Here is a 72,089-nt window from a genome sequence, read left to right as displayed (position 1 = left end):
TATTTATATATCACTTTACTGCATTGTTTTCTGTTGAACATGATATTGATTGACCATCTTAATACCATGCTGGTTCCACCCTTCCTGGTTATAATCTTCTCTGTCTGTAATAAATGAGATTATGGGTATATTTTTTTCTATTGACATCTTCAACTTCTTCCGCCATCCCTGCTCTTAAGGAGTACTGAGCCTCCCTCATTTTATCATAAAAATATGTAATAACAACAAAATTTTGTTCGCAGATGGAGGATAGGGGGTCTCATTACGAGCCAGCCTACCATGTTCATAAGGTTGTAAGAAAGTGACATTCCCATTATGGCCACCACACCAGGGTTATGATCCATTGGATAGCCAAATTATCCATGGAACAGGAGGTCTCATCACGAGCCGGCCTGATCACTTTTGCTACATCCTAGTGAATGGCAGTGTGGTTATCTGGTTACCATGCCAGCACATTGATCTCTTCTGTAGAACAACACTGAAACTCTCTAGTTATAAATTGAGGATTCTGGCTCATATGGGTTAAAAAGCAACCCTGCCGAGGCTATGGACGCCTGCTGGCAGCAGCGGCTCTGCTTATGGTATTGAAGTTATATCTTATCGTCAATTATTATTATAATACCCTTTTCTTATTTTTCTTTTTATCAGAGAAGTTATTTCCTTAACTTTTTCCCTGTTTTGAACCTTTATGCATGAGAAATTGTTTTATGATCAATCGCATCATTTTCAGCTAGAATACTATCAGTAAAGCATCTTATTGACATATTGTTGTTCTTTTTCTCTTTTTCATCACTTATCATCAATTCAAAGCGTCCTATCTCTTATTCATAACTATCTTTATACACTCTGCTCTCATTATAACCATAACTCTCGTCGTCCTATCATTGATATGTGTACTCTACTACTGTATTGTTCATTCCCTTGCCTTGCCATCAGCATAACCCCTCTCATACGCTTTATGGTCATGGAATTCATTTTTCAATTAGAGGGGGGGGGAATGTCTGCATTATGGAATTGCATGCGATATGATTACTACACTCTGCCATAACTTGTTGATTTGACAAAAGTTTTTCTGACTGAAAGTTTTGCATGCATCTTATCTATTTCTATTCAAAACTAACACTATGGATTCAAGAACATTGTATGCAAAATAGTGCTTTGTTTACAGGCGAACAAAAAGTATGGGCAAAATTCTATTCGTAGCATGACCACATTATTTCCCTTCACAGTAGAGGCTCGCGAACGTGAACAATTCTTCAGACATGATGTGCTTCCCTGGATTCCACCTTTTGCATCACTTTCAGCACCAACTCTGCCTACATCAGCTTCAACAACTGCCAGTCCATATATGTCATTCCACATTTTTGGAGGTAAAACTTGAGGTAAAATTGCATAGTTTTCTAATTTATTATAAATTTAGGAGAATCTAATGAAAATCCATTTTGAGCATTATTTGTCATCCTTCATTCCACATCTTTACCACTTCCCCTTTTTCAGCAGCATGTCATTTTCGAGTGTGGGGGAGTGTTCCTTTCATTCCTTTCTTTCTTATCACCACGCCATTCATATTCTTTATCATCCATTGCTATTCTTATTCACTCTCAACACCTCCCTTATTCCATGTTGTTTTACACCAAGCATAGAATTCAATAGCTGGTAGCAACCACCTCTATTTGTTTTCTAGCATCACATGAGGACATGCTAATTTTTCAGAGAGGGGGAGGAATTGCTATGCATGATGGATGTTTTCTACTTTCTTCCTTATTTAAGGCATACAATTTCATTTTCACACAGTGCAGAAATTGATTTCCACATATTTTTAAAACTATGAACTCCATTCTTGTGATCTCTAGGAAACACAGACATACTATTAAAATACACATACCTAGATAAATTCAAGATAAATTGGTTCATAAAAATTTCAGAAATCATGCACTCTCACCTACAACCATTTTGTTTATATCTCATGATCCGTGCATCAAAACAATCCGATTTTTGGATCATAAAGGCATTCATATATTATAAATTTACTTGCCAAATTTCAACAAAAGCTGGGTTGTAGTTTTTGGGAAAATGGTTAATAAAGGTTGTTGTTATTTATATTATATTTTGCTGCAACTTAATTGTTATGCCTTCATCAAGATTCCTAAAATTGAATATTCATTAATTGAGGAAGAATTCATTTGTTCTATCCATTTCACGCGCTGAGATGAATATATTTTTTTATCGCTTGGTTAACACATGGGTTTTTTTCTTTGGGTTGCATGAAGACATGCAATATATTCAGTTTTCGTTGCATGAGGACATGCAACATATTGAGTGTGGGGGTATGTTGGGCCATGAATACGACCACTTTGTAACACTTATTTCATCCATTTTTACTCTTCTCTATTATATCATCTATTATAATTTATCATTTAAATCCATTTTATAAATGATTTATGCTCTCATGGATGAATATTATTTATTCTCCTTTATTTCTAATAAATTGATGATTATGCATTATTTTATCAATGATAGTTCTAATAAGTTGGTTATAACATTATTCACCATTTTTAGCCTCCAAGGTAACTTCCAGATTGAAGATTTGATTTTTAAATCTGCCAACTCAAAAATTCGTTGGTTTAAGGAGTGACAGTTTTGCGATTGATATTCTGAGCAAATGAAGACGAATTTGAGAAATCCGGAACATGGCTTTTGTCCAGAACGGGCCCAATTAACTTTAACAAAGAACGGTTTGCCCAAATTCAGCTTGTACAGAGAGAAACGTAGGGTTCTTTGAGCACGATTTTCTCAGATTTGCAGTTGCGGCCGTCCTCCAAACTTTCGCTGCAAACCCAAATTCGTCTTGCTTTTGTTGAGAGATGAAAGGAAATATATTTTCTTGTTGATCATCTGGTTAGAATCCACCCAAATTTGTAAAAGAAATCATGTTGTAATTATCTATGTTATAACTGCTCTCTGATCTTTCTCTATTTAAATGAAAACAAAGATCAGAGAGGGGGATGACTTCAAGAGACTTCAGGATGACTTTGGGGATTCGAATGATGGCGAATTGATGATTTGAATTAGAGATTCAGAAGCAAGGATTCATGATAGGATAGGAGGAAGGAAGGATTGTTTTATGCTGTAAGTCTCAAAGCTTCAACTATTGTAATGATTTCACTATTTAATGATTAATACATAATTTGGGCGTTGCTGTTCACTCTTTTCCTTCTGAAGTAACCCAGTAGCATCCGCTGCGGCTAAGGGCCCAGCCTCTGGTGGAGTACGCTGCTGCTGTTGTGTATCATATCTTTACAATTGCTTTTGTATCATTATAATTTGGTTTCTGTGTGGATTGTCTGTATAATTTGGTAATCTGACGTGTTTGTCATATGTTGTTCTATGCTCTGTTATGACTACTTCATTAATGGTTTCATTCAGGAGATTTATGTAAGTAACTCTGTATCGTGTAAATGAACCTCTTCAGAGTTGATTGCATGTTCACTATTTAAGCCAATTGTTTCTGTTACAGAGCTTTCATATTAAATATTGCTATTGGATTCATTTGAACTCTTATTCGTGGGAACCCGAAAGTAATATTATTTCATTTGGAAATAGAAGTCATGTTCTTTGGAAACATCAGATTGCTATAATAAGTGTGTTGTGTATATATGATAAATGTTGTTCCATAATTCATTTGTGAATATCTCCTCATAAAATAAGGTTCATTGGAATTGCTTTTGACGATTGTTGTTTGATTGCGGAATGAGAGTTCAGTTCTAACTCGCGAGATTTAGTTCTTTTGATTGATGTTTCATTTACTGCTATTCTATTTATTGTTGTTCTATTTCCTTTTGCTATTCCATTTTACTTTCTGCAGTTCCATTTACTTGCATTTGCTGCTTTGGTGTGAGAGAAGGTCTAAGGCTGTTGTGAGCCAGCAAGTCGCTGCTTAGCTCCCAGACCTATGGTCCATGCTCTAATTTCCTTTCCATCAGTTTCTAGAGGGATGGGTTATCACTTCCGCACCCTTGGCTGATAAGCTGTCTTGTGTGATTTTATCATTTTAAAGTAATTTAGTCATAGTTTAGCATCCGTCTACTCTTGTGTTCTCTGAACGCTGTACTACTAAACATTACTCTTGAGTAAATAGCCGCCTCAGACTGAGTACACTCTTGAAATAAAAATTCGTCCCTGGGTTGACAATTAATGTGAAGGTAATTAGGAGTTCAAAAGACACCTTTTTATCACTCCACATAAGTACTGAAATTCTGTTTCATCCTCTTTCTTACCTTGACTAGTCTCTTCAATTTGCTGTTGTTCATTACCATTTTTCTATTGTCAGAATGGACTGCTCAGAGGTACTTGCAATTTTTTGTCTTTCTTGATCAAGGACTGCTCTGAAATTTCCTGAGATCTCTGGTACATCTTCTACTTCAACCAACTGACTATCAACATCATTCAAACCACTATCGGAATATAATAAAAATGACTTTATATCTGTATGTACAACATTAATTGGATGATTAAGTGGTTTCTCCTTGCTTGTAATCATGTACTTCATTTTCTTCTCCCTATATAGTTTTCTCAATTGGCCAAACACGGGAATAGTAGCATAGGAGAAATCTAGTTGTAAAGTCCCTTTAAGCTTTGCACCCCATGATCTGTTCAAATTGGCAACCAGGGTAAAAATTCATGTGGGTAATCTTATTCATGGCTAATAATATTTTTATTAGATTCCTCTCGTCGAGAGGTGTAGGATTGATATAAAGATCATCCGATTCCAATAAGTATTCATGGAGATATGAATTTATTTTGATTATGGAATTATTATCAAGCCGACCTACAACTCATGTAGGTTCAGAAGCCCAACAGTCGCATCTATTCACCCACCAACGTTGTGTATAAATATAAGAGGACTTTTCCTCATTTGGGCTCACTCATCTCATCACATCTCTCTCTCTCTACTGCGCAGATATGAGTCTCTTCTCTACTGTGCTGAAATGGGTCTCTCTCTCTCACACATGTGAAGCCGGAAGCTGTTGAATTTGAAGTTGCAACTGCAGAAGTAAAGATTGAATTGCGTGGCCTAGAAGATCTCCTCTTTGGAACTGTGCTGTAGGTTCATCTGAACCTCCTTTGAAAGCCACAACTTTTGTGTTGGAATGAAGTCAATCCGACGAACGGTTTGCAAGATATCGACTGCCCTAGTTTGAAGCCAGAAACTGTTGAAACTGAAGCTGCAACTGCAGAAGTAAAGATTGACTTGCGTGGCCTAGAAGATCTCCTCATCTGAAATGTGCTGTAGGTTCATCTGAACCTCCTCTGGAAGCCAAAACTTTTGGTGGTGGAATGAAGTCAATCTGACTGTCAGTTTGTGAGATATGGTCTGCCCTAGTTTGATAATGAAGCTGCTAATGTTGATGGTACTGATATAGGGTTTGCTACTGCTGATATGAATTAGATTTATTGTACTATTTCTCTTTGCTGAATTATTGAAGATAAAAGAAGATTTGATCAAAGGGTTTCCCCACACATTGTGGGGTTTGTCCCTGGCTAGCCGCCACATCTTGTGTCTCTTGTCTTGGCTTGTTTTCTGTCGATTGTTTAATGTTCTATCTACACTTTACTTTATGTACATGTGATTGCTAATCGGTGGAATATAATAAGAAAAAGAAGTAAACTGTTATAAGCATAGAACATACCATAATTTAACATGGTATCAGAGCTGAGGTGAAGACAAAGCCCGAGCAAGAGCAATCATTGAAGAGAAGATTGGCAAGGCTATTCTAAAAGAACTATGGGGTCCTCAACACTCTTCCTTGCCGAAGACAAGCTCCATGAGAATACTGACTATCACAGATGGAAGATGTCTATCGATCTAACCCTTGAGAATCAAGGAGTGTTGAATCATGTGAGAGTCAATATTGTTGAGCCTCCATCAAATGCATCCGCTGCTGCCTAGAACAAATGGAAAAATGAAGAATTCAAAACAAAGAAGATCATCCAGGACTCTATCAACAAGCGCTTGGTGGCCTACCTCTCTGATCTATACACCTCCAAGGAAATCTACGACAGACTGGTGAGTTTATTTAAAGTTAATGATGCAAATCAAGTTTTGTTTCTTAGAAATAAGTTGAGGGAAATCAAGAAGGGTAAAGATGAAAGTATGCAAGCATACTTCTTAAGAATCACCGAGATCAAGAACGATCTCCTATCTATTGGGGAAACCATTACTGACAGAGAAATGGCACTCACAACTCTCGGAGGATTACCATCTGAATGGTATGTGTTCAGGACTACTCTTCTGAAAATAATGTAATTCCTAGTTTCGAGGAATTAATGGCTAGATGCATTCAAGAACAAACAAGGGTAGAAGTGCAAGAAATGCCCATGCCTAAAGGTCCTCCTGCTGCCTTTTCTTCTCATGCAAAGAAAAGAAATAATCCCGGGACTAAATCAAAAGGAAATGCTGGACCTAAGGCTAGAAGAAAATGACGATGTTACATTTGCGATAAAGCAAGTCACTATGTATGAGATCATGAGCATCATGATGAATGAGATCATGGACATAAAGGGAAACATGAGATCATGGACATATAGGATAGCATGATGATGATGCACACTAGTTTGAGAAGCATTATGATGGATAAAATCATGGACATGGGCAGCATGATGATAATCATGATTAGAGAAGCATGGTACAGTATGCAGTGGTGCAACTCGAAATCCCTCTAATGGCAATCAAAGGAATGAAAAATTCAACAACAAAGGTAAGAGGAGAGATGGGAATCAAGGAAGAGGACAAGCATTCAAGAAGGCTAGAAATTCTAGGATGTATTAAATGCACCTGACCTCAAAAGGAACCTAGTGTCCATCTTGGCAATGGAAGACAGAGGCTACAAGGTAACCTTCAGTAATGGCAAGGTATGTATATGGAAAAATAATGTTAAATATGCCTTTACTCTTGGGTTTAGTGTTGATTCATTATATCAGGTCGATGGAAGTCTGCTAGGTGTCATGTCTTGTGACACAACTCTTTAATCTGAACTTTGGCATCGGAGGTTTGCCCACCTTCATTACAAAGCTCTACCCAATGTAAGACAGATGGTAACAGGGATGCCTGAATACCAAGTAGAGAAAGAAGGTGTATGTATGGGATGTGCCAAAGGAAAGCTCAAAAGGGGACCATTCCCCTCAAGCCAAAGCGAGACCTCCGATATATTACAATTGGTTTACTCAGGCATACCTGAGGTTGGCATTAAGAGGGAGACTATTACACCACATACTCCTGAGCAGAATGGTGTGGTGAGAAGGAAGAACCACACGATGATGGAAGTTGTCTGGGCCATGCTACATGATCAAAGACTTCCAAAGTTTCTACGGGCTGAAACTACAATCATCGTCGTATATGTACAAAATCGATGCCCTATCAAGCATTGGGTTCCTAAACTCCTGAAGAAATGTTCACCATCGGTCAAAGGGAAGTCGTGATTAGTCATGATGTCACCTTTGACAAAGATATGGCTCTCAGCAAGGTGGACAATCTGCTGACTTTGAGTAGCTCTCAAGAAGCCGACACCAGGGAACCAAAAGAAAAGGATGATGAATCAATGCCTGATGTAGAAGAACCCATGGATCCGATTGATCCTCCTCCATATGAGCCTTCCTCTTCTAGGAAGAGGCCTTCATGGCTTAAGGGGTTACTTGATGATGCTGAAGGACATGCTGCACCCTGAGGAACCTTCCATCAAAGTAAGAAACTTAATAGGTATCAGGGATACCTGACCATCATGAGCACAATCATACAAAATGAGCCTTCATCATTCTTAGATGTCATCAAGCATTAACTATGGAAGGATGTTATGACCATAGAATATGAGTCTATTATGGAGAATGATGTCTGGGAAGTAGTTCCTAGACCCTGGACAAGACAATTGTTACTTCAAAATGGCTTTACAAGATAAAGCATGCAGCAAATGGAAGTATGGAAAAGTATAAGGTTCATTTTGTTGCTCGTGGTTTATCCCAGAAGGGAGGTATAGACTATGATATTTGCACCTGTTTCCAATATACGACCATCTGCTTGATCATAGCCCTTGTGGCTTCACAAGGATGGAACCTACATCATATGGATGTTAAGACCGCATTCTTGCATGGTTCTATCAAAGAAGAGGTCTACGTGGAGCAACCTGAAGGATTTGAGATTTATAATTGAAAATCTCATGTATGCAGGTTGAAGAAGGCTCTCTATGGTATGAAGCAAGCACCCTGAGCATGGTATGAGAGGATCGATAGCTACTCGATGAAGTTGGGATTCACTAGGAGTGAAGCCGATCCTAACCTTTACTTTAAGGTTGAAGATGACAAGCCTCTCATACTAGTGTTGTATGTGGATGACCTCTTTCTAACAGGTGAAAACCCTCTCATTCACAAATGTAAGAGGGAGATGGCTTCTGAATTTAAAATGAAGGACCAAGGACTTGAAGTGCGGCAGAAGCCAAGGGAAATTTTCCTATCTCAAGGAAAATGTGTGGTAAATATATTGGAAAGATTCGGTATGATGGATTGCAAGCTTGTGACTACCTCGAGGATCTTAACTTTTAGAAGTTATATGGTAGTGATGTCGGACCAAACTTGGGAAATGCCTATGAGTTTCAAAAACTCATTCGCATTGATGTTCTTGGTGAACCTTTGTCCGAACATATGTTTTGCAGTTAGCATTGTGAGCTCATATTTGGTTGAGCCTCACTGGATTGATGCCAGGAATCTTCTGAGATGTCTTCAGGACACAATCTCTCATGGATTAAGATACACTGCCAGAGATGTGAGACTACTTGGATATACTGATGTTGATTGGGCAGGTAGTGTGGTGGACCGTAAGAGCACTTCCGGGTACTGTTTCACCTTGGGATCTGCTTCGATATCCTGGATGAGCAAGAAGCAGAAGTCGGTGGCTTTGAGCACCGTCGAAGCAGGATATATTGTTGCTAGCATAACCTCATGTGAGGCAGTCTAGTTGCGAAAGCTCTTCAGTGAGCTGTTTAGATTTACATTGGATATCACTGTGATTCTCTGTAATAACCAGAGGTGGGATTCGATTATTGAGGAATCCCATATTCGTCAATTGCTCCAGCAGATAGACATCATCTGGGATATGGTAAGTTGATGAGCAAGGAAGCTCCGTCACATTAAGATGATGTACAGGTTGATACACCTTGTCAAAGCCCCGAGGAAAGATCTAATCTATGATTTTCCCAAACGACTTGTAGTCGGTAAGAAACCCTTGTACAAGGGTCCTGCATGTTGCATACATTGAGCTCTGGGAGCTCTGAGGGCTTGCGGTTCCTACTAGAGCAACATATGACCACAAGGTGACTCACCCTCCCCTGGTGGCGCACACTGGAACAAGATGATTCGCTCTCTTGTGGGACAAGATGATTCACTCTCTTACGGAACATGATGATTCGCTCTCCTGTGTAGTAGGATGATTAGTACTCCTGTGAGGCCTGGATTGATGTGTTCTCCATGGCAGCCTAGATTGATGTGTTCTCCATGGCAATTGTAGTAGGATTGATGTGCTCTCCTGTGAGGCCTGGATTGATGTGTTCTCCATGGCAATTGTAGCAGGATTGATGTGTTCTCCTGTGAGGACAGGATTGATTAGTCCTCCTGTCGACGCATCCTACCCATGCAGTCTGGGACTCATGGGAAGTACCTCTCATCTGATCAATGAGCAGGGAAATGAATTTAGGGACCATAGTAGTACCGATGGACGCATCATTGTAACTAACGTACTCCCTACGCTAGGATGACCTCCATTGAACTGGGACCAATGATACTGGTCTGGGACCAGTGGTAGGAGTTGTACCATACTATCACGCTGACTTCGGGTCGGTTGAGACTGGTCTGGGATCAGTGGTACATACTCTGAGACTGACTTTGAGTCAGTGGAGGATGATATTGGTCTGGGACCATTGGAGTTGTACTCACTATGATGCTGACTTTGGGTTGGTTGAGACTAGTCTGGGACCAGTGGTACATACTCTGAGACTGACTTTGAGTCAGTATGATACATCCTCGATCATTTCTTCTTCTTCATAATTCGGAGAAAAGCATAGTAGAACAGAACAATGCAAGAGCATAGCAGAACAGAACAAAATAGTACAGATCAGTGCAGGGCATAACAAGACAAAGAAAAACAGGCAAAATAGAGCAGAGCAGGATAAGGGTCAGGTTATACAAGGCAGTGCATTTGATGGATGAATAGTAACGACCGATAGACAGATTGCAGATGAAGTTCTCCATGGTTGAGAGGGAGTGTTAAAATTGGCAACCATGGAAAAAATTCATGTGGGTCATCTTATTCATGGCTAATAATATTTTTATTAGATTCCTCTCATCGAGAGGTGTAGGATTGATATAAATATCATCTGATTCCGATAAGTATTCATGGAGATATGAATTTATTTTGATTATGGAATTATTATCAAGCCGACCTACAACTCATGTAGGCTCAGAAGCCCAACAGTCGCATCTATTCACCCACCAACATTGTGTATAAATATAAGAGGACTTTTCCTCATTTGGACTCACTCATCTCATCACATCTCTCTCTCTCTACTGCGCAGATATGAGTCTCTTCTCTACTGCGCTGAAATGGGTCTCTCTCTCTCACACATGTGAAGCCAGAAGCTGTTGAATTTGAAGCTGCAACTGCAGAAGTAAAGATTGACATGTGTGGCCTAGAAGATCTCATCTTTGGAATTGTGTTGTAGGTTCATCTGAACCTCCTTTGAAAGCCACAACTTTTGGTGGTGGAATGAAGTCAATCCGACGAACGGTTTGCAAGATATCGACTGCCCTAGTTTGAAGCCGAAAACTGCTGAAACTGAAGCTACAACTGCAGAAGTAAAGATTGACTTGCGTGGCCTAGAAGATATCCTCATCTGAACTGCGTTGTAGGTTCATCTGAACCTCCTCTGGAAGTCGAAACTTTTGGTGGTGGAATGAAGTCAATCCGATTGTCGGTTTGTGAGATATGGTCTGCCTTAGTTTGATAATGAAGCTGCTAATGCTGATGCCACTGATCTAGGGTTTGCTACTGCTGATATGAATTACAGATTTATTGTACTATTTCTCTCTGCTGAATTATTGAAGATAAAAGAAGATTTTATCAAAGGGTTTCCCCACACATTGTGGGGTTTGTCCCTGGCTAACCGCCACATCTTGTGTCTCTTGTCTTGGCTTGTTTTCTGTCGATCGTTTAATGTTCTATCTACACTTTACTTTATGTACATGTGATTGCTAATCGGTGGAATATAATAAGAAAAAGAAGTAAATTGTTATAAGCATAGAACATACCATAATTTAACATGATCTGGACAAAAGCATACCAACCTGTGGCGGAATGTCTACAACAACCACATCCATGAGAACATTATTTGCTAGAATTTGGTCTAAAGACACCACCAAGTCTTTGATAAGACCAATACAATGGACTCTACCCGAGTCAAAAGAATAGAGGTCATGATATTTTCGAGTAATGTCAAGGCCTAGTTTCTACATAATGGCTTTTGGCATCAGATTATGGGAAGCTCCAGAGTCAAACATGGCATTATGGAGGACATACTTGTGCATTCTAAGGCTTATATAGAATGGAGGAGCTTCACTATCCTCAGACTGACCTTCTAAAGCAGGGCCAAAGATGAGCTCAGGGCGATCATCTTCTACATTGACCATATCAGATAAAGGATCTATGTTCAAAATTTTGGACACTTGGTGTTTATAATTACTGTTCTTCATCAATTCAGTCAAAGGAATTGAAAATTTTAATTTAGCAAACTCTTTTTCTAAAATAAAAGATGAAACTTTATCTACCTCTTTGACTTGGGGGTCCTTCTTTTTGACCTTTTCCTTTGCTGCACTTTGTTGATTGGTCTTCTCATTTTCAAATGATCCTTTGCTGGAATTTGGGTCAGCAGGCTCCTTCCCTTTCTTCTGAATGTTCGAGGAGTCATTCTTAGGTTGTGCTTCCTTTCTCTTTTGAACCGGGCTGATTGGTACATCTCTGCTTCTCAATGAATATTGTTTCTGTTGTGCTATCAATGCATTCATATATCCTCGTTGATAATCATCTGACTCATCCTCCAAAATTGCTTCATTTGCCAATATGTAGTCTTCATCCTTTTGCACATTAGGGATCTCTGAATATTCTTCATATTCCGTGAGATAGATAGGTAAACCGTTAGTAGTAAAGAAATGATTCGCTTCAACCACCGGGTCATCATGATCTTCACTCTCCATTCCATGTACATAGTTTTGTTGCAAATGAGTTTTGACTTGCTGCTGCGATGACTAATCTTGTGCCTTCTGCTCCCTTTGTTTAATCCCGAACTGAGGTTGTTGTTGTCCTCTGAAGTTTGGATTTATGATTGTGGTTTCAGGCTTGTCTGCAATTGTTAACATATCGAACATCTTCTCAATTTTCCGGAGTATATGATCTGCCTTAACATCTGAGGAATATGCTTCTTCCTTTACAGTCACCTTCTTTTTAGTTTTCATCCTTGCTCTTTTGGCCATTAGATTTGCCTCTACACTTACTGCATTCTTTTGCATATCCTCAAGTGTGGTAGGATCTCTTTCTCTCAACTGATACACCATATCAAAATCGAAGCCATCAGGAAATTTGATCAATGTTAACCCCATTGGTGGCTTAATGTCAGCTGGAATAGCATTATAAACTGTATTGAACCTTACGCAATAATCTTGGACACTTTCACCTACATTCCTTTTGATATTTTCATACTCGGATAAAATTTGGAGAGGATTTTTCGTTACCTCCCATCAGTTTAGGAATTGTCTATGAAGAAATGGAAAAGTAGTGATAGATCCCACTGGTAATGCTCTGAACCACTTTCAAACCTCGCCTCCAAAACTCTGCACAAAAATCTCATGGACACATTTTCAGAATCTACCTCATGAAGATCAAAGAATTCGTTCATCCTATCAAAATGCTTTTGTGCTGTGATACTTTGAGTGGCATCGAACAGAGGTATTTTACTTTGGTAATCAGCGGGCATATCATCCAAATTCTGAGGCAGAACGAGAGGTGTATATCTGGCAACCATGACTCAAGGTAGATTTGAAATTGGTCTTGGAGAAAGAGAAGGATTTATGACAACAAGAGCTGTTGATGTAGCAGAAGTAATGGGAATTTGAGGGGTAATGATAGGCTAATGAGGGAGGGAAGTATAAATGGATATGTCAAATGATTCACTGGAATAAGAGGAATTGATGATGAAGCAAAATATGTTGAAGCTGAATCAGAGAGCCCAAGAATTCGATCAATGGTGATGGATGACTGAGGAGAGTTTTGAAGATTTCGGTTACTTATCAATTTGGCCTTTTCGATTTCAAGCTCTTTGGTGAATTTTGGGTCTGGTACTATGTCCAACAACTCACTATCAGATGTGGTTCGAAACAAGGAGAGACCAAAATATTCATCAAAAGGAAGATCTTCAAGGAATTGCCACTCTACCGGACATGAATGGGATCTGAACACCGGTCTAGGACTTGATAAACTTTCTTGTCTAAGTATCTGAGGGATAAGATTAGGATTTTCAAATACGGGAGGAGGATTGGGATCAACATTGGACCTGGTGTATCTTCTTGAAGCCAGTGTGTTCAAAGTTCGCAAAAGTTTGATATTGCTTTACAACTTTCCACTTTTCAGCCTACTAAATTCTAAACTTATCATCCAAAGTTCAGAACTTCTCAATCATACTAGGGTGATTTGTCTTTCTTCCCCAGTATGGTCGCCACTATGTTAGAGCCTAGATTGACCTCAGGCTGAAGGGAGGCAATCTTAGGATAACCACAAACCAAGCTTAACCTGGTAGCTAGCCCTACTAGGTCGAGAGAGGGCTCTCTCCTTGTCAATCTCAGTCGAGATGACTGAATCAAATATGGATTTTAGGCTAGGTACAGTAGCTCTAGGGTTTTTTGGTTGATTTTGATGGTTTTGTTGCTGGATGAAATGGAATAGGCAGCTTTGGGTCCGGGAAATCAAGTCAGGAATGCAAGGTGTTCTATGGGGCGAGGTAGGTAGATGTTTATTCACTTGGAATTGAGTGAGATGGTAGGTCTAAGACTAGTGAGGAGTTGAAGAGTGCATGCAAATATCATGAGTCCTCTTCAAACAACGGAAAACATCAAAATCTAAATGTATTCCCAAGGCAGAGCACTGTAACCAATGTATTCTACCTATCTATCTTGATTCAGTTAGTTTAGAAGAATGAATTAGATTTTGGCACACATACCACATGAGAAAAACTAATGACAGAAGGAAAAAAAATGCAAAAACACATTACCACAAGAATCCCACAAAAATAACTGCAAATCCTGGTTTATTTCCTTGCCAAACTGCTGTAGAGATGTAAAATGCAGCTCAGAGCATCCAAGAGAGTCCAACATTTGCTAATGACTGAAAAAATAAATAATATAGACATCAAAACCACCTATGCTAGCCATCAGGGTTCGAATCCAAGAGATAAGGGATTGTTTCAACCGTATCTAAACTAGGAACAAGAATATAGGCAGTGGAACAACTTGCCTCTAAAACCATGGAAATTGATTCATTGACCCCCAAACCACCTCAAAATGATGAATCTACCCTCTAAGGTCATTTTACAATTAAATTTACATAGAATAGCATCATTTACAATCATAAATTCATCCAAAATGAGAGAAACAGTCAACTTGTAGAAAAACTAGGCGAAATTTGGATTTTTTGAGCAAACTAGCTCTATGCATAGCGCCATTGGCCAGGGGCGTAGTGCCAGCTCTAAGCTGATTTTGGAGGCCTTAACCTTATCCACATTGAGCCCAAGATAGCTCATTAGAAAGGTCTTCCTGTCGAGTTTCTGTACCATCTTTAATTTTTTCATTTGGATGTCATTTACCCACTCAAAAGTGGAATCTCCCAAGGCTGCTTCTTGTTTGTCCAAAATGAGGCAGATAGGTCATTTTTTGATGGTTTGTTGACCTTTAGGTGACCAAGTTTTACTCCAAAATTTCTGAAAATTTCAGGGATTGATGCTCTCATCATGTTGAATCCAAATATGCAAACCATTTCTCCAAAAAGTCTCCCAGTCAAAAGTGTAGTGCCACCTAGGGAAAATTCCTGTGTTGCAAAATTGCAAAAATTGAAAATGACCAAAATTTTTCAAAACTTGCCTAGATTTGGCACAAGGCTCCATCATTAGTTGCTTTGATGGGCTAGTGAGGCTTCAGCCAATATTTTTAGCTTGACTTGCTTTTTTTTGCTCCTTAAGGCCTTCCTCAACCTTGCCTTAAGCTTCCTCATCCTTATATTGCATATTTTGTTCCGGGTCATATAGTGATAGGCCATGTGGCGAAGCATCTTCTTGTCTCTATTGGCCTTCTCAAGCAACTTTTCAAGGTGTATGTTGACCCTTTCAAGCCAATTTTCCTAGTCATTCTCAATCTCTTGCTCAATGGAGGTCAACTTGACCTTTGCCTTCTTAGCCTTTTTTCGGTTCTCCTTGATCATTTGCAACTCCATAAGGACTTGCTTGTTGGTCAATTGTTTGTTTTCTTGCTCTAGATATTTGATGACCCATTTAGCCCTCTCTAAATTGACTGACAAGGCTTGTATCTCAGCCTCTTGTTCCTTAATGATCATGTCTTTGACAGTCCTTGGATCTTGAGCATCCAAGTCAATGACATCCACTCCTTGTGTCTCCTCATGATCAACAAGGACAAAATCTCTTTCTTGCCCATCACTAGGATCCTTCTCATGCATATTTTTATTTCCTTTACCTTTGCCCTTGTGTTGTTGCCCAACCTGTACCTATTTAGATGAAGAAGAAGGCAAAGCCCCTTCCACTCCTTGTGGAGATAGCATTTTCTTGTGGCATGAAGATGAAGGTGAGACCCCTTCCACACCTTGTGGAGATAATACTTGCCTGTCAGCTACAAAATGTTTCCTAGTGCCCCTCTCATATGTCACAAATACTAGCACTCCAACAATTTCAGTCTCTTGGACCTTTTCATGTCCTAAAGGTCCAACTTCTTCATGAGGCATTGATGAAAATGCTTGAGGGCCTTTGAACATTTCATGAGAATGAAGGTCTTCCATGGCATGTTAAGAAGGTTCAGCTGATGCAAAACAATGATTTTAATCAAAGAGTAGTGGTAGATGTTGGTTAACTACTGGGGTATGATTTCTTCTTTACAATGAATGCCATCTTCTCTATGTTTCTGAACATGAAGTAGGGGATATTCATCATTCTCACCCTAGTGAAATGCATCAACAGTCTAATGTGGTAGGCATAAAGTCGGGAGAACTTGCCTTCACAAGTAAAGTACTTGATGATGATCTTCATCAATGGAGCAAACCTGTCCTCCAAGAATTTAAAGGGGAATACTCTCTTGAGTTTGTTATGATATTTAGCCTTGATGTAAGGCTCATAGTACTCTATGTCAATGTCCTGACCTTTGTTCCACTTTTCACCCACATTTGGAATACCTCTAGCCTCTGAAATGACAGCTAGTGACAAAGTGAATGTAACTCCAGCAAGGTTTACCTCATTGTTGTCCAAATGTGTCACAAACAAGCTTGCTAATTCATGATGATATTTAACCCTTTCCACCATTTCACAAAAACTGAAACCTGACTGATGTCTAAAACAAGAAAGGGAAAATAGGCAGGCTTGCAACTCTCTCAAACTGGTGGGCTCCTCTTTGATATGTTTTCCTCCCTTATGAGGCTTTCTGCCTTGTGTGTCTCTCTCCCTAGAACTGTCACTATGTGTTTCTTCATCCATTTCATACTCATTATCCTTCTCCATTGTTGTACAGTTGTTTCTCTTTGTGGTGAATGAAGAATGGTGGAGGAATTGGTGAATGAAGGTGAGATGAGTATGAAGAGATATAGGAAATTATATGAGGGTGAAAAAGAGTGGGAAAGGGATGTAGGGTGTGAGTAGGGTTAGTGAATAGTGTAGGGTTTGGGGAATATGTGTAGGATTTGGGGTATATGGATAGGGTTTGGGATGTATGGACAGGGTTTGTGAATTAGGGAAAAGTTTAGGGAATGATGTCTAGGGAATTATGTATGGAAGGATGGGGTTTAGGGAAACAATAAAATATGATATAGGACAGCAGTAATGAGTGTGTTTTTACAATATATGAGATAATTTAGTGACAATTAGGGTTTGATGTTTTTGAGAGACAACACAACCCAAAACCGATGCAACAATTCTTTTCAGCAAGAATAGTGATGTTACTTACTTGCAATGGAGGAAATTGGGAGTTTTGAGGCGATTTGATGCAATTTGCAACGATTTGTATCTCAACTTCCAGGTGCGTAGCGCACTCTCCTAGGTGCATAGCGCCAGTTCAAAATAACACAGCAAGAAAAACCCAGGTGCGTAGCGCCAGGAAAATTTCTCCAAAAACACAACAATTTCCCTCCCTTTGCTCAATAACCACTCAAAATCGTGTTTTTGCTCATGAACCTCAACTCAAACAATGAAATAACTTGAGGTAAAAATGACCTTTATATGGCTTGGAAACTTTTGATTTTTCATTCTTCAAAACCCACTTTATAATGTCTATTGGCTTTTTTCAAATACTTTGTTTTTTGGATGCTTGATTTTTGTTTGAAATAGGTGAATTGATGCTTGATGATCTTTTGCTTTTGCAATGGCATGTACTTGGAAATATCAGCAGGTTATCAAGAGCAACATGAGACCATTCATTACATATGAGAAATGATAAAATTACAAGAAATTTACAAATAAATACCAATGCTCTGTTTTCACCAAAAACTAGTTTTGAGGTGAAAAACTTATTAAGTTTACAAATTATGATATTAAAACTTTCCTGATAATTATTTCCATCCTCAAGTGTCTGTTGACCATTATTAGTTAATGGTTATTGAAAATTTGACATGGTGAAACCCTAATACCTAATGAGACTATAACCTTAAGACCTAATGCCTATTTAATGAAATAAACTGATAATGAACCTGGACCTAAACCATTGCCTGAATCACACATGATAAGAGATCCGTAGATAAGTGTCATGAGGTAAAAAATGAAATGTGCCTACCATCAGTTGATCCATGACCTAAGGGAATTCAACTCATTGAGAATGGGACTCCTAATATGAATGCAAAAGAGTGAGTTTTGATCACTGATGGTGGTGTGAAGACACTGACACTAACACTAACAACATTACTTTGCATCCGTTCCAATGTTTCAGGGTTTCTTTCCCTTAATTAGTAAGACATATCAGTTTCAAACCCATCAGGAAATTTGATTAGTGCTATGTCTGGTGGAGGATTAATATTTGTAGGGATTGCATTATAGATACTATTGAACCTAGTACAATAATCCTGTACAGATTCATTAGGAGCTCTTCTAATATTATCATATTCAGACAATATTTGTAATGGGTTTTTCTTTCTTTCCCATCTATAAATAAAAAATCTATGGAAAGAAGCTAAATCATAAATATGATTAGCAGGTAAACCTTTGAACCATTTTTAACATCCCCTATCAGTGTTTGGGAAAATAACATCATTTTCATATCAGACTCATAAATCTCATGTAATTCAAAGTATTCAGTCATTTTATTCACATGATGTTGCGCAATATACTGACTAGTAGCATCAAACAAAAAGATTTTACTTTGATAGTCTTGGGGCATGGCATGTAGTTGAGATGGTAAAACCAAGGGTGCATATTTGTCTACCATGGCTGAGACTTTGGTTTGATTGTGGGGCAAAGTAGTGGTACTTGAAGAAGGACTTGAGATGTCTATAGATGAACTAGATGAACTTGAGATGTTTGGTTGGAGAGGAAACTGAGGTATGAATGGTTTAGGGGAATGAACTTTGGTGGATATTATAGATGAGGTGGTAGTAAATGAAGTTGTATTTATAGTTTTTGAAGACTCTGTAGAAATTTCACGGGTGGCAGCAGTTAAGGCAGCTAATTCAACTGATTGTTGAAGATAGGCCTCCTCTATATGGCTTATCAAGGTTAAGGTTAAAGCTTCTAGTTTATCAAAAGTATCCAAAACATGTTGATCTAAATCTGGATGTATAGGAACCCTTTTTGACTCAATGAATTGAATAAAATTAGGGTCTATTACAGTTTCATGAATTGAATTTTCTGATTTGGTTCTAAACAAAGAAAGCTCAAATGATAAATCAAACTGAATATCCTCTAAACTTGATAATTCTTTAGGGAGGGAATTTGCTTTAATTAACTGACTACTACTTCCTTGAGTTTCTACCTTTTTTGATTTTCTTAAAATTCTATCAAGGTCATCAAATATTGTAGCAGGGTTTGGATCTAGATTTTCCCTGGTATAGTGTGTTCTTTTGGGAGCCAAAATTTTAATTTTTTTAATTGTTTTATGAAACTTTTTAACAACTCTAAAATGACCTTAAGGGGAAAAAGATTAGATTTAATATTTCCTTAAAGTTTTATTAAACTGAGGACTAGTCCCCAGTATGGTTGCCAATATGTTATCACTCCAAAATTTCTCTAGAGTCGTTATGAAAGAAATGATAGAGGTAACCACAAACCTACTTTTGAGATTAGGATCTATCCTTCGTAATGCTCAGAGAGGGCTCTCTCTTTATGATTTAACTTTGTTTAGTTAATTGATTTTAGGCTAGTTATGATTGTACTTGGGTTTTGTTTTAGATTTGGTGGTGGAATCACTGACTTAGATGGATAGAGGGATGCCTTTTACCATTGGGCTATGGGGTCAAGTGTCAAAGAAAACACGATTGGATTAAGTTCTAAATATAGTGTTTACAGTGCAAGGTAGCTAAGTAAATTCAAATCTTAAGGCTGGATGGTGAAGTGGTTTTCAATCGGGGTCAAGGAGAAATTAAGGGTTCCTCAAACCGGATAATGAAGGAAGTGAAAGAGGTCAACTAGGATGGGAAATCAATTAAGGATTCTCAGATCCGGATATCAGAATAAAACATTAAAATGATTAACTGTTCAAGACATATTGTACTTAAACAAATTCTATAATATAATTCCAGTTAATTCATTCAATTTAGATAACATGCAAGTTTGTGAAACACTTAAGAAAATAACAATTTGAAAAAAGAAAATACTTCAATGAAGTAGCTCAACACACGAATCCTGTAATGCAATCTCTTTATTAATCAATCAAGTCCGCTGACTTGAAAAATTGGTACAATGAACGGTCAAGTTACAGATCAATACAACTATAGAAATGTCTAGCAATCCACCCCTATACTTTGAATTATGAAGTATTTATACAAAAATAGTTTACAAAATATCCCAAACTGTCTTGGGAATTAATATAGGCAAAAGAAATATCTTCATGCAAGAAGATAGAGATAGATATTCCACTACTGCAATATGTTTGTTTATTAGGTTGTGTTGTCTTATTCTTTGATCTTTTTTTGTTTATTCTCCTTTTTGGTTGGTCTTCTACGCTGACTAGTCTTTTTACTTTGCTCTTTTAACTAATGCTCTTTCACCTGAGCTGGCCTTCTGCTTTTATTTTATTCCTCTGTTTTCACTTTTACCTCATATTTTTACAGTAAGTCATTTAATTTCTCCCAAGTATCTGCATCTGGTAATTTGATATTTACCATCCTCCTGTAAATTTCATCTGCTTTTGTGTACTTTGCAAAGGTGGGCTTGTTCACAAAAAGGTGTTTTACCTCATGTTGGAGGTAAAATAGGTTCTCAAATTTCTGGTACAGAGCCTTTCCTGTAGGCATCCCCTTCATAGAGGAATTATTGGCTTGATCTCTTACCACCTCTCTGATTTTCCTATTGTATTCTTCCTGTGGCATCAATCTGTCATTTATCACCAAAGGATTTGGTAGACCTTTCTAACTCAGAGCATCAAACTTAACCCTGAACCTGTCTATAGCCAGTTGCATGGTTTGGCATTTGTCCTCAAGGTTCATCATTAAATTCCTCTTGGTGAGCACTTTCTTCACCTCTAGTATGGTGACAGTCCTATCAGCTATGTCCAGCTCCTGCAATTCATATTTGTTCTTAGAGTTAAGAAATTGAATTATTCTGGTGGATTCTTCTGGCATGTCTCCAAGTTCACTGTTAACTCTTTGAATTTCTTATGTAGCCTCTTTGATTAAATCATTTTGTTCTTTAGCTTGGCCAAGTCTCTCCTTTAATGTTAGATCTTTCTCCAAATTCTTCATTCTTTCAGTTAACTTGGTTGACTTCTGTACTTCATTCTTGTGCATAATCTGTGCCAATTTCTGCTCATCCTCCAAACTTGTTAATTGTTCTTTTAGTTTATTTATCTCAATGATCTGAATGGACATGTCCTCCATTGCTTTGACCAGTTTACTTGCCTCATCACTTTGCTGAGCTCCTATTGTTGTTGAACATGTTGCTGATGTAGATGTTGTTGCAGTTGGAAGTGTTGTAGCCAGTGGAGATGTGGGGGTCAATGAAGTTGCCAAGGTTGATGGAACTACTGTCGTGACTGTGGGAATGGCAGTGGTAGTGGCTATCTCAAGGCTGGCCTGTTTCAGCTATATTAAGTTGTCCAACTCCTTCTCCATTTCTTTCAATTGATCATTTAATTAGAGAATGAGGTCCATCATCTGCTCCTACTGAGTTTGAATTTCAAGGACCTCCTTGGTCTGTTGATGCTCTAAATGAGGCAGCTTCAGTTACTTCTTCAAAGCAACAATATCCTCATTCTTCTTCTTTATCAATTTCTCTACAACTTTGACATCATTGGGAGTATACCCAAGCTCAATCACCAAGTCTTCCAATGACTTGATTATGTTGTCCTTCGCTTGTGAGGATGCCTTTTCCAGTTTATATCATGTTGTGATATTATCCAGTGAACTTTGGAGTTTGTGCACAGTGATTTCTTTATTTGTCATGGTGGAATAGATCATCTCACCTGCCTGCTTATGGAACTCAATTTGGTCAATAGGGTGAACATCCCTAGCCAAAACTTCAAAATCTGTTTTCTTGTAGTCTGTTGATGATCTTGGCTGCTGGACTGTAGGCTGCATGAATGTCATTTTCATTTTACTTGTCTTAATGTCAAAGGCTGACATTAATCTATTTTGATTTGCAGGTGTTTGCTTAAAGTATTGGGCATAAGTCTCAGCCTTTAATGCCTCATTTCTCAACTTAATTTCTTTGTACTTCTCCTTTATATCTTTCTCTTTATCCACTGGCTTGCTGGATGAAGAGACTTCAATGCTGAGTTGTTTCTCAATAAGTTGAATTTTTGAAGTAGAAGGCTGGTGTGTTTCTTCTGAGGCTGTTGGGCCTTTACTCCTTCCAACCATTGTTTCAGTGTCACTGATTTCCACTGTGTCAATAGTGTCTTCTTGTTCAGTTACAGGATTAAGCTTGGGCCTCCTACTGTAGTTGATCTCAAATTGGTCATTTGTAGTGTCCATTGTTGAGCTAGAACCTTCTTCCCTGGTTCTTTTTGAATTTTTGTCTTCATTGGCTGGAGTCTGCAAAATAGGAGGAATATTCATATGTTCTTATAGGATTGGAATCTGTAGAAAGGAACTAGTATCAATCTACTTTTCCACACCTATCAAAGTATTCTCCGCATCTACTATTGTATTCTCCACAAAGTGTTTTCCAACGATTCTGACTGGTTGGAAAATCTCTCAATGCCTGGCCTAGTATCATGTATGAAAGGACTTAATTTGAATTTGAGCCTTACTTTTTTTATGACTCCATGAGGGTCATATTTCCACATAAAACTGCTCTTGAAATTCATCTGTTGTAAAATTTTATCTGCCTCTGGTCCAGCTTCCCTATTATTACAAATAAAGGGGCCCAATTTATTTTTCATTTTAAACTGGGTCTTCTTCCTAGTTGAGAGGAAATTAAATTCATTAGAATTTATGATTTGCCTAAAGTACTCTAATGCAAATATCCTCATGGGGAGGTATTTGGGCAGTTTGTAGGGAGTAAGTTGGCATCAATATATCTTGATTTTTGTGTGGTCCTGGTATATATACTAGTTTCCCACTCTACTATTCTTTGGCAATTGTAAAACTCTGTTAATCTCTTGACTGGTCCTGGGTTGACAGCTACTAGTTAGCACATTTATAAGTGGATGAAAAAATGAGTCATTGAACTCTTTATAGGAAAAAACTATGGAGTATCTTTGGATCAATGGTGTCCAATAGATGACAAATCTTGGATTGCCTTTGGTGTCTAACTTCTGAATGCTGACTAGAAATTTGTCTGACTGAAAGTACAAGAACATATGAAATGAAACTGATGAATATTTGAAGACTCTCTCATTTGGTAGTCTGATGAAATGTTCATGGATTTTTTCTGCTATGAACTGAGCATAGTTGTAAAGTGTAGCAGGAGGCTTGCCTGGGAAAAAGATAGAAAGGAAACCAAGGACAACCTCATCCACATGTTCATATGTGGTGTACCCTAGAATGCAAGAGAGCATGGTTATAATTTTTCTACCTCTCTAAGAAAAAATGGTGGCAGCATATGGCGGATTATCTGTTGGAATATGAGACTCTTCAATGATGAAAGTTTGAAAGATTTGAGCTTTCTTGGGAAGGTCTAGCTTTATGTAGAGTTAAAGTAAACCTTCAATGGAAAGTGGGGTCTCATTTGGGCCTGGCTGGATCTGCAGCATTTGATTTATTGATGCTGCTATAATAGTGAATAAAACCTGTTGGTCGGGGCTGACTATGGCTCTTTAACTGGGAACATAACAAGCTTGGCAGAACTGGATGATTTCTAGGAATGGTTGTACTTCTGGGAACAAGTACTTGGGAAAATTGTACTCCCATAGGTGAATGCCATCATTCTGGTTCAAAAACTTGTCTTTACTCCAGCATTGGAGTTACAGTCGGTAGGCAAGGGAAGCGATGTCCTTGATTTGAAATTCTCTGTCGGCTAATGGAAGGTGGTCAATGTCTAGGTGAGGGGTTTACAAGGGTATTACATCTAGAGAAGTTTGGGAAGCCATAATTTGGTATATTGAACTGAATTAATCTTTCTGTGGCTTCAGGAGTGAGGTCAGGAGGTCTGGAACAGAGGGAGAGTAATTTCAATCTGTAAAAAAGGGGTTTGGATGCACAGTAGGTTTCTATTCAATTTAGCAAGGTTTTTTAATTAATTTACTTAATTAATCTTTTAAAAATCACTATGCATAGATTGAATCACAGGGTCGTTCTGGTTCTTTCAAAGAATACTTGGAGAAAGATTGTTTGGTATGCAAACGGGGTTCTGTAGTGGCAGCAGAGGCTTCTGAGGCTTCAATTAATCAATTTGCTACTTCAATTTGGTGTCTGCAGCATCTTTGGGTGGCAAAGTTGGTTAAATTGGTTGCGTAGAGGTTCAGGGTGTCAAAAATGGTTAGTAGAGGTTTACAGTGAAAATGAGCGAAAAGAACAAAAGAGGGCTTTTTTGGCCTTTTAACCAATAACGGTTACATTTTGACGCGAGATTTATTGAATGAACAGTGGGCAACTTTGGTTTAGGCGGGGAGGTGGTTTTTGGTGATATCACACTACTTTTGGATGGAAGGCGGTATTTTACATGAGCACGCGATATAACCTGGTGCCACCATGTAGCCAAACATCGCTTGGCCAAAATTTCAAATCTTGCATGCTCTTCGGCCATTAACTATCGGATGATGAATCTGTGCGATATGGATGTGCACCGTTGGATCTGGAGGTGGGAGATCGGAGGGATATTGCGTGCTGAAGTTGCACGGAGGGAGTTGGAAAGTGGTTGGTGGGGCCCAAGGTTTAATTACAATGAATTCTAATTAATTAACATATAATGATGGGTTTTTCATATAAGAAGCAGGTTAATAAAGGTGGGGACAATGGGTTATATTGCAGAGTTTTTTAAATATACACCAAGGTTTGGTGAGTTAAAAGGGTGTTGGGTAATTTATAAAGTGGGAGTTATAAAGTGGTTTTTTTAGGAAAAAACTTAGGGTAAAGGGGTTTAGTGGATTTTTAAGGGGAAAAGGGAAATTAATAAGGGGGAATGTAATATTTGTAATGGGAATGGGTTTCACACTAAGGAAAGGGGTTTTGGGAAGGGGGAATGATTTTTGAAGGGTAAGGTCTAGGGAAATGTGTTAAACAAAGGCATAAAAGGTCAAAATGAAGGGAAAGGGTTTTTTACAAGTAATGAATGGATAATGAGGGGAAATTAGAAAATAAGTATGTGGGGGGTCTAGTGAAATGAGGGGAAATTACTAAATAAGCTTTAGTGAATGTCATTTCTCTTTCACAATTCCTCCTACACATGAAACATAGGATTAAGCATAATGAATTTGCTTTTGACTTAGCAACCTTGTGCACTTGCAAAACTTCTTCTATCTACCCTTTATTTACCCTAGCATTTTCTCTTCATTCATTGGATGCATTTGAGCTTGATGACCCTTTATTTTTTTTCCTTTTGATAAGAAAAATATCTAATTATAACCTTATAACTTCCAATGGCTCAGATTAAACTGATGAGCTCATTTTTATTCTCTACCTAACTACTGATCTGCCAAGATTAAACAGTTTGGCTAGATCTTTATTCTCTATCTATCAACATGAAATTCAAAGCATGAATGAGTCAAGATTAAACTATTTGACCATCATGGATTGTGGCATTTTTGACAAGCTGTACATAATCTTATTTTGCAAAGTAAAAAGTAGTGGCATTTGAATTTTCACACTTTCATGATCTATTTTTATCTCTTTTGGGGTTCATATTTTTTACTTTTTTTAAAATCTTTTTCTTTCTATTTGTCCTATAATTATTCTTTTAGGACATACACTCTTTACATTTTTTAATTTTACTATGGCAAAATATTTTTCAAAAAGCAAAAGTATGTACAATATTACAAGACTAACAGTAGCCAATTCAAAATTATGAATCCTATTATTATAGGACCCTAACAACTGAAAAGGGTAATTACAACCCCTTTGGTCACTTCTAGCCTTAATATCCCCTATACTCTTTATGTGAGAAATATTGACTCCTTGAGAGCCTCCCTAACAATGGTGCCAAAGATGATGATGCTTTTATTTTTTATAGATATTATTGAAAGTGTACAGTGAATTTAATTGTCGATTGGGGCTAGTAAGCTTATGAGACACTCAGTGTCATATACACAAGAGACAAATATTCGAACTTATTATAATGAACTAAAATAAGATGCTTAAGAGTTGGTTTTATCATCTAAAATGGTCTACCTAAAGTTGTAATTCAGTTTATGGAATCGCAGTTACCTAAACCCATGACAGGTAAGTTTTTTTCACCAAATATTGGCAAGGTAGTGTAAATTTTATTAATCCTACAATTTTGTAGCAAGTAATTATTTCTTATGATTCCTTTATGTGTGAGACCAAACCAATTCTTTTAAAACTAATTAAAGAAATCACATAACAAAAATTCAAATTCACACAACTTATAAATAAGACCCTTACAATCCAAAAAAAATTTGTGTACTCGCAATTGAAAGATGAAATAAAAGAAACATGATACTATATACTACCATGCAATTATATGTAATGAACAATAAAAGGAAATGAGCACAAGGTTGTTCCTTGAGTGGGCCCTACTCAAGGCTTAGTTCATGCCTGAGTATAAATTAGATATTTAGTAGGAGCTTAACAGTAAATTACTAGAAACATACCACAATACAAAGAAAAGAGTGAACTCCAACTAATACCACACACAAAGCAAGTTATTGATATTGTGCAGATAGAGTATCACCACCAAGTTCCCCTACAAAACTTATACACACACACACACATATAGAGAGAGAGAAAGATGAGAGTTAAAAATCCTTAATTTAGACACACAAAGAGAAATGTGGTTTGCTGGCAAACCGACTAGTGCAAAAAAAATAGATAGTAGTTATAGTCACTATATCAATCTTGATCAACACATAAACAAACTCTTCTTTTCTTTCACATAGTTCACTCAACATTGTTGTGTTTCTCTGGGATCAACATAACAGTCTGGCCAAGTCACCTTCACGATCCTATAATCTTCAAGAACTAGAGCTCCAATTATAATTGTTTCCAAGTCTCAGTTAATACTGTCTAAGATTCTCATTGAAAGTTGGGATGTCGAAGATACTTTTTGTAATCCTGAATAATAAAACTCTAAGATTGCAACTCATTCTACAAGTGGCTCCTTCAGATATAGTTACTTTTAGGTATGTTCTATGTTAGAGAAATTTATTTAATTTTCACAGTTAGCAATCACATAAGCATTAAAGTAAATTGCAAATAAAACATAAACATAAATCGCAGAAGACAAGCCAAGATAGGAGGACACAAGATGTGGTGCCAGCCAGGGACAAACCCCAATGTGGGGAAACCCTTGATTAATTTTTATTTTATGTTCTTCAATAGTTCAGCAGAGAGAGATAGTACATTTACATCAGAAGTCAACACTTTGACTTATTATATCTATATGAGATCAGTTGAAGACATGCTGCTTCAACTGATTCTCCAAGGTGACTCCTTCACCTATCATAGTGCAGCATCTCGTCATCATGTTGTACCTCACCTTGTTACATCCATCATCATAATGTTGGACCTCATGCAGCTGTTGTCCCAGTGTTTAGCACTGTACTTGCTGATGTCCAAGATTTACCATGCTTGCAGCTGTCCCATGTATAAGCTTGTTGTCCCATGTGTCATCATGCTTGTACCTTGCCGCCCCTTGCATGCTTGTTGTTCCTGCTGTTGTGATGGTGACTGGTTCAGACTGCTGCAACAACCCTCAAACAGTCATCCAAACAATCCTTAATCTCAACAGCCTTCCCTGGTGTGAACCTTCTGCCTTCACGCTGAAGTGTAAGGCATAATAAGACTCCAAAACTGCCCATGTTGTCCCTTGTTGTGGTGGTATGGCCTGCGGCCTACCACACAGCCTTGTTGTAGCTTTACAGCCCACATATCAAACCCAAAACTGGCCTCCTCTAAATTTGTGGGAGCCTTCTTTACAACGATGACACTTCTCCTTCAAGACAACGTTAAGCCTCTTCTAAGACAGTGTTAGGCCTCTTCAAAAGAAGCCTCTATACCTACACTATTTAGCTTTTCCTTTTGACTGCGGTTAGGCATCATTATGACAACAACTAGGTCCTTAGATGACTGTAGCTAGATGGTGGCTAGATCCTTCCCTTGTGGTTGCATATATACCTCCATGAATTACAGCCTAGGGCAATCTTAAGTGTTGTTTAAGTCTCCTCTTGACCTGCGTATAAGGCCCTCCTCCGTGCTGTGGATTAGGCTCCTCTCAACGGCAGTTAGGGCCTCCTTTAGTCAATGGATTAGGGCTTCTTTAGACTGCATATTGGAGCTCCCCAAGATAGCAGATAGATCTCCTTCAATTTGCGGCTAGAGCTCTCCAATTTGGCTAGGGCTAGGGCATCATCCTCTTTGTAGTTAGATTCACTGAGGCTAGGGCAACATACATAGCTAGGGCATCGTCTAAGGCCAGTGTATACTCTTGGTGTCTTTCCTTCTCCAAAAATCCAAGACATGGAGAGGAGGAGATCACATGAAGAGTATGTGTGTGTATCAAATGACTTCAAATCCTCTTCTATTTATACTAAAAACGTAGATGTTGAATGGACATGACTATTGGGCTTCTGAGCCTACATAAGTTGTTGGCTGACTTAACAATTTGTCCATAATCAAAATAAATTCATATCTTCATAAATACTTATTGGAATCGGATGATCTTTAGATCAATCCTACACCTCTTTATGAGAGGGATCCAATAAAAATATCAGCTCCCATAAATAAGATGACCCACATGGAGTTTGGCCGTAGTTACCAATTTTAACATTACATCTCAACTAGGGAGAACTCTATCTGCTAATCCATATGTCCAACTATACTATCTCTCCATCAATGCCTTGCACTGCTCTGCTCTGCTCAACTTAGCTCTTCTCAGCTCTGCTATGCTCAGCTCTGCTTATCTCTTCTCTACTCAGCTCTGCTCTTTTCTACTGATCCATGATCCATTTTTACCTTGAAGTGTAATTTAAGGCTATCATGATCCATTTTTACCTTGAAGTGTCTTCCCATTAGGTAGGGTCGCCATTTCTTAAGTGCATGGAGTATTTCCAACATTTCCTTCTCATAAATAGCTTTTCTTAAAAACTTTCCCTTGATTGGACGACTTTCAAAAGCAATGGGTCTTTCATCTTGCATTAGAACAACACCAATTCCATTTCCTGAAGCATCACATCCCACAATAAAGGTTTTTGTGAAGTCCGATGTAGCTAAGACCGGTGCTTGGCACATTGCTTCTTTAAGATGTTCAAAGGCCTTTGTTGCTTTTGGAGTCCATGAAAATGCATCTTTCTTCAATAATGTTGTTAGAGGTGTTGCTATTCTCCCATAATTCTTAACAAACTTGCGATAATACCCTGTCAACCCAAGAAATCCTCGCAGATACTTTATGGATGTGGGGATTTTCCATTCCTTAATGGCTTTAATTTTGCTAGGGTCTACCTTAACTCCTTCATGAGATATAATATGACCCAGATATTCCACCTCCTAGACTCCAAAGAAACATTTGGATCTTTTTGCATATAATTGTTTCTCCTCCAATAGTTGTAGCACCCTGTCAACATGTTCAACATGATCCTTCCAAGACTTGCTATAGATTAGTATATCATCAAAAAATACTAACACAAATTTTCTAAGGAATGGTTTGAAAATTGAATTCATCAAACCTTGAAATGTTGAAGGTGCATTGGTAAGGCCAAAAGGCATGACCAAAAATTCATAATGACCCTCATGAGATCTAAATGCTGTTTTCAGAATGTCTTTAGTCTTCATTCTGATTTGATGATATCCTGAACGAAGATCCAACTTGGTGAAGTAAATTGATCCATGCAATTCATCCAATAATTCATCAATGATAGGAATGGGGAACTTATCTTTAATAGTGAGCTTGTTTAGCTCCCTATAATCCGGACACATGCACCATGATCCATCCTTCTTGTGCACCAATACTACTGGAGCAGAGAAAGAACTTTGACTCGGTTGAATTATACCAACCTCTAGCATTTCTGCAACCATACGTTCAATTTCACTCTTTTGGACATAGGGATATCTGTACGGCCTGATGTTTGGAGGAACACTTCCTGGAATCAGATGAATAGCATGACCATGATCACGCATAGGTGGGAGACCTTTGGGAGTCTCAAATACCTTGGAATGTTTGTCCATGACTTTTTAGAGATCTGGAGAAATAGATGATTCCAATGTGGAAACATCTAGAAAACATAATTGAGCAATTATACCTCTTTTCTCCTTTTTTAGTAGCTTGGTCATACCATTAGAGCTGATTATATTTCCTGGTTTCCTTGCAATACCCCTTAATTCAACTTCCTTTCCTTCCGTAGAAAATTTGATGAAAAGTTCTTGAAAATTAAAAGCTATTGTACCCAAGGATTCTAGCCATTGGAGCACCTCCCATTGGAATGGAAAGCATTGGGCTAGTCAATACATATTCTCCCATGGATAGCTTGATATTATGGCACTTTCCAGAGAAATTTATTGTTCCTCCATTTGCAATCATCACTTGACACTCTGGTGCTGGATATAGGAAGCAATTCAATTCTTTTGCTACCTTACAATGAATAAAATTGTGGGTGCTTCCCGAATCAATCAACACTATTACCTTTTTCTTCTTGATTTGTCCTTCTATCTTGATGGTTTGAGGAGTGGTAATTCCCGCCAATGCATTACAAGATATGCTCAAATTTATTTGTTCTTCATCTAGGCTTTGTTCCTGGAGTATATCCTCTTCTTTTGACCTTTCTTGCTCATTTTCTTCTTCCTCTTCACAATCTATGTAGAATAATTTCTTCTCAGCACACTTATGACCTTTAGTGTACTTGCTATCACAACTGTAACAAATCCCTTTTTCTCTTTTTCTTCCAATTTTTGTGGTGTCAACCTTATAGGTTGTGGAAGACTAGGGGCAACAACAATTCCGTCTTTATAGTTCTGAGTGGTATGCTTCCTGGTTGCCATAATTTTTCTTTCCATTTTTCTTGCTAACCTGAATGCCTTCTCTAATGAATCAGGTTCCCAAAGGTTAACATCATGTTGGATATTATCCTTTAAGGACCCTATGAACACATCAATCCTATGCTCCTCTGGAATATCTTTTACCCTTATGTTAAATTTTTGGAACTCCTCAATGTGCTCCATTATTGAACTCTTTTGTTTGAGACTTATCAATTGGCTAAAAAAAGTATTGCTTTTTGTATCCTCATAACGTGCTATCAATTCTTCCATAAAAATTGCCCAAGTGATAAATTTTTTACCAGAGCAAAGCCATTGATACCATACAAACTGATTTGATTCCAAATATAAAGTTGCCATACGTACCTTTTGTGTGTTTTGCACATTATTGAGATCGAAGAATTGCTCCATCTGTAATATCCATGTGGTCGGATCCTTGCCATAAAAATTCCTCATATCGATTTTTGGAATATGGCGAGTCTTCGATCCAGCATTAGAGTCTTTGGAATCATGATTAACATTTCTTTTGTTCTCATCATGAGTTTCCTTTAGTACCCTTTCACTCTTAGTACCCATTTCTTGTAGCAACTTATTCATATTTATCTTCAATTCTTCCATCTTATCATCCATGCCATCAATTTTAGCATACATGCCATTCACCTTAGCTTCCATGACATCCATCTTAGCTTCTATGCCTTTCTTTAAACCATCCATCTTAGCTTCTACATCTTTCCTTAAACCATCCATCTTAGATTCTGTTGCTTTTTGTGCAAGTGACACTTGTTGCACTTTTCTTGTAATTTTGATATATCATATAGCATTTCTTCTTCTTCTTCATGAGTCATGCTAGAGCTTTCAAGTTCCTTACTAGGTGTTTGCATTTTCTTTCCTCGGGGAATCAGTTACCGATAATAATGCTCTATTATGCGCTTTGAATTCCTTCAAAATAAATTTTCAAACCAAGCTTAAGCAAAAATTTAAGAAAATCTACACACTTTTTTCACTTTGTAGGAGCTCGATATTGCCTCTGATGTATCTCTATACTTTATGCTCATCTAGTTCTGAATTTGTGACCTGAAGTAGCCCTCTGTGTCCTCTTTCCAATGCCACAAGTCTGACCCAAATTGGACTCTCCAAGGAAGAGTTAAGTGAAATCTCCCACAGTGACTTGATTATAGACTAGTTCAGTAGAGAGAACTTGTACGACATGCCACGAGTTACTGTTTCGACCTTTGGATCTGAAAAATGCATACAAGAAACTATAGTCTATCCTCTTTCTTTACCTTCTAACAAAATTTCAATCCGATCCATAGAGAGAAAGTTATGACGATTTTCCCCAGGTCACCTGTTTGGAATGTAATTCAGGAGTCTGCAAAAATACCAACTTCCTCATATCATATCTCCGCAAATACAACGCAAAAAGCTCTGAAATTCGGATCCAAGGTTTAGCGAGATTTCTTCTCAAATGGGTTTTTTTTGCAACTTCTGAAACGTCGCAAAAAAAAAGTTATAGTGAAAATTCCACGATGACCTGTTTGGAGCAGCGAAACCCTAGAATCCAAAGCTCTGATACCAAATGTTATGAAACCAGCTCAAGAAAAGATAGAAAGATAGATCAACGCCTTAGAATTCAGCCTCTTCGAGGGGGCAACCTCCTTTACATTACATAAATGAACAATTCTTTGATGATTCAAATGACAAAACCTCCTTTCTATATATAGGAGTCTAAGGAGTCACAATATAATCCAGCCGACCTAACAATAATAATATAAAGCCACAAAAATAACAATAGAGGGATTCTATGGGGCACAGTAATAAAAATATGGGGGAAATAGGGGCACAACAATATTAATAATGGGTATAACTACAATAGTAATGGGGTAATCACTAGTATTATAGGGACCCAACATTTCCCTTATCTTTTCTCGATCAACAACAATCCCTTCTTATGATATTACATGTCCTAGATAATGAATTTGTTTTTGATCAAATTAAAACTTGTTGAATTTAGCCTAAATGGGAGCACTACACATTCATAATTCCCATAATGTGTGTGAAATGTTGTTTTGTGAATGTCCTCATATATAATTCTTATATAATGATATCTTGACCTGAGGTCGACCTCGGAGAAAATAGAATCTCCTCTTACTTGATCAAACAATTCAAATATCTTGGGAAAGGGATATTTATTTTTGATGGTCGTCTTATTTAGTTTTCTATAATCAAAGTACAATATCAAAGTACCATATTTCTTTTTCACAAACAAAATTGTGCTCCCCAAGGACACACACTTGGCCTTATGTATTTTTTTTCCAAGAGTTCCTGTAATTGAATTTTCATCTCCATTAGTTCAAGAATACTCATTCTCTACATGGCCTTTGACACTATAAAAACTCTAGGTATAAGGTCAATGGTAAAATCAATATCCCTCCTTGGATTAAGTCTCTATATTTCCTTTGGAAAAACATCCTTATATTGTTCTAATAAAGTATAATTTCTAATGTTGGTTGTTGTTTATCATTATAAACATATTGTACTTGAATAGTGAACATTTAACACCCATTTATAGCTCATTTATTCATTTGTTACGCATATATTTGTCTAATAGGAATATTCCTTGGAATTCCTTGGACCATGCAAACTTCTCCTCTATTGTCAATACAAGTAAAGGTTTTTTCCAAACAATTTAGTATCACTCTATGTGATTCTAACCAGTCTATACCTATGAGAATATCATAAGATCTCAAGGGTAATTTATTTAGATTTAATGTGGTTTTCATTCCATTAAGGTTTATTGTGCAATGTTTGCTTATTTCAGTCACCTTCCTTTTAGTTATTGTGGGAAATTGTTATGAAACCAGCTCACAAAAAGATAGAAAAGATAGATCAACGCCTTAGAATTCAACCTCTTCGATGGGGCAACCTCCTTTACATTACACAAATGAATGATTCTTTGATGATTCAAATGACAAAACCTCCTTTCTATATATAGGAGTCACAATATAACCTAGCCGACCTAACAATAATAATATAAAGGCACAAAAATAACAATAGAGGGATTCTATGGGGCACAGTAATAACAATATGGGGACAATAGGGGCACAACAATATTAATAAGGGATATAACTACAATAGTAATGGGGTAATCACTAGTATTATAGGGACCTAACATGCCCCTCTCCTTCAAAAAAGTGTTGTCCTCAACGCTTGAGTAGTTCTGGATGATTCTGTATAAAATTCTCATCCTCCCATGTGGAATCTTCAGCGGATAAGTTCTTCCACTTGATGAGATACTCTGAAATTGATCGATTTCGTAGCTGTCGAGTTCTTGTTTCTGTGACTGCTTTTGGTTCCAATATAATTTTTCCTTCCTCGTCAAGTTCTGGCAATATTGTTTGAACTGGGAGCTTGTCGCCTATAACCTTCTTTAAACATGAAACATGGAAAACTGGGTGCAATCGAGAAGCTGCAGGAAGCTCCAATTTGTATGCCATAGTACCAATCTTTTGCAACACCTTGTATGGACCATAATACTTTGGTGATAATTTATTATCCTTCTTAGCTTGCTTGAGGGACATTTGTTTATATGGTTGTAGCGTAGGAATACCCAATCACCTACATCAAAACTTCTTTCACTGCGATGTTGATCTGCCTGTTGTTTCATTCTATTCTGTGCCAACACGAGGTTATCCTTTAAGAGTTGGAGGACTTGTTGTTGATGTTCGATGTGATGTTCCACTGCTTGAACCTTAGAATTTTCTCTTAAATATGATGTGATGGATGGTGGCTGATATCCATAAAGTGCCATAAATGGGGTCATTTTTGTTGCTATATGGAAGGAAGTGTTATACCACCATTCAGCCAGAGGCAACCATTTGACCCATTGTGTCTGTTTATCAGATACAAAGCAACGAAGATATCCTTCCAAACATTTGTTTACTATCTCAGTTTGCCCATCAGATTGAGGATGATAAGATGAGCTATGAGCTAACTGAGTACCAAGACAAGAAAATAATTCTGTCCAAAAATTTCCAGTGAAAATGGGATCTCTGTCACTTACAATAATCTTTGGGTTTCCATGTAGCTTTTGAATTGTTTCCATAAATGCAGTAGAAACTGTACTGGCTTTAAATGGATGTGATAATGCACAAAAGTGTGCATACTTGGTAAGTCTGTCAACTACCACCATGATGACACTCTTTCCCTCAGACTTGGGTAAACCTGTGATAAAATCCATTGAAACCTCCTCCCAACGTTGGCTTGGAATGGATAAAGGTTGTAATAGACCCGGGTCTTAATTGTTTCAACTTTATTTTGTTGGCAAACCAAACATTCTGCCACAAACTTTTGAATATCTGATTTAAGGCCATCCCAAAAAAAATCCTTCTTAACCCTGTGGTAAGTTTTTAAAAATCCTGAGTGCCCTCCTAAGGGAGAAGTGTGCAATTCCATAAGAATCTTTTGTTTGAGTTGGAATTCTTACAGAGGTATAAGCGATCTTTGTACCATAACGAATCATTTTTCAGCTAAATGTATCAGATGTACTGGAATCTTGTTGTAACTTTTGAATAAGTGCCCACACTTCTTCATCATTCTTCCATTCCTCCCTTGCTTCGTTTATCCAATCTGGTTGGATAATAGAAATGGCGCACAACAATGCTTCCACATCCTCATCCTTTCTTGAGAGTGCATCTGCCACCACATTTTGCTTCCCTTTTTTGTAGATGATTTCAAAGTCATAACCCAACATCTTTGTGACCCACTTTTGTTGCTCTTCAGAGGATAATCTTTGTTCTAAAAAGTATTTAAGGCTATCATGATCCGTTTTTACCTTGAAGTGTCTTCCCATTAGGTAGGGTCGCCATTTCTTAAGTGCATGGAGTATTGCCAACATTTCCTTCTCATAAATAGCTTTGTCTAAAAACTTTCCCTTGATTGGACGACTTTCAAAAGCAATGGGTCTTTCATCTTGCATTAAAACAACACCAATTCCATTTCCTGAAGCATCACATTCCACAATAAAGGTTTTGTGAAGTCCGGTGTAGCTAAGACCGGTGCTTGGCACATTGCCTCTTTAAGATGTTCGAAGGCCTTTGTTGCTTCTGGAGTCCATGAAAATGCATCTTTCTTCAATAATGTTGTTAGAGGTGCTGCTATTCTCCCATAATTCTTAACAAACTTGCGATAATACCCTGTCAACCCGAGAAATCCTCGCAGATGCTTTATGGATGTGGGGATTTTCCATTCCTTAATGGCTTTAATTTTGCTAGGGTCTACCTTAACTCCTTCATGAGATACAATATGACCCAGATATTCCACCTCTTGTACTCCAAAGAAACATTTGGATCTTTTTGCATATAATTGTTTCTCCTCCAATAGTTGTAGCACCCTGTCAACATGTTCAACATGATCCTTCCAAGACTTGTTGTAGATTAGTATATCATCAAAAAATACTAACACAAATTTTCTAAGGAATGGTTTGAAAATGGAATTCATCAAACCTTGAAATGTTGAAGGTGCATTGGTAAGGCCAAAAGGCATGACCAAAAATTCATAATGACCCTCATGAGTTCTAAATGATGTTTTCGGAATGTCTTCAGCCTTCATTCTGATTTGATGATATCCTGAACGAAGATCCAACTTGGTGAAGTAAATTGATCCATGCAATTCATCCAGTAATTCATCAATGACAGGAATGGGAAACTTATCTTTAATAGTGAGCTTGTTGAGCTCCCTATAATCTGGACACATGCGCCATGATCCATCCTTCTTGTGCACCAATACTACTGGAGCAGAGAAAGAACTTTGACTAGGTTGAATTATACCAGCCTCTAGCATTTCTGCAACCATACGTTCAATTTCACTCTTTTGGGCATAGGGATATCTGTACGGCCTGATGTTTGGAGGAACACTTCCTGGAATCAGATGAATAGCATGATCATGATCACGAATAGGTGGGAGACCTTTGGGAGTCTCAAATACCTTGGAATGATTGTCCAAGACTTTTTGGAGATCTGGAGAAATAGATGATTTCAATGTGGAAACATCTAGCGAACATAATTGTGCAATTACACCTCTTTGTTCCTTTTTTAGAAGCTTTGTCATACCATTAGAGCTGATTATCTTTCTGGTTTCCCTGCAATACCCCTTAATTCAACTTCCTTTCCTTCCACAGAAAATTTCATGAAAATTTCTTGAAAATTAAAAGCTATTGTACCCAAGGATTGTAGCCATTGGACTCCTAGTACAACATCAGCACCTCCCATTGGAATGGAAAGCATTGGGCTAGTCAATACATATTCTCCCATGGATAGCTTGATATTATGGCACTTTCCAGAGAAATTTATTGTTCCTCCATTTGCAACCATCACTTGACACTCTGGTGCTGGATATAGGAAGCAATTCAATTCTTTTGCTACCTTACAATGAATAAAATTGTGGGTACTTCCTGAATCAATCAACACTATTACCTTTTTCTTCTTGATTTGTCCTTCTATCTTGATGGTTTGAGGAGTGGTAATTCCCGCCAATGCATTACAAGATATGGTCGGATTCATTTCTTCTTTATCTAGGCTTTGTTCCTGGAGTATATCCTCTTCTTTTGACCTTTCTTGCTCCTTTTCTTCTTCCTCTTCACAATCTATGTAGAATAATTTCTTCTCAGCACACTTATGACCTTTAGTGTATTTGCTATCACAACTGTAACAAAGCCCTTTTGCTCTTTTTTCTTCCAATTGTTGTGGTGTCAACCTTATAGGTTGTGGAAGACTAGGGGCAACAACACTTCCATCTTTATAGTTGTGAGTGGTATGCTTCCTGGTTGCCATAATTTTGCTTTCCATTTTTCTTGCTAACCTGAATGCCTTCTCTAATGAATCAGGTTCCCAAAGGCGAACATCATGTTGGATATTATCCTTTAAAGTCCCTATGAACACATCAATCCTATGCTCCTCTGGAATATTTTTTACCCTTATGTTCAATTTTTGGAACTCCTCAATGTGCTCCATTATTGAACCCTTTTGTTTGAGACTTATCAATTGGCTAAAAAAAGTGTTGCTTTTTGTATCCTCATAATGTGCTATCAATTCTTCCGTAAAAATTTCCCAAGTGATAATTTTTTTACGAGAGCAAAGCCATTGATACCATACAAACTGATTTGGTTCCAAATATAAAGTTGCAATACGTACCTTTTGTGTGTTTTGCACATTATTGAGATCGAAAAATTGCTCCATCTGTAATATCCATGTTGCGGGATCCTTGCCATCAAACTTCCTCATATCGATTTTTTGAATATGGTGGGTCTTTGATCCAACATTAGAGTCTATGAAATCATGATTAACATTTCTTTTGTTCGCATCATGAGTTTCCTTTACTACCCTTTCACCATTTGTAAGTATTTCTTGTAAAAAATGTGTCAAAACTGTCTTCAAATCTGCCATGTCTGTCTTCAAATCTGGCTTCAAATCTGCCATTTCTCTCTTCAAATATGTCTTCAAATCTATCTTCAAATCATCCATCTTAGCTTCCATGCCCTTTATCTTAGATTCCATGCCATTTATCTTAGCTTCTATTAGCTTTTGTGAGAGTGACATTTGTTGCACTTGGTCTTGTAATTTTGATATATCATGTAGCATTTCTTCCTCTTCTTCATGAGTCATGCTAGAGCTTTTAGGTTGCTTACTAGGTGTTTTCACTTTCTTTCCTCGTGGCATCAATTGCCGATAATAATGCTCTATTGTTCCATTTGAATTCCTTCAAAATAATTTTTCAAACTAAGCTTAAGCAAAAATTTAAAAAAATCTACACATCTTTTTTCACTTTGTAGGAGCTCGATATTGCCTCTGACGTATCTCTGTAATTTTAGATCATCCAGTTCTGAAATTGGGACCTATAGTAGCCCTCTGTGTCCTCTTTCCAATGCCACCAGTCTGATCGAAATTGGATTCTCCAAGGAAGAGTTATGCCAAATCTCCCACAGTGACCTGATTATAGACTAGTTCAGTAGAACGAACTTGTATGACATGTTACGTGTCTCTGTTTCGACCTTTGGATTTGAAAAATATACACAAGAAACTACAGTCTGTCCTCTTTCCATAACTTCTTACAAAACTTCAATCCGATGCTCAGAGAGAAATTTATGACGATTTTCCCCAGGTCACCTGTTTGGAATGTAATTCAGGAGTCTGCAAAAAGACCAACTTCCTCAGATCATATCTTCGAAAATATAGTGCGAAAAATTCTGAAATTTGGACCCAAGGTTCAGTGCGACTTTATCTCAAATGGGTTTTTTTTTCGCTTTTGAAACATCGCAGAAAACATGTTATAGCGAAAATGCCACGATGACCTATTTGGAGCAGTGAAACCCTAGAATCCAAAGCTCTGATACCAAATGTTATGAAACCAGCTCACAAAAAGATAGAAAAGATAGATCAACGACTTATAATTTAGCCTCTTCGAGGGGGAAACCTCCTTTATATTACACAAATTAACGATTCTTTGACGATTCAAATGACAAAACCTCCTTTCTATATATAGGAGTCTAAGGAGTCACAATATAACCCTGCCGACCTAACAATAAGAATATAAAGGCACAAAAATAACAATAGAGGGATTCTATGGGGCACAATAATAACAATACAGGGACAATAGGGGCACAAAAATATTAATAAGGGATATAACTGCAATAGTAATGGGGTAATCACTAGTGTTATAGGGACCTAACATAAATTGTACTAACCAAGGTTTATTTTGTTTCTCTTTTACAAGATTACATCTTTCAACTACAGCAGGGGAAATGTAACTTAATGTAGATCCTAGATCTATAATTACAGATACATCTTTATCAAGAATCATACCTTGAACTTCCACCATGGTGCACTGATGATCTACTTGCCTCCCATCCAGTGCAGCATTAATTCTGGGTATGTTATAGGCAATATCATTTGCAGTAGATGCTTCTTGAACATTATTTAATGTCATGTTATTGTTTAATGGATTATGTGAGAAATCTCTACATAGATGATTTTCACTATAGCCCCAACATTTTATTGGTGATTTTACTGACTCACTGAAATTTATGTTTTTTGTCTTTGATCCTCCACTCTACCCCATAATATTTTGTTGACTGGAATTTCTATTATAATTTATTTGCCACCCATTATTATTAAATATGTCATATTTCTTTGCCACCCATCCTTTAGATCTTTAACCTTTTTGTTTGCTCTCATTGAAAAACAATTTGGCTTTTCTAATGGTCCCACCCATGGTTTTCATTTGATCAAATTAAATTATTTCCTTATATGAAAAAGGTAGGTAGCTGATAAATATTTGTATTTTTGCCTTCTCCTCTTTAAAATAGGATACATATCTTAACAGACTCATAAATTTCTTAACAAACTCTTCCATGGTAGACTATCCCAATTTCATCTCATGACACTCCCTAGATTTTTCATCAAAGTATCTTTCAGTCAAATACTTATTAAATTATTTCTTGGACAATTTTCAAGTTAAGTTATTACTTCTAATCCTCTTAACAAATTTATTTTCTTCCCACCATGAGGCTACCTTACCAGTCAACTGGTAAGTTTCCAATCTTACTTTCAAGTTACTTGGATAATTGTAGACTTCAAAATACTTTCACATATTGAGGAGCCATGCCTCCACTCCTTCTTTAGATTCATCATCAAAATTAGGGGGCCTAATCTTTTAAACTCTCCCTGCAACTGAGTTAGACCTCGTTTTTCTAGGTATGGAGGTGTTGCTACCTGATTTCTATTCTCTCGGATCACTTGACTCATTTGCTTGGATTTCACTAGAAGTTATGGTTCTACTAGTATATTTCTTCCAGGTCTTTTCATGTGAGTATTTTTGTTGACTCTTTCTTTGTCTAGTTTAATCTTTTCTTGTTCCTCTTTTGATTTGGCCAAGATATCTTAGTTTTCCTTAATATCATCTAAATATGTTTTCAAACTTCTTATTACTTGCAGTAATTCATATTATTCTTTTTCTACATTGTTGGTTCCACCACCCACCATTCCTAATTCATTATTAGGTTCCTCACCGCCCCTTTGTGATCCTACAACATTAAATTCTTTAGCCATACTTCAAATCCTCAATTATTTAAACAATATGTTCACAAAATGTATAATTGTTTTAGTTTCAGGACCAAAAAGAGTCCCAATATTGTAAACTACAACTATGATACCACTTGTAATGATGCTCACACATACACTATTTTATTATTATTCAGTAAGACTATTTATTAGGCATAAGATTTCTCCTCTAAAGAAACCAAGTATTAGCAAAAAAAAAAAAAAAACTTTTCTTTTTTCCAACCTATACCTTTTGCTAAAAAAGATTTTTATGAATCACACAATCCAATTGCATGGATATAACCAAGATACAAATTATGCTCTATTATTATCTCCACTATTAACATGACAAGTCGAAGTTAATGTCTTTCTCATTTTCTGTAAAATAGTGTAACTTAGTCTATTTATCAGATTTCATATTTGCCTATTTGGATTTCCATCAACTTTAATTGTGGGTTGATTATTTATTACCCAAAAATAATTATTTTCAATTAATAACACTTATGGTATAAAAAGCGTTTGTCTGTAGTCGGCCATACATACTCTGTTTACTAAAAGAGATCTCTTATACTCGTATGTGCTCAACATCTATAAAATGTAAAAAAAAAATTATTAATGAACATTACGACTTTTTCCATGGGAAAAAAAAACACTTATGGTATAAAGAGCACTCGCAACATATTACAAGACTATAGCATAACACATTGGTATAGTTTGAGATCTCCACGTGGCACTTATCCACAGTTCCACCTTTGCTACAGTTTACATAACTATCGGATGTATGTCATTGATCCTAATTTGATCAATCACGTAAATCCGTCTTAGGGTTTACCGTCCACTTAATGACTACCTTGCATTTTCTCTCACTCACTCATTTGGTTAAAAAAAAAATTGGTTATACTACCTTGCGGCTAGGGTTCTGCACTTGAATATCTCGTTACCAATTTCCAGCAGGGGCTCCTGTCACGATCATGCTCGTTCTCTGTGTCTCTTCGTATTTCTCTGGTAGCCAACTCATGATGAACCAGTGATGAACCTACTTGGATCTTTCACACTCTGACGGCCTCAACAACGGCATCCACGCCTTCAAATGGCCTTGGTGTCCCTTCGATCTTTTGGCGAACTTCCTGCGAACTTGGGATGAAAGCACAGAGAAAAGTACTACCACAGCGGACTTATAAATACATAGAGGTACTCAATAACAGAATGGCATACTCGTCCGTGTTTTTCTACAACTGTTTAACGTGCTCTTGACCTTCTATTTGTCAAGTGGGGTGATAATTTATCTCCACATTTGGATTCTATCAACGAAGGTAAGTGTTTTCATAATCTTCTCTTATGGAAGTGTTAATTCCTCTTTTAGACATTACTAATTGTTTACAGCTATATCCATGAAACAATTTTGTATTATTTTTTTAATCCGTTTTCTTCTTATCATTGCAGGTTCATTGAGGCACTCATTATATTAAGGTCTTTTCAGAACTACCCTTTTTTAAACCCATTTACATGAAGTTTTAGCTTGGGTTATTATATAGTTCATTGATTCTTTTTTTAAGGTGGATTAGAGAGGATTTCCACTTCCGTTAGACTCTATCTATCTTTACCCTGGTAATTTCTTCTGTATACGATTTTTTTATTAACATGAAAAATTAAGAGTTGTGTTTCTTTTCTATGTAGAGAGTCCTTGGTAGCATAATGCCATTCCAGAGCTTTTCTATGTGATTTTTCTTCAGGTTTTCATATCTGTAGAGTTTTCTCTTTAATTTATTTATTTATATGAAATGAAGTTTAATATCCTTTGATTTCACAACCTTATTGTAACTTCTTTATATTTCACTATAAACCCATTTAGGGTTTTACTTTCTGTCACGACAGTAACATAAGGTTTTTGTTTTGTAGTTTCGGTTGTTTTCGGGTTTACCCGACAACCCACATGTTCAATTTGTTAAATTGTAAAGGATGCTTTTTTTATTTTCAGAATTTCCTAACAGAGTAGGGTCATAATATTTGTCGAAAGAAAATTTGTTGATTTAGGTGAATTTGTTTAGATAGGGTTTCTATATAGAGAATTCCTTTTGTTTTGTTTCATTGTATATTTTGTATTATTCTTGCATTCCAGTTGACACTTTAATGTGAAACCCTTATTGATATTTTCATTTGTATTTAAAATTTTAGTCAAAAGTTAGTAATTGTTTCCTTCTGAAAAAATTTATAATACCATTTAGCATAACATTTATAATATTGTTCTATTTTTACACTTTCTTATATATTTCTAAACTTCTAAATGTGATTTTCACACACACACACATGACACACACTTCTTCTTATTTTCATGTACAGTGATTAATATTATTATTTCTCGTTGTACATGTAGAGAGACTTCTCTAGAGCCACACAGGCGCTCATTTCTAAGTAAATATTGTAATGAACCTTATCTTATTAAATCTTCTTAAAATATTGTCTCCTTCCATTTTCTTAATTAATTCTTTTATTGTTTAATTTACTTGTAGGTACAACCTTGGATTTTTCTACTATAACAACATTTATGAACAATCTCAGTATAATATAGACTCTCTCACAAGCCACTCATATTCTTCAAACAGGTTGGAGACTCCCGACTCTTGGTTCCTGCTTCGCATGGAAAATTTGTCCACCTGAGGCCGGTCTTGAGACCTTATATTACTATAAACTTTATTTGTTTTATAATTATTGTTATATAGACTTGTGAGATACATATCTCCATTGGAACTAAATTGAAACTTTCTTATATTTCTCAGGTTATGAGCCTGTACTGGACTTAAGTATTTCTCTATTTAATTGTAAACAAAATCTCTAAAATCTCTAAATATTTCTTTTAAAGTTCGTTATCATTTTTTATTGTTCCGGATTATTAAATGAACATATTACTTTGTTATTGAAAATATTTTACACATATTATTATCTATGTTTATCTAGCAAGAATAAAATTGTTTCTTCATATGAAACTTACTATTATTATTACATAGTTTCCTTTTGAAGTTGTGATATCTTATTCAAAGGAAATCCCTTGTGTATTTTGTATTATATTTAGATAAATGCTAATGTGATATGTTTAAAGTATATATGTATTTTTCTCATGCATCTATGTAATTTTTATGTTTACAGCCATAAACTATGTTTCTTACTCTACCCAAAGTTCTCTAAAACATATTTCTTATTGTACTCTCCTTTAATTATACAGGAAAAGAGACTTGTGTACTGTAATATATATATATATATATATATATATATATATATATATATATATATCTATATATATATATATATATATATATCTATATATATATATATATATATATATATATATATATATATATACACTCACTGCTTCAAGTTTCCTATCATAGTATTACAGGATTTTTTCCCATATATATAGTGGTTTCTAACAGTTGTATGTATATCTTGTATAATAGCCATTATACTCACAACAGACATATTAGATAATAATAAAAAAATTCCTTGTAATTATTATAATAGTATATTTAATACAACTAGAGGATTTTCTCAAATATTCTCACTAATATCTTTATCATGTTGAATACCTTCATTTCTTTCCAAAAGAATTATTTATCTCATACTTATTTCGAGTTGACTGCAAGTTGTACAAAGGTATTTAAATATGCATGCAGGAAGGATAAGCAAAAATAAAAATGATAAATCTAAATAAGAGAAGTGTCCTCAAGAAATAAAATAAATCTAGAAGGTACTTATCTTTAACGAGAATTAAAGGACGTGATCATCGCCCTCTTGATCCAAGAGTCATTATTTTCCATCATCCACATGCCAAATATGCCTTTAGAATAAATGCAATATTATGAGTAGAATCTTGATTCCAAATCCTCTCCTTCTTAATCATGAGGTACCACCGGTCATCAACCAATCATCAAAACAAAATTTGCCTCCATAGCCAACAGCCAACCAAGTCCAATGACCATGTTAACACTAAATTTGTCATAGGTACTGATCAAGTTGGAATATCGAGGCACTTATTCAAACACACTCTATGGGTTTCTTCCAAACCCTAACCTCATGTTTGTCCACCTAACTTTTCTTGCTAGAACAAGGTTACCTAGGGTTTCCTTCAAACCTTATCATTCTTTTATATATTCATTATCTTTCAATCTATTTGATCCATTGGTTCCTTCAAGGGGTGACATCCATGACTTTATTCAACCCAACTCTAATACCATGTCCATGAATTTACTTCAACCCAACTCTAATACCATGTTAATTTTCTTAGGGATATATTGTTCTTTGCTTTAGATAATTGCATTTACAAACTTTTGTAATTTTCATAAGGAATTCATCTCATTATATCATAACATCATCAACTATTATGTAGAAATAACAATAAAATTAGTAATGCAGTAGAACATAAAGGAACAACAACAGAAAATCATGCATAATAGAGACACCAAGATTTGGTCGAAGACTAGGGGAAAACCCAGAAATAAATTCTTCTTATTCTATTAGAGATTCATCAATTTTCCAGATGAGAAGTACAATTTGAGAGAGACATCATTACATAAGGCCTCCAAAGGCCAACCCCAGTGAGTTCACAACTTCGTTTGTGAACTGACTAAGACAATTTCAGGAGAGCTACTATCATGCCACAATATCACTTCTGCCATAGAGATATGGTAACATCTTTCATAGTAATTTTGTCATCATTAGGTAACTGCCAGGTCATACTTGAAAATCATTGTCAAGTCAACAACATTAGTTTTATCATTGACATAAAGAGTTATTTTCATATCATATAGGTGTTTTTTATGAGGTCTTTACCATATTTGTAGATTATTGATTCTTATCTAGATCACTAAAAAGGGTTTTCCATGTATATATGAATCAAGACTTTATTAGGGTTTCTCTTCAGGAATGTTGGTGACAAGATATATGCACACACACACACACACATATATATGTAATGTCACACCAATACTGACCTACATATGATGTCATTTCAATATAATTACAATGTTTATGCCATACCAACATATATATGTGTGTGTACGATGTCATGAATAGATACTACTATAGCTCTGAAAAGTAATGATTCCAAACTGTTGGTCGCTCTAATTGTTTTCACAATTCGAGCTCCTCATAAATTGTCAACCCGAGAAGGTCTTTTTATTTCAAAGATAATAACGCACTGGATATGCTCAATTTCAAAAGCGGAATCGATGTTGTAGTAAAAGAGAAATACACACTTGTTAAATTCATCAATCTACTAATTCACACTCTACTTAATCAGAGCTGAAGTCAATTAAATTATAGCAGAAACGATTTCTCTGTTACAGCAAAAGAAAATCAATCTATAAGGAAAGAAATCATTCAACCATAGCAAGAACAGGACCCTATTCCTTGATGAGGAACTTCAGCACCTGCTGCTTGGCACTTAATCACACTGTAAGAAAAGTAACTTTAAGAGATCAAGACCCTATTCCCAGGAACAGGAATCTTCAGCACTTGTCCTCTTGTTTCTAATCACACTGCAGGCAAAGGAAAGCAATCAATGGGAGCAAGACCCTATTGCTTTATGCAGGAATCTTCAGCACATGCTCTCAACGTCATTCATTCGTGCATTCGATACGTGTAGCGCTAAGAAACAGAGTATTGCAAAACTGTGTAACTAGTGTTTCAACAACAGAATTAAGGGAAGTGCAAACACATAAAGAAATAAACAAACTACAGGAACCAAAAGGGTGAATCTTGTGAGGAAGGCGGGCCCTTTCCTTCTCACAAGATTCCCCAGGAGAAAGAATTAAATTGGAACGCTCAAAAGAAGTTTTTATTCATCTGTCAAAGTAACTGATACATTACAGAAGGAGACTAGCTCCAGTTCTCACACAATACTCTCCTGTAACTTACAATTCAACCCCCCTCTAATGATGATGTCTCCTCTTTTTAAAGAGGAGACATCTTTTACAATTTACATGAGAGCGAATCTTCATTATCTCGATTCTGTTTTCTTTTCCAAAACAGGACTATTCTGTTCTTTCAAAAAGAGATGTTGTTACAACCGAGACAATAAAAGTGCTATCTTCAGGATGATCCAGGTAACCGTATCTTCGTGCTGCTGCTACTATTCCACAAAAAGTTCTTCCAGAATCGCAAATTACGCATAACGGGATTTGCGTGCTTGACGGCTGTTTCAGCAACTGAGTCAGCTGTTTCAGCAACGGAGTCAGCTGTTTCAGCAACGGAGTCAGCTGTCTCAGCAACGGCCGCTCGTTCCCAACAAGGCATATAACTTATCTGTGATCTTTGACTTGTGTTAGCAACAATGCACTTCAATTAATGATAAAATATAAGAGTATTGCGGAATTAAATGTAAGACAGATTAATCACATAATAAAGAAGAGGTTTCTATATACCTTGGGATAAAGTAGATTGAAAAGACAATGAATTTCATGGTTTAAGAGTAGAGTGGTGTCAAAATATATAGCAAAAATGATACATAGTGGAGTCCTAACATCCCCCCCAGCTAAAAATGTTGCATGTCCTCAGGTAATCCCTAGTCTGAATCAGAGTCTGAGTACTGGGACTGAGCATGCAAATTACTCAAGCAGTAGCTGGAGAAGGTGGCATCTGTAGGAGCTCGGAATCCGCTGTCGGTTTGCAAATGTTGCCATGCCAAGGCTTCCTCTCTGTCAGTCAACTGGTAATGACATTGATATTTGTCTGAAGGCAGCCATAAAATTGGAAAACGGAAATGATACCCAATCCAGTTTACTCCACAATGTTGAATGCAATCAATGTACTTAGGGACCCTGGATAATGCAGCTTGAAGATTGAGAGGGTTAAAAGGATGATAATCCTGTCTTTCCTTACATGACTGCTGCCAAAAGATATCATTAGCCTTCAATGCAGCAGTACCCTTCATTCTAATGTGCTGTTGACACTTAAAAAGTATTGAAGCCTGTAATTGCTGCATGTACTCGTTCATTCCTGGCTTCTGCAAGAATTCATAATATTGTGCTATAAACGTGGCTGGGCCTACAGGCTCTGGTCTAATCCACAGGAGTTTATTCTCCTCATTATGACTGCTTGCAGTGAACGCAGTCTGCCAAGTGAGCTGGTTAGACAAAAACGAAGCAAATGCCCTGATTTGTATATCTCCTGCAATTGGAATAAGATTAACTCTCCTATCTTCAGGAATGGCCTCATTATGAAGGTAGAGTTCGCACAGCAGATGTTGGTCACTTTCAGGGGCCTCCTTAAAGGTCTCAACAAATTTCTCTGAAGTCATTAATTCATATGGTCTGCCATTTGCTATCGCTTTTAATTGGAAATAAACTAATCGTTCAGAAAGAAAGAGAGCGTAGTTTACAAAGGGTTTGCGCGTAACCATCAATTTCCGCACTAATGAAAACATCAAGGCTATCTTTGCCTTAGACTCTCTGGCTTCCTTTTTATACTCCTTGTGCTCTTGCATTATTTGGTCCCAGCTATCCCAGTTGGCATATACATGGTTCTGCCATTGTAACTTATGCTGTCGTAATATTATATCTTGTTCTTCAGCATATTGCTTCTTCCATTTGTTCATCTATTCCAATTGATTCCATGGCAGAGTCTGTGTCTTGGCGTCAGAAGTAGTGGGTTGGGACATTGTTTCCTCTGTCTGGATGGCTGCATCAGAAGTAATGTGTCGGGGCATTGTTTCCTCTGTCTGGATGGCTGCATCAGAAGTAATGGGTTGGGACGTTGTTTCCTCTGTCTGGATGGCTGCATCAGAAGTAATGGGTTGGGACGTTGTTTCCTCTGTCTGGATGGCTGCATCAGAAGTAATGGGTTGGGGCGTTGTTTCCTCTGTCTGGATGGCTGCATCAACCTGCAAAGGATGGGATATCTGTGGTTTGATTTCTTCTTCTTCTTGCTTTATAGAGGGTCCTACTGGTTCTTGTGGAGCAGTAGGGCATTCCTCTTTTATTCCACCTGTCGTAGATGTTTCAGGGAGCTGAATTTTAACTACTTTGTAGCCTGCATCCTGGTAAATGCTGCCACACTCCTTGCACATATATTCCATACATGGCTCCTTATTTTGCATCGAGGCTACGTGTGCTAATGTATGGAGATTCAGTTCTCTTTCAAAAGCCTCTCGAGCCATGGTTAGTTCAGTTTTGTAAGCTTCTAATTCAGACTTCAGGAACTCATTTTCCTCCAGTAGAGATGTCATAGTATGTGAACCTTGTGTGTTGATTGGCCCTGTTGGAATATTTTGTTGATGCACAGTCGTAGCTGGTTCTTGTTCCACAGTGGGTGGTTCTTGTGTTTCATCCACCGGGCTAGAAATGGGTTCTTGTGCTCCAGTGGTTGGTTCTTGTGTTTCAATCATTGGGCATTTCCCACTATCGTCCTGCTTGGTGTATTCTTGTGCCTCAGTGACTGGTTCTTGTGTTTCAGTCACTGGGCAAGTGACTGGTTCTTGTGGAGCAGTCACTTCTTGGCCCATAAACAATGTCATATTATCCCGGGGCACTAGTTCTTGTGGGGCAGTGCCTTCGGACGAGACGGGTTGGGAAGTTTGGGATGGGGATAAAGGTTTTAGTAGAATAGTGGCAGGGTCAGGGAAAATGGAGGTGGATTTTGTCTCAACAGTCGTTTTCCTTTTTCTTTTTGGTAGGAAGGCAGCAAAATTACTGCCCTTCCTTTTCTTTGAAAGGGAGGGTTTCTTTCTGGGGACAAGGTTTTCCGGTGGGGTAAGAATTTGAGATGTGGACCTTGTCCGTGGTCTGGAGCCTGCGACTGTTGAGGTTTTCTTCTTTTTCTTAACGGGTGAGGAAGGGGATGTTAGAGAGTCGTCACTAGGGACCGAAATAGTGGAGGCAGTTGGCTCTGCTAAATGCGGCGAGCTCGGGGTTGGGTCAACTGGGGATGCGGAATTTCTTCCTGTTGTTCTTCATGAGGAATTTCTGGAATGTCATGAGGACTTTCAGATGGTTGGGGCGTTTGGTCCTGCTGAGGAATTTCCGGAATATCCTGAGAATTTTCGGGTGGTTGGGATGTTGGGGTTTGTTGAGGAATTTCGGGCGGCTGGGGAATTTCAGGTGCTTGTTGAGGAATTTCGGGCGGCTGGGGAATTTCAGGTGGGGCGTGCAGAGGGGGATTTTGCTGAGCAAAACCCCTCTGTATCAGCAACTGGCATAAACGGTGATGGGTAAGGGATGACATTGGAGATTTAGCTCGTTTACAATAATAAGACATGTTTTTAATACAACCAAGCAGATAATAGGGGATATTAATCAGTCGTCCATTCCTCAAGTGATTCATCAAAACAAAATCATGATTGTACACTACCTGATAACGCCCCTCACATGTTAAGTAGTGTTTGATGAACTCTGCCACTGATGGCCATGGTTGAGGAAGTGAGTGCAAATTAACCCCGCGGCCTCTGGGTTCCACTTGCTCGTCCGGGTGCAGAAATTCTTGTTGCGCGTTAAGAACGACCTGCTTCCTGCTAAACCAGCGAGTACCCTCAGCTGGCAACCCTGATACCTGAACTATGTCATCCTCTGTCACTGAAATGCGAACCCCTTGGACCACTGAAAAATTGTCTTCAAGGTTTTGTGCAAATTCTAAGACTTGTTCCTGGTTAAATTCCCCCAACCTTTCAAAATATACTGTCCATCCCGCTTGTTGGAAGATCTGATAAACTTCAGGAAACAATTGAAGAAGACTTATGGAGCCGGGCTCATGTCTAACGGCCGACCCTCCCATGGCTGTAGCTTTGAGTTTTCCGCAGAGGCACCGACACAGTAAACACAGACCCTGATCGCGCTAGTTGTTGCAACAGAGGCTGCATAGTCTAAATGACGGCAGAAATAGATATGACAACGGGCGGCAGCTTGGTTCATGCGAAATGATTATTCTATTTTTGGAATTCCCCCCCCCCTACGTATGGTGTAATAATGATTGGACGTGTAAAGATATGCAATCATTATGAAATGAAATCCTCTCTTTAATATGATTTAACCGAATTACATTAAAACCTTATACCTTACATTTTACCTTTGATTTAATAATTCGAAGTGTCGGTTGCTTCAAAATAGCTTTAATGTACATGGAAGAATTTGTAGATTTTTAGAACGGAAGTGTAATTGAATCTGGTACGTGCTGAATAATTTTCACCAAAAGGATCTGAAGTATAATCGTGGAGAACCAGAAAGCTCATATGACAGCAAAGAGGGATACTGTTTTGATGATAACAAGTTGCTGAAACTGGTGTTTGAGCAACTGAAAAATGAACGATACGTTGCTGAAACAGGTGTTTCAGCAACGGGAGAAATCGATAATACGTTGCTGAAACAGGTGTTTCAGCAACGGGGAAAATCAATGATACGTTGCTGAAACAGGTGTTTCAGCAACGGGAAAAATCAGAGAAATGGGATAAATGACTTAGGTCTGTGAATGGAGAAAATATTTGATAAGGGATTATTTCAGCAGTAAGGGGTGGGAAATACTGACTGAAGGAGGATATTTCAGGGGTGGTGGGAGTGGGAATAATAGAAATAATGTGGGTATGGAGGGATATTGCTTTAGGAAAGAGGGTAAAATGATGGGAAGAAGCTTCTTGATTTAAAGCTTCAGATCTTCTAAAGATGAATCTATCCTCCTTATTGCTTTTTCCAGAATCTGCAAAATTCAATTGTAATATGCCAATCCTTGACAGGGATTATTAGTGCTAAATCTAATGTAATACTAAAAATATAGTGCAGAAAATTAAGTGCTGTGAGGAGCAGAAGACTCCCCTAGAAAAAGATAATGAATATCAGTCATGCAAGCAGTCTTGAAATCCTCTTTAGAAACAGGGCGCTTATATAGACGGAGCCTATGGCCATTGACTAGTAGAGGTGTTTTAGCATCATCAATTGTTACAAGCCTTACCGTTCCGTTTGGAAAAACATCATCTACTTCATATGGTCCAAGCCAACGTGTACGTAGCTTTCCTTGAAAATTTTCAAACCGAGAGTCATACAACAAGGCCCAATTACTTTTTTGGAACTACTTGTGTTTGATAATTTTGTCATGCCACTTCATCCTTTGTTGCTGAATCATGTTTGTTTGATGAATGGCATCTAATCTCTTTTCATCCAACTCCAAAAGCTGCTGCAATCTAGCTGTCTGCACATCATTCAAATCAAGGTTAACAGCTAAAGCAGTCCTTAAAGTTTTAATTTCAAATTCCACAGGAAAAACAACATTTTTACCATAAACCAATTCATAGGGAGAAAAACCTGTAGTGTTTCTCCAAGTAGTCCTGTAAGCCCATAATGCCTCAGGGAGCCTTTGGGACCAATCCTTTCGGTTGTCCTTCACTGTTTTAGTTAGAATGGCCTCTAAAACTTTGTTTGTGCTTTCCACCTGCCCATTGGCCTGGGGGTGGTATGGTGTAGTCATTCTATGTTGAATATGATATTTGTGAAGAGTAGATTTAAAACCATGAGAATTGAATGGAGGTCCTCCATCAGTAACTAGCTCTCTAGGAATTCCAAATCTAGTGAAAATTTCTTCAAATAAGAAGGCTAGAACAGCCTCTTCATTGGCTCTAATAAGTGCTTTGGCCTCCACCCACTTAGTCATATAGTTTGTGCAGACTAATATATAGGTTCTTTGATTAGATGGAGGGTTAATGGGTCCTATGAAGTCCAAGGCCCATCTTTCAAATGGTTCGGAAACTACCTGGGGGTTTAATGGCATTTGGTCTCTATGATTGGGTTGACCCATTCTCTGGCAGTTGTCACAAGCCCTTACATACTTCTTTGCATCCTTGAATAATGAGGGCCAATAGTAACCCATCCTCAGGATTTTATGTGATGTTCTTTTATCAGCAAAATGGCCTCCACAAGGGCCATCATGACAAGCTTTCAATATGTCATACACTTCATCTTCTCTAATGCATCTTCGGATCTCCTGATCAAGCCCAGTATAGAAGAGACACCCGCTTATCCAGCTGTACCTGGCACTTTGTTGAACAATTCTTCTCTTTTCTCTATATGACAGGTGTGCTAGTAGTTTTCCTGCAACCAAATAATTAGCAATATCTGCATACCATGGAGAGTGAGCAGAAACTGCAAACAAATATTCGTCAGGAAAACTATCATCTACTGGAATATCATTGTCAGTTTTTAACCGTGAAAGAAAATCAGCCACCACATTTTCTTTACCAGGCCGATCTACAATTGTAATATCAAATTCCTGCAATAATAATAGCCATCTGGTAACTCTAGCATTTGTGACAGATTTTTTCATTAAGTATTTAATAGCTGAATGATCAGTGTGCACAAAAGTAGGATAACCAGTGATATAGTGTCGGAATTTATTAATGGCATAGATTACTGCAAGGAACTCTTTCTCGGTAACTGTATAGTTAAGCTCAGCAGGGGTCATATTCTTACTGATAAAGTATATAGCATAAGGAAGATGATTTTCCTCTTGTCCCAAAACCGCTCCAATAGCAATGTCTGAAGCATCAGAAGATATGTGAAACGGGAGATTCCAGTCAGGCCCCCTCAAAATAGGAGCAGTAGACAACTGATGCTTCAGCTCTTCAAAAGCTTTCTGACAAGAATTAGTCCACTTGAATTGAGCATTTTTCATAAGCAATACAAATAATGGAGAAGCTATTTTAGAGAAATCTTTAATAAATCTCCTGTAATAACCATCATGTCCTAGAAAACTTCTCACATCAGTTTGAGTTTTAGGAACAGAAAGATTCTGAATGACCAATATTTTAGATGGATCTACCTGAATACCTTGAGATGAAATAAAATGTCCAAGCACTATTCCCTCACTCATCATCATATGGCATTTTTCGGTACTTAAGGAGAGGTGAGCTTGTATACATCTTTTAAGTACTTTCTCAAGGTTTTGTAATGCCTCTTCGAAAGACACACCATAAGGGGTAAAATCATCCATAAATATTTCCATACAATCATTCAGCATATCGAAAAAAATTCCTATAACAACTCTTTGAAAAGTTGCTGGTGCATTGCACAACCCAAATGGAAGAACTCTATAGGCGAAAGTTCCCCAGGGGCTGGTGAAAGTGGTCTTGTCTTGATCTTGGGGTGAAATTCTTATCTGATTATACCCACTGAATCCAACACCTGATCAATGAAAGGTAAGGGAAAGTGATCCTTTTGAGTAGCTTTGTTTAAAGCTCTATAGTCGACACATACCCTCCATTTCCCGTTTTTCTTAGGAACAATTACTAATGGGGAAACCCATTCACTGTCAGATATGGGGTATATAAATCCTGCGTTAAGCAATTTTTGAAGTTCTTCTTTAACAATTTCTCGTAAATTAGGATTCATTCGTCTTTGGGGTTGACAAACAGGTCGGCATCCCTCTTTAATGTAAATTCGGTGAGTACATAATTCAGAAGAAATACCTTTCATGTCCGTGTAATCCCAGGCAAATGCCTCCTTATATTCGTGTAATAACTTCATTAGTTGCTGTGTTTCAGCATCTGTTAGATCAGGATTTATGTTTAATGTCTTGTCGGGTTCAATTTCAACTGTTATGCTTTTAGATGAGATCGTGGTTAAAGTTTGAGATGAATCTTCAGGTTCAATATTTTCTTGTGCATCAGTTTCAAAAATTGCAGTTAATTGATTGTGTGTTTCAGCAATGACAGAAGAAGGTTCACAAATAAAATTATTGATTATCTCATCCTTTGTATTGTCTTTAAGAGTTAAAGCTTGTCCTATAGTTATAATAGGCTGAACAACATTATCATCATAATCCATCCATATAGAATCTTCATTATTGACTACTGGCGTAGCGTGAGGATAAAGAGTTAATTGTTTTGTTTCATAACCATTAGAAATTGTCATTGAACCAGATCTGCAACTAATAAATGCATCAGCTGTGGCCAACCATGGCCTTCCTAGAATTAAGGGATGTCCCCCCAGCTTTGTTTTAGTCTGCAATACAACAAAATCAGCTGGATATTTCCAGGATTCAACTGAAATGAGGAGGTCTTCAACAATCCCTTCTAGTTTAATTGTGGAACGGTCAGCTAACTCTAAGATGGTGGGTGTATCTCTGATTGTGTTATTCAGCTGTAACAATTGTGAAGTTTCCAGAGTCATTATATTAATTGTTGCACCTAAGTCTACCAGAACTCGGGGAATCATTGTTTTACCAATCTGAACTGTGACAGTAGGATGGCCAGGATCACCATATTTTACAGGAGGGGCTTTTTCGGACATTAATGCAGACAAGTCTCCCATCACATGTACTGTAAGGGGATCCTTGGTTTTCCTACCAGGTTTCTTAACACAAATATCCCTTAATGTTCTGGCATAAATTGGTACATCTCTTAATGCTTGTAAAAGTGGAATTTTAATATACAAATTTTGCAATTCCCCCATAAAATTAAAAGCAGGTGTTTCAGCTGTTTTGGTTAAAACCAAACGCTCGGGGAATGGTGGTTCTGTTAATTCAACATTTTTGTTAGGAGGTGGTTGAGCTTCTTTTTGTTTCTCGGTTTCATTTTTATCTGCATCAGTTATGTCATCAATAATAGGCTCTACTATTCTTCCAGATCTCAGATGAATATCATTACATTGCATAGTAGGAAATATAGACTGATTCTGAATATCAATGACTTGCACAACTTTATTATTAGGGTTAGGATTTGGTTGCACAGGTAGTTGGGGTCTCATTTGGTTGTTTGGCGGAGCATTTGATGGCAGAGGGAGTGATTGTTGGAATTGAGGCAATTGATTTGGGTACGGGAGTGATTGACTATTCCAATTTGGGTTCCAAGGATTGAAAGGAGGTGGCTGCTGTGGAGGCCAAGGAGTCCACATTGAAGGGTCAACAAAGGGAGGGTTTTGCATTTGCATGGGTGGGAAATTCATTTGATTGAAAAGTGGGTATTGCATTTGGTTTAAGGGGGAGTAACTTGTTTGGCCAAAAGCAGAATAATTGTTCCAACGATTAAATGGCATACCAGAGTTCGTACCTTGCCCTTTAGGTTGCCATTGTCTTCTTTGAGTTATCAGGTAAACTGCTTCAGCTTCTTCTTCCGTTGGCTGCAACGCTGCTTTTATTCCTGGTAGAGATGGACACTGTTCTGTCTCATGATCTTTCTCACAAAGGGTGCAAATTGGTATTTTATCTCTTGGGCATTCCCTTAGTGGATGTTTGTCTCTACATTTCGGGCAAAAGACAGCCAGAGTTGCTTCTGCTTCGGCCTGCTTCTTCTTAACCTGCAAAGTGTCAATCTGCGAAGCAAAAGAACTTAACATTTCGGTTTTAAATTCTTCAAGTAAATTACCTATTTCCGCTCTTGTTGCTCCTCCATTGGCTGATTTCTGCACCCTTGAATAGGTGGAATCTCTTATTATGTTTCTTGCAGCTCCCCTAGAGCACCTTTTAGCAAGTTCACAAATCTCATCATATGTTTCTTTAGATATATCTCCCTTAGCAAGCATATTTAACATATTTAAACAATCATCCCTTAAACCTCTAAGTAATATTGTTTTACGAATTTCCTTACTTATATCTGGATGATCGGATCTCTGTATGTTGTACTGTAGCCCTTCTATGTAGTCCTCTAGACTTTCATCCGACTTTTGTGCCATATTGAATAGTTCATCCTTCTTCTCTCTCGTCCGGCAGTAGTCTTGATATTTAAGCAGAAATTTTTGTTTCATCTGCTCCCATGTTGTGATTACCTGACTTCCAAGGCTCATGAACCACCTTAAAGCATTCCCTTTTAAGGTGGCTGGAAACAGCTTCAACTTTTGAGCATTAGTAACATAATCATAACTTCTGCATAATATATCAAATTCAAAAAGAAATTCGTCAGGATCTTCAGTGGATAAACCATGAAAGTTAGGTAGAGCAGACAATGGAATATTTTTCATTGTTCCTGCAGGGAGATCACTGATGGGAAATCCCAAGGTAGAGAGGGAATTTTCATCCCTTCTTTCTTCTTCAGGACCTGCACGTCCTCCTCCAAAGAGGAAGGCATCATTGTTATCTTCCATTGTTGGCCCTCCTACTGCACTTTCTCGATCGTCAGAATCCTCTATTGGTTCTTCAATGTTTTCTACCGGTCGTCCAACGCTTTCTACTATTTCCTCAATGTGTTCTACTGATCTGCTAATACTTTCCTCTGACTCTTCAGCACTGACTGCTGGTTCTTCTGTATTTTCAGGACCCACGACTTCCTCTGTTCTGTAATCTGACTGAGGGGAACGCTGAAATTTTGATTTCCGAGAACTTAATCTTTGTGATGATTCAGCCTTCGATACAATCTCGTCAATAAAAGTTTTTCGTCCTCCCCAGCCCTTGCCACCTGTGCGGTTATTTTTCTTCTGGTTTCCTCGTCCTCTCATACAATCTGCACATTAAAAGAAAATATGAATTCTTTTGAAATCTATAATTACCTTCCCTAGCAACGGCGCCAAAATGTTGGTTGCTATAATTGTTTTCACAATTCGAGCTCCTCATAAATTGTCAACCCGAGAAGGTCTTTTTATTTCAAAGATAATAACGCACTGGATATGCTCAATTTCAAAAGCGGAATCGATGTTGTAATAAAATAGAAATACACACTTGTTAAATTCATCAATCTACTAATTCACACTCTACTTAATCAGAGCTGAAGTCAATTAAATTATAGCAGAAACGATTTCTCTGTTACAGCAAAAGAAAATCAATCTATAAGGAAAGAAATCATTCAACCATAGCAGGAACAGGACCCTATTCCTTGGTGAGGAACTTCAGCACCTGCTGCCTGGCACTTAATCACACTGTAAGAAAAGTAACTTCAAGGGATCAAGACCCTATTCCCAGGAACAGGAACCTTCAGCACTTGTCCTCTTGTTTCTAATCACACTGCAGGCAAAGGAAAGCAATCAATGGGAGCAAGACCCTATTCCTTTATGCAGGAATCTTCAGCACATGCTCTCAACATCATTCATTCGTGCATTCGATACGTGTAGCGCTAAGAAACAGAGTATTGCAAAACTGTGTAACTAGTGTTTCAACAACAGAATTAAGGGAAGTGCAAACACATAAAGAAATAAACAAACTACAGGAACCAAAAGGGTGAATCTTGTGAGGAAGGCGGGCCCTTTCCTTCCCACAAGATTCCCCAGGAGAAAGAATTAAATTGGAACGCTCAAAAGAAGTTTTTATTCATCTTTCAAAGTAACTGATACATTGCAGAAGGAGACTAGCTCCAGTTCTCACACAATACTCTCCTGTAACTTACAATTCAACCCCCCTCTAATGATGATGTCTCCTCTTTTTAAAGAGGAGACATCTTTTACAATTGACATGAGAGAGAATCTTCATTATCTCGATTCTGTTTTCTTTTCCAAAACAGGACTATTCTGTTCTTTCAAAAAGAGATGTTGTTACAACCGAGACAATAAAAGTGCTATCTTCAGGATGATCCAGGTAACCGTATCTTCGTGCTGCTGCTACTATTCCACAAAAAGTTCTTCCAGAATCGCAAATTACGCATAACGGGATTTGCGTGCTTGACGGCTGTTTCAGCAACTGAGTCAGCTGTTTCAGCAACGGAGTCAGCTGTTTCAGCAACGGAGTCAGCTGTCTCAGCAACGGCCGCTCGTTCCCAACAAGGCATATAACTTATCTGCGATCTTTGACTTGTGTTAGCAACAATGCACTTCAATTAATGATAAAATATAAGAGTATTGCGGAATTAAATGTAAGACAGATTAATCACATAATAAAGAAGAGGTTTCTATATACCTTGGGATAAAGTAGATTGAAAAGACAATGAAGTTCATGGTTTAAGAGTAGAGTGGTGTCAAAATATATAGCAAAAATGATACATAGTGGAGTCCTAACACAAACATGTAGCTAAGTAGGAATCATACTTATAACATAGAGATTCCATTTATCCATAAATTGAATCATCGATACCATACAAATCACAAAGGATTATGCCTATCAATATCGTAGAGGAACAATTGTGTATGATGTGTATTTATGCAGAGGAATGATATCAAAAATATTGCAGAGAACCATAATACAAAGAGCCAAAAGGGGCCCTTTCATATGTTGTAGTGAGACCATGTAGAGATTCCATTACAATCGGTACAGTAAGACTATACGAGTTCCAGAGATGTGATACAAGGAAGAGAGATACCATATACAAATATTGTGAGAGCGAGATCATAAGCAATGAGATCAAGACCATATGCAGTAGGTGTCATTACAATCATACCTGATCGAGATCAAATTATAGTCATATGTAATTACAACATGGCTCCATTACAATGAGACATTACAGTGTGGTCATGTGAGTGTCATACCAAAAAGAGAGTGTCATACCAAAGTGTGAGTGCCATAACAAAGTGCGAGTGCCATACCAAGTTGTAAGTGTCATATCAAAGTGTAAGTGCCATACCAAAAAAATTGTGAGTGTCATACCAAATTGTGAGTTCCATATCAAAGTGTGAGTGTCATACCAAAAAAAATATGAGTGTCATGCCCATGCAAGAGATCATAGTGAGAGACCTGAATATATCCATGCGAGAAATTATATACCATATAGAGAGTGAGATTATGTCCATAACTGAGATGAGCGATATCATAACCAAAGCAAAAGAACAGTCCTGTATAAAATAGTAATGGATCCGAGACATAGTCTTGGAGCATAATAAGTGAGAGAGAAGTCTTGAAACAGATATAACCTTTAGAAATCCAAAGGATACATCCAAAATCTCATTATCATAAATGCCAAACAAATTTCATCCTCTTAGGATCAACAAAATGGGAAAATATATAGTTGTTTCCATGAAGGATCCAACATGAAGTTTTGAAGCCGGCCTTGAATTCTTATGGCGTGAATCATAGTTTCGAAATTTGGATTTTGCTCCAAAGATTATTCCCCTTTTAATAATTACTTGTTCAATTAATAATTTTATCAATATAATTTCTCATGGGACACAAGGTTTTTCTCTTGGGGACTTAGGATTTATGATGCAGGTGGATAGGTCGAGCACCAAAAAAAATAAAAATTGACGAAGACTGGATAAATGATACCAATGTGATGGGGTGGTCACATGGTAATGCTGGAAAAAAGTTTTGTTAAGAAAGTTTGAAAATTTAATTTATGAGTAGGTTTTGATTTTAGTCAACTTGAGAAGTTATTTTTTATTGTAAGAGAAAAAAATATATTAGTTTTCAGTTTCCTTTATTTTGTGGATAACAGGAAACGATTCACACTTTGTAACTCTTGATTGTCATGGTTGGTTTCTTTTGGGAAACAATAAGAAATTAGTGTTTGGGAAGTTTTGGAGGTAAGCAGAAGCTCCAGAGGAGAAGAAGCAGGAAGGAGAAAAAAGAAAGGGGAAGAAAGGGACTCGTTGTTTCTCAGTGTATTACAATTCTGAAGTTTGCAGATTCGCCTGTACCTTCGATCTGTATGAACTAGAAGGTATTTCTAGGTGAATGGCATAAATGAATAGAAATTTTTTACTGCAAGCTATGTGCTTGCTAAATGGATGAAATTGAATCAAATTATGGTGATTCAATTCAAGTTCTACTTGTGAACTCCTAGTTTCTATTCTTATGCATTTATTCATTTGAATATTGGTCATTTTGAAATTATGTAACTTGTTGAACCAATTTACATTCAAAATATGAACATTGTGGCTTCAATTGTTGTGATAATCTATTTGTCTTTTGGGTCATTCTTGTTGTGTCAATCTTAAATTATATAGAAGGAATCTGTTTTTGTGTTTTGGAATAGTGGTTCCTTGGTATTTACAATGATTTGAGTGTTGTTACAAAGATAGAGTACCTTGTTTGGAGTTTTGGAAAAAAACAAAACAAAAACAAAACAAAAACAAAACAAAAAAACAAACAAACAAAAACAAAACGAAAAAACAAAAACAAAACAAAAAAAAAAACTCTCATAATGGTTTTTTATTCCCAAATTTGTAATATTATTGCAAACTCAAGTGAAGTAAGATAGGTAAACCATATATTGTGTGGAGGAGCAAGCCAAAAGTTGTGGAGAGTTAATCTTGGAAAGTACCAGGTTGTTTCATCTTCCCTGAAACTGGAATACATAATTTCAACGAGCACTATGAAATCATTTCGTAGTGACAAAACAACAAATTCGAAAACAAGTGCTACGAAATCATTTCGTAGTGACTACTAAAAAAAAATTGAAAGACTGTGTCATTCTGAAATCCCCTTTTTCTTGCTTCAGTATTACCCAGTTGTCTGGGTGTTTTATTGTTGGGCATTGAATGTGACAAAGAGTCGAATCAATTGTTATATGGGCATAAACACGAAGGATTAAGAAACATGGACAAACACTTAAATGAGTGTGTCAAAGAGTTATTATATTGCATACATTATTTGTTAAGTTGAAGTGTATGTAATTGGATTTATAAAATGAGGTGAGATAAAGAGTTGAGGGTGAGAGAAAAACATATCATGGAATTTATCACGATAAATTCATATTCTTATATTGAATGCATATGTTAAATGTTTCCTGAAATATTGTTGAATTGGATGTAAATTCGGAGTAGGTTGGGGATATTAGCACTAGTCTTTGAGTTGAATTCCATCAAGTGGTATTAGAGCCACGAAAATCTCTTTAGTTTGACAACTCTTAGAGTAGGAATAGAATTTTTTTAAAGAATACGAATTTTCACCAAAAACAGGATGGAAATCTGAAAGAAAGGAAGCTAGTAAAGTTCATAGTTCACAGCAGAAGCATGGAGCAAAATCATAATTAGAAATCTGATTGAGATAAATTTGGTTTCATTTTCAATTTGTGGTGAATTTTGACACTGACAATTGCATGGTTTAAGGTTTGAAGTTTGAAGGAAACAATGAAATTTTATGAAAGGAAACATACTTTAGGAGAAGTAAATTAGATTTATTTTGAAGATAGATCTGAAAACAAAAAGTTATGAGTTGAAGGAGATTAGAAGATTATAACCTTGAAGGCAGATCCAACAGAGAAGCTACAATAGTAACATATGTTCAAACAATGATTTGGACGATGATTTGATGATTGTAGCTAAGAAAAAAGATATTTCTTGATGATGATGGCAAATAACCTTGTAGCGAAGATGGAGGACCACCAAAATTCTCAAAGGAGAATGGTGAGCAGCTAAATGAAGAATCCAGAAAAGCAGTGCGTGATCAGATGAAGATTCTAGAGGATGGAGTCAGCAGAAATACCAGGAGAATACTAGGCATGGAAGAGATTTTTATGGTATTTACAAATTGGTTGATGGAGTCAGATTGTTGCAGTGCCTTTTATGCAGGTCACGGTGATTAGGGAGAATTTCATAGAAGAAGGAGATTTGTGACTATTGAGATTCATATTAAAGGTTCATAGAGAAGCCATACTATATCAAGTCAGGAGAAGCTTGATAGAGAAGTAGTTTAAATTAAATTACAGCTAGAGGTTATGAGAGGATTGCTACAGAGAGATGAGGAAGGCCAGGGTTACAAATGGACTCTCCGAAAGAAAGTAAAATGTAATTTGTTGCAGGTGAAGATGAGACAAAGATAAAATGCTCAGTTTCTAGAGAAACTCAAGGAGTTTGAACAGCGTTTGACTAGAGGTTAAATGTTCATTTGGGAAGGGAAATGGAGCAACAACAAAAGACAATTGTTGAAGAGATTATTTGTGAACCAGAACAAGGATCCATCCTTGGACAAGATGACAGTGATGAAGAATATGTTGATGAGGGACTCATTAGGGGCTTCACAAATAATTTGGAGAATGAATATCAACATTAAGAAATGGTGCAAGAAGCATAAAATGAGGCTACAAGGCCTTGTGATTTTGAAACTGAAAAATTATGTGTGTTTGCAGGTTGCACAAGTCAGAAAGAAAGACAACCATTAAAGATTGTCACAAGGATGAAGGAGAATGAACAAAATTTGATTTTTGTTCCAAAGGCTATGTGTCCTCATGAGAGTGTATAGAAGGTAATTTCTAGGAGATATTTGCAACAATCTATTTTAGCAGAAACCAAAGTGGAATTAACTTATGTAGACAACCAAAGGATAAATGAAGAGAAGCATTTAGCTATAATGCTTAGTAAATTTGATGAAGAAATCTTGTTTCTAGAAAATTTGCTACCAAAATATGTCTACATTATTGATAGAACCACAAGTTGAACATTCAAACTTAATGTTCAAATATCTTGATGAAGAAAATGAATTTTAGAGAAATTGCTACACATTGACAAAAGTGATGAAAACTACATGAAGTTAGACTTAGTTGAAGATAAGGACCAGATTAAAGTATCACACAATAGTGGTATAGAAGAGAAAGGAATGTGAAAAATAGTGGGCAACAATAAAATAAATTTTCAGCAATATGAAGAAGGTCTCATGCAACACAGTATTGTTGAGATGAAGGATGAAATCAAAGTAGAAAATTCTGAAGAAGACAACAATGTTTTTGTTGTGAGAAGACATCCAAATGTATTAATTATATGTGGATAGATGTGTGCAGAACGTGAAGAATATAAGAATATTGAAAATTATTATACATGGAAATAGAAATTTACAAATGGGAAAAATTTGTAAAGAGAGGGATGAACTATATGATGAAATTGGGAATTGAGAGAACTGGTGACGAAAAAAGTGCCTAGGAAGAGGTACACTGATATGGAAATAAATAAAATGAGGAAGTGGATGTTGAAGAAGCCTCAATAGAAGAGGGATGCAGGGAAGAGGATAATAAAGGAAAACATATTGTAGATGGACCATGGTAGAGCAAGTTATCATCAACAAAGAAGGAGGAAGACCACAACATAAAACATGGAAACCTGGAAGGACAAAGAAGAAAATAGTAGAGTATCAACATGACAAGGAGAAGGAACAACTACAACATAAATTTTGGGATCAAGTAAGATTCACTTCATCAACACATGGTCAGGAGACCATGAATATTTTTCACCTTGGGAATCTGATACAGGTGCATAAGTCGGGCACAAAAAACAAATTGACGAAGACTGGACAAGAGCTACCAATGTGATGGCATGGTCACATGGTAATGCTAGAAAAAAAAATGTTTTGTTAAGAAATTTTGAATATTTAATTTAGAAGTAGGTTTTGATTTTAGTCATGTTGAGAAGTTATTTTCTATTGTAAGAGAAAAAAAAATATTAGTTTTCAATTTCCCTTATTTTGTGAGGAAGGGGAAATGATTCACACTTTGGGACTCTTGGTTGTCATGGTCTGTTTCTTTTGGGAAATAATAAGAGTATCTGGGAAGTTTCAGAGGTGAGGAGAAGCTCCATAGAAGAAGAAATGGGAAGCATAAAAAATAGAGGGGAATAAAGGGACTCATTGTTTCTCTATGCATTACAATTCTGAATTTTGTAGACCCACCTATACCTTCAATCTATGTCAACTAGAAGATATTTCTGTGTGAATGGTGTAAATGAATAGAAATTTTGGACTATAAGCTATGTGCTTGCTAAATGGTTGACATTGAATCAAATTCTTGTGATTAACCAATTCAATTTCTACTTGTGAACTCTTGGTTTCCATTCTTGTGCTTTTTTTCGCTTGAATATTGGTCATTTTGAAAGTTTATAACTTGCTAAACTGATTTACATTAGAAATAAGAACATTTTGGCTTCAATCATTATGATATATATTTGTCTTTTGGGATTCCTGGTGTGTCATTCTTAAAGTCTGTAAAAGAAATGTATTGTTGTGTTTTGTAATAGTGGTTCCTTATTATTAAAGGTGATTTGAGTGTTGTTACAGAGACAAAGTACCCTGTTTCAAGTTCTAGAAAAAAAAACCTTCATAGATTGGTTTTCAATTTCCAAATTTGTAATAGTGTTGCAAACTCAGGTGAAGGAAGGTAGGTAAATCGTATATTATGTGGAGAAGCAAGATAGAGGTCATGGAGAGTCTATCTTGGAAAGAGTCGCATTGTTTCATCTTCCCCAAATCTGCAATACAGAAATTAAGATGGAACAACAAATTGGAAAACGAGATTTCATAGCGACTGATTAAAAAAAAAAAATTGAAATATTGCATGTTGATATGAAACCCCATTTGGCTTGCTTCTGTATTGCCCAGTTGTTTGGGTATTTTTTTTGGGGGCATTAAATGTGATAAAGGGTCGAATCCATTGTTATATGGGTATAAAGATGAAGGATTCGAACACTAGGACAAGCACTTAAATGAGTGTGTCAAAGCCTTAGAAGGACTTTCCCCTAGCCGTGGCTCTATAATGTGAATCTGCAATATATCCTAAGCCCATAAACTCTCCATCTCCTATCTCATAGCCTCCAAATCTCCTAAAATCTACCTCAGTATCCCCCACAGCTGTGCCTGATGTGCTAGCTTGTCCTTGTCCAGTAGCTGGTGTACCTCCCTGAGTAGCCACAAAATCCAAGATGCCCTTTATATCCCTCACAGTAGCAGTCCCTACTCTCAATCGCTAAACTAGAACTTGTACTAGCCTAGCGGTAGGAGTCTCGCTAACTCTGCCCTATTGAGCGTAAACTCGAGGCCCTGTACCTGCCTGCGATGTGCCTGTTACTACTGCTAGAGGTGCCTACTCTAATGGCTTGACTCTAATGGATTCAATATGATGCCTGGGTCCTATAGGAGGCACACTTTCTTTCTCTACTCCACTAGCCCTCTAATCTATTGCCGTTGTAGGATGCTAACCAATAATGTATCATCATAATATATAATCACTAACTCATCCCATATAGGCCCTGATCTCTGTCATAGTTATGTGAGCCGTGTCCTAGCTATAGTATAATACTCCTTATGTGCAAGCATCCTAGTGCAAGGCATCTTCCTGTCTGGAAGAGCCAGTCATACTATAGGCCTGATACCCCACTATAGTGGCACTATCCCCATTGGATGATTTGGTGGATGAAGGAGTGGACCTGGTCTCTATCCTCGCTGTAGTGGTACCATATTAGTTGGGTGGTAGTATGACCTCTCTCCATACAGATCTTACATGTTGTCCATATCTCTCGCCTGCCTATAATTTGATACATTATTTTTTAAGTTGAAGCATGTGTAATTGGATTTATTAAATGAGGTGAGATAAAGAGTGGAGGGTGAGAGAAAAATATCTCATGGAATTTATCATAATAAATTAATATTCTTATATTGAATGCATATGTTAAATGTTTCTTGACATATTGTTGAATTGGATGTAAATTCGGAGCTATGTGTGGAGTAGATTGGGGATATTGGCACCAATATTTGAGTTGGGTGCCATCAGTTTCCCTTAGGGAAATTCATCCCGAGGCTGCCAAATTTTAACACACAAGTCCTTTGTTTCTTCATTTTAGCCCTAAGCCTCTCATTTTCTGCAATTATCTTTTTTTTTAAGCTTAAGAAACATTTGATAACTAGGGATACATAATCATAATGGTTTATTGATTACGAACTTACCTTTCCTGCGCTTGCACTTTTCAGACTTATTATTGTTGACTTCTGATGTCAAATATTGATATTGCTTCTTCCATAACATTTTCCTCACGGTCTGCCACTCTAAAGTTTTCATTATTATTACGGGGTTCTTCAACATCTGACTCAGAGCGTGTTTCTTTAGATGTCAATGTTTCCTTACCTATACCATAGGTTTCGAAACCAAAATTCAAGCTTTTTCTTTTCTAGGCTTGCAAGTAGATTCAAGTAGGGTATCGTCGCTGAGTGGCTGAAGGGATCCCTAAATTGGATGGTCTTTTCTCAACCAGAACCTTGACCCTAGGTTTTATTTTAATACCTTGAATAAAAACCTCCGAAGGGATTTCCAATCTATGTAACTCTGCAACTATCAGCATTTTAATTAACCATTAATGATAAATTTCATGCTTAGGATACTTCCTCTTCCATCAAACCAATTCATGCACATTTGTTAGACTCTTCATAAAAAACTACGGCATATTAAGTGGCTTTTGACCTGTGAGGTGCATTAGAATATGGATATGGTAGTGATAGACCAGGTTGAATCTCCCCTCACATGTTACAAAATTATGGACAATGAAAACAACATCTTTCCAAAATGGAAATAAAGAATCCTTATGAATACCCTTTCTCAATTTTGGAAGGGGTGATGGGTTCTACAAAAACAGGACCCAACACTCTCCATCAATTTTAAAATTCATTGACCAATTTTCTCCTTCTTAGGGGAGTTTTGCTTCATCCGAAATCATCTATTCAGTTATGATAACATTTATTTTTCTCACAAGATCTCTCACCCCGTTCAAAATCTATGCAAACTCTAGTGTAATAGTTGTATCACTTCCCTAGAATTGGCCAAGGAATTAAACCCATCCTACCTCCATAAAAATATTCCTGAATTTTGGTTTAGTTTGAATTACCCCTATGCTTTTTGGTTTGGCCAGATTCACAAATCCCCCCATTTATCTTTCCTCTTGTTACCCTAATCACCTAATCCTCGTAGCATTGTTATTGCAATTGATTTGATGCTTGTTTCAAAAGAATTCAGAAATCAATTCATGCGGTGGTTAAATCTCTTCAAATCTTCTCAGCCTATGGAATATAGATTTACATTTGTTGCAAAATAATTAGAAATGAAATTCCTTACCACCACTCTTAATGATTCGTCATCACCTTGGTTGATAATGCAGGGGATCATTTTCATCAGCTGAGTTGGATGTGTATGGGTTACCCTTGACAGCTGGAATGATTTAAAACTTTAACAGTTCTCGATCCTATATACCCATTTGATTTGATGTCCATGTACTAATATCTATATGTATACATCGTGGGGATTTTTTTTCAAGTGTTTAGGGAATGGTCGCAGGCTATAAGATATCCTTGGCACACGTGTTTGAAAAAAAAAGGCCCTGACTATGTGTTAGCCTTGAGGGTAGCAAGATAAATACTTTTATTTGATGATAGAGATTCTTATATTGATATAGGAAAAAGTAAGGCCATTTAAAATTTAACATATAGAAATAGGATTTAAAGAGTAGGTTTTATGATAATGAAGGCTCAAAAAACCCTTTTAGGCCAAAAAAACAAATTTAGGACTTAAGGGTAGAACTTTAAAGTATGTTTTAACGTCATTACTTAGGTATATGTATTGTTTGCTAGTAACTCTAAATGTATTGCTTAAATAAAAAACCAAAATATTGAGAAAGAGAGCACCTAGTGCTTAGCAAAAACATAATGATATTATGCTTGTACAAATTTGTGTGCCAATTTTCTCTAATATAATCCCACATCTGGCCCTGGAAACACCTTGATATCATTAGGTATTGAAAATAATAGGTGTGAGTAGTCAAACAGACCTTTTATTTAAAGATTTTATTTTTTGATGGCAAACTTTGCCAGATAGTTTCATGGTTTTCTAGTAGAAGCTTTTCATATTGTGCCTCTAAAGAGTTTTACATAGTAGGAAAGGTTTCTTTACCTATTGGCTTGGATAGAAATTGGTTTTCCAATGTCACTAGGTGTTAGAGGTGCCCAACACTAGCTTTTCATAGCTAGCTCTTCTTCTTTTTTCTTTTTTTCTTAAGTAGGAGTAAAAAAATCACGGAGTCATAAGAGAGGGTGGACTAGCCTACTTCGTTACGAATTCTAGATCAGATTGCTTCTTAAATTCTTCGCTGAATTCTTCCTTAGAATTTGGTTTACAGGTGTCCATTGTGTTGATAAATCTATAGGGAAATGATTAGAGTGATTTCTCTTTACTTGATAATTGCTTGTGATGTCTTTTACTTTAAGTTACTTATTAGCTTAGTTACTTATTATTATGTTTGTATATCATAAAATAAATTCCAAAATAAGAAGAACAAGAACACATAATATAGGCTATAAGCCAAGGCCAAAACCTCTCCAGTTGAGAGGAAAACTCGCAAATATATTCTCTTCCATATAGATTCTCCAATTGATGAATTCCAAGACCTTTAGACTGAGACCAATACCCTCCAAGAACAAGTCCAACATTTCTAGATGATGTGCTTTCCTTATCTATGTAAAACCTAGACAAGTCTCTTCCAATAGTAGAATTTCTACCTCTGACTGGAGAATTTCGACCTCCACTGCAAAACTAAAATTTTTGGCCCTCCTGTAGTTGTTGTTGCCACACGTGTGAGCTTTGTTCAACCTCCTAAGGCTTCTTCAAAACTTCGCTTGGATTTCTCTGACTCCTAGAACTTGAGGATGACTTCTAGTGACCTTTTCTTGACCTTCTTTCCTTCTTTTCTTCAAGATCAAACTTGTATATGAAAACCCTAGTCTTCCTTCACACATGTGAGAGAGAGATAACCCAAAAACCAAGTCTTCTTCGTCATATTCCTTCTTTGTTGCCTTCTTCCTCTTTTATCTTCGCTTGAATGAGAGAGAGATGAATGTTATTTAAGGAGGTTGAGTTTCTTCCTTTATATATGCTCTTCAAGGTGGACGTGGCTCCTAATTTTAGGTTGAATTTCCAACTATTAGGCCGACTTTGTCTTGGAGGGTATTTTGACACTTTTAAGGACAAAAATAAATTTTGTTACAAGTTACAATGTGCCCAATGGGGTCTTCAACTTATGATAATGACGTTTTTCACTTCTTGACCTGGGAAAAATCCTAGAATCACTTAATGGGTGCTTGACCTATAAAATAAAAGACCTTGGGCATGAAACCCATGCTCTAAAAACAATAATAATAATTTTATTTCATTTTACAATTTACAAGAATCAAAAGTACATTACATATTTATGAATACCAAACCTAGTTACAGATTTTTCAACACTCCCTCTTAGTTAGGGAGGTATTCATGAATGGTACATGGAAATTTTCAATTTGAAGATATATCATAAGAAGAATCGGATTGTTAACCCATTTGTTTAGCATCATATCAACCAACATTGTCACATAGCAAGGCCTTGACTATCATCTCTATCTCTCCACAAGATCATAGCACAATGCTGGCGAGACTAATGATTTAGAGACACCATCATCATTGTCTCTAAAGGTACATACACCACTCGGGTTTTCACATGTTATGACCTTCTTTGGGCTATTCTTATCTTGGATAGCTAGTCAAAGAAGATCAGTCCACGCCTACTCTTATCATGGATGCCTTATCTCATCCTCAAAGAGTATCGGATGTCATATGCTTACCGAATCCTCCATTTTGTCTTCCCAAGTGAAGACAAGAATGATGTGCCTATCTCTCCCTCTCAACTAGGGAGGATACATCATTCAAACCAAAATTGTCTCTTAAATACACAAGCTTCTTATTAGGAAGATATTTTTTCAATATGTCAGCTACCTACTCATCAGCGGAGATATAGTGTAGTTGCAACACACCATCTTGTACTAGCTTCCAAATGTAATGATACGTGTTTTTAATATGCTTTGTCTTTCATACAATTGAATAAAATTGGTGTTATCACAATGTATCATTGTAGGGTCTATAGGTCCTTCAAATAGGCCATATAACAACTTCCTCAACCAAATTGGTTCTCTACTTACTTCATAGGTTGCAACATACTCAGCCTTAACACTACTCAAAGAAATTGTAGCTTTATTTATACTCATCCATGATATCATGGAGGATCCCAAACTAAAACCTTCTCCTATACTGTTCCTTCCATCTTTCTCATTTCCTCCCTAGTCAGAATTTATATATCCAGTCAAGTGGACATCATTCCTCATATCATATTTTAGGCAGTACCGGATGGTACCTTGCAGATATCTCATTATATTTTTTTCTAATAGCCAATGATAATGCTTAAACTCCACTTGGAATTGACTGAGACCATTTACTGCAAAACATATGTCTAGTCGAGTATTCACCAATTACATAAGTGAGTCAATCAATTGCTTATACTTGGAAGGATCTACAGGGCTCAATTCAAAACTCCTTAGTCTCTTCAAATTTGTGATCATTGGGGTTGTCATTGGTTTACAATCCATCATGTTAAGCTTCTTCAACATCTTGATCACATACTTTCCTTGACCTAGATAGATCTCATCAGGTCCTTTCCATACTTCTAGTCCCAAATAGTAGTGCATCATCCCTATTTTCTTCATGTCAAATTATGGTTCTAATTACTTCTTTTATTCTTCAATTCGACCTTATACACCTGTCAAGAGAAGATCATCCACATACAAAAGAATGACTATTTTTTCTCCCTTTACAACCATAATATAAATTTTTGGATCAGAAAAACTCTTTTTGAAGCCTAATCTATGTAGGTATGCATCCATCCTAGCATACCATGCACTTGGTGCTTGCTTGAGGCCATATAATTCCTTCTTAAATTTTCAAACATATGTCTTTATGTTTTTAACTTAAAATTCTAAGGGTTGTTCTATATAGACTTCCTTGTCAGTTGTGTCATTTAGGAATGCAGTCTTAACATCCATTTGGTGGATGTTCCATCCCATTTATGCTGCCAAAGAGACCAACGAACATATAGTTGTATACCTTTTTTCGGAGAAAATGTCTCTTCATAGTCAATTCCTTCTTATTGAGAGAACCCCCTAGCCACAAATATTTCCTTATACTTTTCAATGCTTCCATCTACTGCATGTTGCATCTTATAGATCCATTTGGAAGTTACCATAGATTTTTATTCGAGCCTAGGTATGATCTTCCAAACTCCATTATTCATTATAAATTGATATTCTTCATTCATGGCGTCCTTCCATTCTTAGATATTGACAACTTCTTCAACAGTGGATGGCTCTGCTTGTATTAGTTTTGTTGTTTATGTTACATACCCAGAATATCGTTTCGGCTTTTTGTTTTCCCTTAATGTTCCTTGAGTTTCTCCTTGACGTTCTGCATCAAGTAGTTTACACTTCAACGAGTTAGGTATCTTTCTTGATTCGGGGATGACCACAGCTTGAATGGTTTCACTGGGACCTTCCATATTCTTATT

Source organism: Pinus tabuliformis, chromosome J, assembly GCF_031772625.1.
Source record: "Pinus tabuliformis cultivar Carrire ecotype Pingquan chromosome J, CPIR1, whole genome shotgun sequence".
In the NCBI taxonomy this organism is placed as follows: domain Eukaryota; kingdom Viridiplantae; phylum Streptophyta; class Pinopsida; order Pinales; family Pinaceae; genus Pinus; species Pinus tabuliformis.
This window is presented reverse-complemented; position numbering follows the sequence as displayed.